Genomic DNA, 61,390 nt, shown 5'->3' with positions numbered 1-61,390 from the left:
AGCCTTTGAAAAAGATCTATGTCATTTGAGAATACAGTTTGTCTGAGGAAGTTCTCAAGTGATAGTGTTGCTCTTGTCAAGTCTTGTGAATAGGAGAAGCTCGCGCTTAGTGTGTCTAAGGTCGGAGCGGTTCTCTTCAAGTTTGCTGAGTAGTTTTCTTTCCGGTTCGTTTGTCGAAGGAAGGTTCTTCCATTCGTTTGTCGAAGGAAGGTGTTTTATGTTCTTACTCTTTATTCCATATTCTTGTAATTTGTGAAACAATATTTTAGTGAAAAGGTTAATCATTATTTATAGTGATTAACGACTGGACATAAAATCTTTTTATTCGAACCAAGATAAAAATCATTTGTGTGATTTTTCTCTTCCCTACTCTCTCTAAACTTTTAGCACATCAATTGTTTGTTAAAAGTTTTACAAGAAAATTAAAGGAACCATTTTATTGACTGAACACGTTTTTCCGCTCTTAACAATCGAATCTGTTTTAACTCCACTGCGCAAAATCGGAACCGGTGGTTCCAACATGTGTTACTTGGTGCTTGTAGGAGGAAGTGATCTTTCCTAGTGTATCTAAGTGATGGAGTATACCTACAAACAAGGTTGTCAAATTTGAGAGTTTACGTAAACATGTGAGAGTCAAGTAAACTCGATTCGTAAACACGTAAGAGTTTACTTTGCATGAAAAAATATATAAATAACATCCTAATTCAAATAAGTTAACAAAATTATATAATTCAAATACATAAGCTTATAGAAATATTATTCATAGAAATATTGTAGAACATAAATTGAAATGTCAAAGTCTCTATGTCTGATCCTCTAATCTTCTAATAATGGCCTCATCATCTCCGTCATCATCTTCATCCAACTCTTCCTCTAATGAATGTTGTGCATCACCATTGTCCCCAAATGTTATGTTATCAAGATAAAGAGATCTAGAGCAGGATCTGTTGTTACTCAATCTAAGTGAACATTTTCACCATCATTTTCACCTTCAACTTGCTCAATCTCAACAACATCATATGCCTCTTTTGTTATCCATTCATTATCTGATTCAATTTCATCAAATGGAAGAGCAACAATTTTTTCAAATTTGTCTACTTTTCAACTTGGAGTTATACATCACATAAACTAAATCATTCATCTTTTTTTGATGCAAACGATTCCTTCTCTTTGTATGAACCTAAAATGAAATATAATATTTTTAGTGAAGATATAAACATAATTTAAATTACCATTTCAAATGATCTCCAATTACGGTCACATCCAGAAGAACTACAAGTCAAGCTTAGAATTCAAATAGCAAATCTCTTCAACTCCGGAGTTCCATCACCAAACATGTCCCACCATTCCCCATGATTTAACTCTTTCCTACACTCTTTTGCATCTTCCATTCCAAAAAGTCCTCTAGCATAATGAAATTCATCAATTTTTAAATTAATTTTTCTTCTTTTTGCCAAAATCTAGTATGAATCTTCTCATGCACATATACAAACCTTCTTTAACCTCTCCACCATCAACACATCGAAAGTTAGGTTTATAGTGGAAATGAGGGTTTAAAAACTAGGCAGTTGCATGCAAAGCCTATGAAGTTGATTATATCATCGAGCATCAGTTATTCTTCAAACCTCTTTATAACTACATCAATTATGATATATCAGAAATAATTTCACACATAAGTAATTAAACTTTGAATGAGTAAAAGCTTAAAAATTTACCTCTTTTTGATATTGTTAAAGTTGGACTTAATCTTCTCTTTTGCACAATCCATCTCTTTATAAATGAAACTCATTGCGGTTTTACATCTGAGTCCATTAATCTTAAGACCACCATAAGAGGGGCAACAACTTCCAGGCATGTGGAGACATTCTTCCAAAACCGGCTATCTAATACCAAATATTCTACTTTTTTGTCCTCTTGTGAAGTTCCAAACTTGCTTGTCTTCCACTCTGCAGAGCTAAACATGGTCAACAATGAGGCCTTCAACTCATGAAGAAAAGCAAGAGTTAAATAAGTCATGGAAAATCTAGTCACACCCGGTCTTATCAAGTCATTACCTTTAGTGAACTTTTTCAATAAGGAAATCAACATTGATCTTCCATAAATGTAAGTGGTAATCTTTCTTCCCTTCTTAATTGTCAATTCATGGACCTTTAAATTTTTTTCAAAATCTTCAAATATCAAATCAATGCAATGTGCTGCGCATGGAGTCCAATACAATTTTTCCCTCTTGCATCAACAACTCTCCAACTGCCTTGAAATTTGCAGCATTATTAGTGACAACTTGAACAACATTTTATTCTCCAACAAACTCAAAAACATCATCTAAAATTTTGAAAACTTTATCAGTTGTTTTGATATTTTTGAAGAGTCAAGTGAATAAAGAAAAATTGTCCCTTTAAGACTATTCACCAAGAAGTTGCAAATAGAACGTCTTTTTCTATCTGTCCAACCATCAAACATAATTTTACATTTAGTTCTCTTCCACTCCTCCTTATAATCCTTAAGGATTTCATCTGTTTTATTCACAGCTTTTTTCAAGAACTTTTCTCTAATGTCATGATAAGATGGTGGTTTATATCCAACTTCATACTTACCAATCATTTCATATATCTTTGAAAATGTTGGATTTCTAATTACATTAAAAGGAAGGCACTGGTGGTTTGTATCCAACTCCATACTTACCAATCCTTTCATATATCTTTGCAAATGCTGGATTTCTAATTACATTAAAAGGTATGACACTAGTGTAAAAGAGTTCAACCACTTGAGCATTAACTTCTTCTTTGTATCATTTTTTCATCATTTGATTTATAGTTGCTTGGACTCCCCCCTTGCTAGTAGTAGCAACTTTCTTCAAGACTCTCACTTTAAAACTGAATACCTTTTGTCCTCCTTCAAGACTCTGACTTTCTTCCTCGTCTTCACCGACATTTATCTTTCTTTTCATTAATGAAGCATTCTTAGCTTTAGCAACTATTTTTTTTATCATCAATTTTTTTATTTCATCTGAAATAAAAGTACAAGGTTCAGAATCCTTCCATGTTCTAGCAAGATGGTGTTTAAATTAAAATATACCTCCACTCATAATCTTTGAGCAATAAATACATTTCACTTTTCTTCCATTACCATTAACATCAAACCTATGTTTCCATCCAATATTAGATCGATTTACTAGAGAATTTTACTTATACTCTTAATGGATTAAGATGTAGTTGCATTAATTTTTGTTCAATTTGATGCATTTCTAAACATGATGCTCTTAATGTTTTCACTAAAAAAAATGGCAAAGAGGACTCATTTAATATTAAATATTTTCTCTTACATACTAAAATAATAAAAAAACACAACACTGCCTACATATACGCACAATGATTTTTATTATAAAATCAGGACTTCATTTATATAATAAAAGCACAATATAATTAAAGCACAATATAATTAAAGCACACAGTGACAGGTCACGTCACATTTCATTTCTTTAATCAAATTAGGATTTCATTTATATAATAAGAACAGTGACAATAAAAGCACAATGATGGACAATGCTCACGTCTCATTTCTTTAATCAAACTAGGATTTCAGTTATATAATACGAAAAGGGGCAGGCAATGGTCATGTCACATGTCATTTCTTTAATGAAATTAGGATTTCAATTATATAATAAAAGCATAGTTGTAGGGCAGTGGTCACGGGCTTTTGAAACGAAAAAAGTTTTACTCACCACCATCATACAGTGCTCGAATGATGCAACACAAGGAGCTGCAACAGCGAGCATGTTGACGAGAACGGGGCACAACCACGAGCAAGGCAAACAATGACTATGAACTAGGTGAACGACAAGCGGACAAAGTGTGTGACTGCGACCCAACAAAGCATGACCACGAAACGTGACGACAACCTAACGGAACGTGGCGGCGATGGCGAAGGACAAGGCCATAGGCAAAGACGCACAACAACAAACACAATGGTGGACAAAAGCACAAAGAAAATGAAGAAAGCAGTGGCAGATTCAGGTCATTAAACCCTACACAGACTGGCATTCTCTTTTTTCATTTCTCCCTGATTCAAAATCACTCCAAAATCGTGATTCTACACGATCTCACTGAGTTCAGTTACAATTCTACCTAGTTTACTAAAAAATCGAATTTACTTCCGAGTTAACTCGGAAACCAAGAATGGGAACGCAAACTCGTCCAAGTTTACGAGTTAACTCACAAGTTTGATAACCATGCCTACAAAGCATAGTCAAGCGGTTTATCCTTCTATGCGTCAAAAAGTGGTGCCTTTCATCTCTTATCTATTAAGAGAAGTGGTTTCTAATCTTAATCTTTATTTCTCTATTGTAAATTGTTTCTTATTTTAGGGGAAAAGTTAATCCCTCTTTTGGAGAGATTAACAACTGGGCATTGGGTCTTTTGATCCGAATCAGTATAAAATTTACCTGTGTAATTTTTTTCTTCCCTTATTTTCATTGTTTATTTTATTTTTTTCAAACTAATTTTTCAGTTTCATTAAAGAAATTTTTAAAAGCAAAAATCTATTAAAAAGGAAACGTATTTTAAATTGAACCAATTCACTAAAGTGGCTGAAAAACACTAGAAGGAGGAGACGCTTATGATATAGCACGTTGTTGAGATCTTGAAATTATCTTTTAAAAGCTTAGACGCGCGACTTGATAAATATTTATGAATGAAAATAATTTTTGACGTCCTATTTAGAATATATATACTACAATGTTTTATAAGAACTTCCCTTTGAAAATATTGATCGTTTAGCTTGGAAGATTCTTGTATTTGAAAATAAAGAGCAATTGTAGGTTTTTGTAAGAGGATCGTGTATACAAGAAAAGAGATGATTGTACAAGTGATTTTATATTGGTTCGTTCCAATTGAGCTATGTCCAGTCTTCTCGGCAGAGAGTTCCACTATAAACTTCACATGATTACTGTAACATCCCATAATCTCACACTCGACATTTAATAGATTTTATAAATATTGTAACATTTCTACGTTCGGTCACACGGTAATATATATACTTCACACTTGATAATTCATAGTTGATATATTGTAGCATTACACCACCACTCATAATGAATATAAATAACTTCATACAAGATACCTATGTGTGTGTGTGTATATATATATATATATATATATATATATATATATATATATATATATATATATATATATATATATATATATATATATATATATATATATATATGTTTTAAACTCAGATTTCAACTAAAAACTCATAAATACAACTCAAACTCTTCTAATTTATTCTTCTATCTCTTCCTTCATTGGCACTGAATCGAACGATATTCCTTCATCTGCTCCCGTATAACGAATTATACGATCATCGCACAAACACAAACACAAACAAGTAGGGGTGAGCTAACATTACACAAGTCATTTGTAAAACATGCATAATTACATTGATACACTTAACAAACATCATATAATAATTATGTCATACACCCACATACTATCATACAACAATCGCACCATAGACACTCATCCCATCATACCATAATCCCTAATAGACACTTATCCCACAATATTCAATAGACACTCATCCCACAACACCCAATAGACACTCATCCGGATGATACGTTGATGAGTAGTCACGGGAGGTTATGCACTTGTGATGACTTCTACTTATTCTTACAAATACACTTCCAAAATATTTTATACCATCCACAAGGTTAGTCCTCAACACCATGTCCAAAACCAGCACATAGACCAGGACCTCCTGTCCCTCTCACCACATAATTCATCCTTCTCTACTTGAGATTGGATGATTATTAGAGTATCAGGATAACCTCCAACAGTAGGACCCTCAACATCAACATATACACTAATATCATATCATTACATAATCTCTCCATGAGACTCATATCATGATCATATTCCTCAACTCATATTATACCATTACAAAATCTCCCCATAATACTCATATCAAGTTCAGATGCATAATTTCATATCAACATCATAAAATACATTCATCACAGAAATCATACAAGATAAATATATTACAAACAAATTAACAATAATAAAATATTACTATAAATGGTCACCGGAGAATAATCAAATGTTTGACAATCATTAAAATAATCTTAATATATAAAAATTCTTGGGGAAACAAGAAGCTGAATCTGGCAGAGCCGGTTAGACAACTTCTCATCCTTCCAGGAAGATGCAATAAAAATTAAATAGAACAGTAAAAGTTCTGGGAAAACAAGAAGTTGAATTTGGCAGAGCCGGTTAGACAACTTCTCGTCCTTCCAAAAAGATGCAATGAAAATAGATAAAACAATAAAAGTTATGGGGAAACAAGAAGTTGAATCTGGCATAGCCGGTTAGACAACTTCTCGTCCTTCCAAAAAGATGCAATGAAAATAGATAAAACAATAAAAGTTATGGGAAAATAAGAAGTTGAATCTGGTAGAGCCGGTTAGACAACTTCTCATCCTTCCAAAAATACAATATAAATAAATAAGAAAAACAATAAAAGGTATGGGGAATACAAGAAGTTGAATCTGGTAGAGCCGGTTAGACAACTTCTCATCCTTCTAAAAGTGCAAAAGAAACAACTAAATGTTCTGAGTAATAATAATGTACAATTAGTATAGCAGAATCAGTATCACATTTTACAACTATCAAACTTGGATCTCGGCACAGAAGCATGTTCTTATTCAAAATTCAAGATCATACAGAAACAAAATACTCCATATTCAAGATTTAAGATCAAACAAAAGCAAAATATTGCATATTCAAGACTCAAGATAATACAAAACGAAATACTCAAGGTTAGCTCCTCTTACCTCTATTCCAGACTTAATCTCCTGCTTAAAAGTTGTTCCCCAAAAACTTCCAAAATTTCCCCTTTGCAACTAGAATTTCCTCCAACTCTCTTCTCTCAAAATTTTTCTCAATTTTGGGTGCAAGTTTCAGCCTTCCTCATGCTTGCTATTTATAGGCTAAGATTTGACACTATTTAGGTTTTTTTTTAAATAATATTTTATTATAAATAATATTTAAATCCCATTACAGAAAGTTGTTCCTCCTTAACTCCACTTCTGAAAGTAGTTTTGTCTTTTTATTTATTTATTATTTTTTTAATATTTTATTAAAAATACTATTTTATAAAAAATAATATGTTGACTTCACCACCAAAAGTGTCTTGCTCACCATTCCACTTCTAAAAGGTTCTTTGTCATTTTGCAATCATATTATTTTTTTTTTATATATAAATATATATATATATATATATATATATATATATTTAATTTATTATTATTATTATTTTTAATGGACTTTACAATTACAAATGAGTATTAGCACCACTCTTGGTACTCAACAACCCTAGCCGAGATTTCCTTTGAGTATTAGCACCACTCCTTGAACTCAACAACCCCGTCGATATTTCCTTTGAGTATTAGCATAACTCTCAGTACTCAACAACCCTAACTGAGATTTTTTTAATATTTGAATCACTCCTGGTACTTAGCAACCTTGATAAGATTCCTCAACTCAAACTGGGTTCAGTTGTACATATATTAATTCTCTTTAGAATTGCAATTAACGATTGCTTACAAGTAGTTCAAACTATATCTCTTGCAAAAAGGATTTGATTACAATACAAAGCGTTCTAACATATTTAAGCTACCATTGAAAACGAAATACAGAATAGAACAAAGCAAATCAAACCAATAGCAAAACACAAACAGAGAATGAAGTAGACAAAATGAAAACCTAGAAAACACAAACCTAAAATCGCAGAAATCTAAAACAACAGCAAAACGAAAATGGAACTAGCAATCAAAACGAAATGAGAAACCGGAAAATGAAATGACCATGAACTGGAAAACGAAATGAGAAAAAGGAATACAACATAGGAAAAGAAACTGGAACGAGAATGAAACTCCAAAAACATAAGTGTAGAGGCAAAATTGTAACACGAAATTGGGAGTAAAACGAAAATGGAATTAAAACTGAAAACAAAAAATGAAGAACCTAAGAGGAGAGCATTGTTCTGCTACTGTTCATATCCAAGACCTAACACGAAAAATAAATTGAGTCAATGGAATAAAATGAGTGCATATGCACTCAACCCTAGGTCTCAAGTCTGCCTCATTTTGGGATTTTCCTAAATCTGACCCATAAGGGCCTAAAGTCTAAAATCAGGTCCAAAATACATTAAAACAAAATAAAAACATAATAAATAAATCTGAGGTGGATAAATGACGTGGCATCTTTTCTTGAAGTCCAAAATAAAAATTCATAAACTGTCCTAAAAGTAATAATAAGAATAATTAAGCTAAGATAATTTAAATTAATTAAAATATGAATTACTGGTCAAATTAAGTCTAAATAGCAAAACTGAGGAAATATTGGATAGTTAAGCACAATTAACTAATTAAATTCGATGTGAAAAGTTAAGTGAATATGACAAAACAATGACTCAGAGAAGAACAAACGTTTGATTATTTAAGTCAACCAGTGAATGACAAAGCTAGAGAGACTGAGTTATAGTTTTTTCGGAAGATAATAGTTGAGTAGAATATTGAATTCAAGAAAATAAGAAAGGACATGGATCAAAGGTTGCAGAATCAGATAGCTAATGGTGAACAAGATAAATATTCAAAGATCAAATCAACAACCAACTATAGAATCACATCACGCTAATATATTTATTGATGAACATATAAATTTTATGAAATTTGATAATGATGAAGCAGCATAGTTAACTACTATTGGCCCACGACAGTAGGAAACAATAATGTTATGCACACAAGTAAACAATTCCACAAACTAATCCTATTGAGGGAGGATAAGCCACAGTCCCTGTAAAACTATAATCAATATTATAGTAATCAGAATATAGATTAAAGGTTTTCTGAAGGAGCCGTAGCTTATATTTTGACTACATTGAAGAACCATACCCTATACTATAGTTTTATATAAACCATAGCCTATTTCTTGGTAGAAATTATAAAAATGTCACTATATCTTTATATCTTTATAAGCTATGTTTTTTTATAAAATTACAGTCACAGTTAAATGTGATATTTGGAGTAAAGAAAAATGAGATTTTGATAAAAAGGTTTTAAGGTTACCGTGGAAGAGATCAGTTTAACGAAATTTATTTATTGGCAACCTAAAATATTTATCACATGAACAAATTTGACACATGAAATTATGAATGTCTTAAGAACTTTTTGACTAAATTGTGATATATCTTTTATAAGAAGAAATGAGAAAGAATTTGCGTCTGACGCCAATAAGTTTTGGCTAAACATTTTATTTTCGCAGTGGACGTCACAAATTTTGTTCAATAGATTTCATCCAAAGAGTCAATGTTAATGGGCTTGACTTGATCCAAAATATTGCAAACTCAGTGAAATTTTACATATTTACTCAATAAATTTAGAACCAAAACCTATTGGAGAAAAACCTTAAAAATGTCACTTAACAAATGTAAAATTCACTCAGCCATTTGAAAAAAACAAAAAATATTTTCCTTGCCAAAATCCAAGAAGCATCTAAAGAAAACAAATTGTATTTTCATTGTATAGGTTTGGGCGTTACATATGTGTATATTGTTATATATACATATATTATGTAATTATATAGGGGTGTATTAATTTGTTGTATATCATATGAAAAAAGTTTTTTTTTTAATTACTTCACCTTCACATTTACGTGTTTTATTGGGATTTGCAATGATCATATATAGTACAAGACAAATAATTTAAGACTGGTTACAACAAGACTACCAGATGAAAACGATTTTATATGTAGTCTTCTATAAATTAGATCTTCATAAATTGTATAAATAATAATATAATATATATTAAAATTATATTATAATATATTGTCTCTATCTAGATCAATAAATAACTAAAAAATATAGTCTAACAATTAATGTCCATTCAACCTTTCCCAAAATAAATCTATTGAAACAAAATCGACGTATCATAATTAATCTTCATAATATTATTTCGAAAAATATAATATCACAACATAGATTCAAAGTTTATATTAATTCTATAAATATATTTAATATTTTTCAAGCAATACTAATTAACAAGTCAATTAATCACTCTAATATTTATTATTTTTTAGATTTAAACTTTTTTACTGTCTAAAAATTGCAATCAGATTCTGGTAACAACATATATATTATCACATTTTGTTATCACTTATTATTAATGTAAGAATCCAGATATTATATATATATATATATATATATATATATATATATATATATATATATATATATATAATTGGCCTTAAAAAGTTATAGTAATAGTATTCTGTTGATGATTTTGAGACAAGTGAATCTTGATGGGCCAAAATATTATTCGTATAATTAGATTTATGGGTAATTTTTGTATACAGAGAAGAAATGAAGAAACCTCACTTTCTCTCTCTATTTGAAGAAGAGCAAAGAAGGGTTATTCTTTCTTAAAAACTTTGATGTGTGCATTCTCGACACACTTCATTCTCACTATCTCTTGAGGTTGACAATGGAACCCTAAAATGCAAAGGAAGAAGTAGAAAAGTAACATCTCATTAACTGTGGAACAAAACAGAACAAAAATGGAAACAGACATATAACTAATTCTTACCATCAATTAATGATCAAAATCCTTCAATTTCTTCACCTAATTATCAACCAAACATGAATCTAAGACTTAATTAGCCCAAAATTAAATAAATAAAAACAAAATCAAAAGTTTTCCTATGATTCACATTAATTAGTAATAAAAAGTTTAAAATCCGAGTATTACAACATTCATTCATTGGAGCATGGTAATATGATGATATTTAAATTTGTCTATCTTAAATAAAATCCTTGATTATAAAAATTTTGAAAAAAAAAATCACATTGAAAACAGTTTTTGCTTAAATAATATATTATATAACATAAATGCTTTTAGGTTGAAGTGTGTGATATTAAAATAATGTGGCATAAAGGTTAAAAGATATATTAGTCCTAAAATACTCTTAAAAGAAATATAAATGTAAATTGACCTTAAATTATGTCTAAGTAGCATGCTTGTCAGAATCTGTCTAAATTATTAAAATAATTATTTAAAACTGGATTTAACTACTAATTTTTTTATTAATAAATATTAATGGTTAGTATTTTGTTAATGACCGATAGAATTGAATTATTATTTTACTGATTTAACAAACTTGTAGTAAAGACGATGCTAACAACTAATATTATAAAATATATAAAAAATAAAGATAAAGAAAAAAAGAAAGACTTTAAAAATTGCAATATTAGTTTGGTTACACTTTGATAGGTAAATTTAAGAAGTAGCCTATTTGGATTGCCCTAAATGGAAGTTATTTGGGTATTTACTGAAATATTAATGAACTACTGATTACATGAATTTTGAGATATTTCTATGAAAATTAATAATAACCATTATATATATATATATATATATATATATATATATATATATATATATATATATATATATATATATATATATATATATGATAATTGTGATTACAAAAGCCAATGTTTTACTTTCAATAGTGCAAAAAGAAAATTGCATTTATAAGTTTTAACTTTATTATACTGCATAAATAGTTAATTTGGTTCCTGAAATGTCTATCTCATATTATTATTTTAAACTTAGAAAAAACCTTAAATATAAATTCTTAAATATTTTATTAGAGCTTCATTTAAGTCTTCGAAATTATTTTCTTTTTTTCATATTTTTTCTATTTAAGGATTTGAATGATAATAATGACAAATCATAAAGAACAAAATGAAAAAAAAAACACAAATAATATTTTAAAAAACATTACAGATATATTTGATTTTTTTTTCTTAGTTTAAAAAGAAATGCACCAACTGTATGGAAATCTAAGAATTGAATTTATTATTTAATAAAAAAAGTAAAGAAGTTTTGATACCCAAGATTCGTGCTTATTATGTGAGAATTTTCCTCAAACAATAAAGTGAGAATATTCTTGTAATAAAAGATTCGGATAATTTAATAGAAAGTTAGAAACATATGTCAAGAATATCGTGAGCAAAGAGTATATACTTTCTTTTTCCTTTGTTCACTGTCATCAAGATTGTTAATTCAAATATAGTAAAGTTCAAATGATAAACAGAAACTATATTAATTAAGATAAATACTTTAACAAATTATTTTCCTATAATGAAGAATAATGTCTACAAATAATAACGAAACTTTTAAATATACATTATATTTAGATTTTTTATTATTATTTGAAATAGTTGAACGTTTATGATCCTTTGATATGCTATTTTTACTTTTTAGTTAATATTTCTTATTATAATTATTTTTTAGTTAAGGAGAGCAAGAATGGCCAAAGCAAATTACAAACCACCATAGGAAGTAAGCCCCATTATTTTCCTTTATATTTTAATTTTTTTTCATGAAAAGAAAAACTATTTTGATTCTTTCATTGTAAAAAAATAGAATAAAAATAAATGACAATCTTAAAAATATATAAAAAAGTATGTCTCCAAAAGAATATATACACCTTGTCGATTTTTCTTCTTTAACAAATGTGACCCTACAATAAGTTCACCTTTTATAAAAAAAAAAAGATAAAAGAAGGAAACATCAGTTTCAAACAAAAGTAACTTTCTAATTTTAATTTTTTCTTTCAAAATCATGTATTTTGAAATTAATTTACCAAATTTAATTACTCTATCTTGTATGTAACCAAAAAGTTAATTAAACTCAAATCTCAAGATAAATACACTGTAAATAATTCACCAAGATCCAAAACTAATTTTGTTTAGTGAGAAACATAACTAGTCAAAAGTTAGTTTAACTCTAACATATTACAATTGGCATAATAATTTTTTAACTATAAACCAATTAAACATCTTTAAATAATAAAATATGATGGGATTCCTACGTATGCTATTCACTATTTTTTATTATCAAAATTACCTTTAACAATAACTTTTTCTAATAACTTCCTTTTGCTGTTTCATTCAATATTTATTTTCCAATATACCTTACATCAAGCATAGAAAACCTAAAACATTTCTAAAATTATTTATATAACTTTTTAATTATTATGAGTCAAACTACATTTAAAAGTCCAATCCTATTATGATGTAAGGTAACAATAATTTTAATATTATAATAATTCATTATGAATTAAATAATACACTAATTAGTGATAAAATGAAGCAATTTGAGGGATGAAATGTTAACTCTTTCAGCTGTCTCCACATTCCTTGGCTGAGCTGAAAACACCTCACATGCTTACTTAACATACACTTCTTTCCTTTTCTCACTTCCTCCACCATTATCCACTACACATCACCTGCACCAACTTTGGTGGGTCCCACATTCTTGCTAAATCAGATTTCAATATTATTGTTCGAACATAACATAAAATAATATCTATTTATGATGAAAGTTCAAGTTTCAGTGTAACTTGCTTATTAAACAAAAATACAAAGTTAAAGAATATTATAAATAATAAAATATATAAATTTATTTTCTTAAGATATTTTTTAAAACATTTCTTAAGTTTTATATATATATATATATATATATATATATATATATATATATATATATATATTTCACTTAAGTTTACTAGTATTTAATTTTTTTTTTATAAATATCCTCAAAAGATATTATATTGATATTTATTTTGGTATTTGACTTAGACAAATAATATTCTTTATATATTGAATCTCTAATAAATATTTCAACATTATATATTATTAAGCTTAAAATACGTCTATGTTGAAGATTTTGTATTATCTAATAAAATAAGTTTACAGTAGTAAACATTACTTTACAGGTTGATTTAAATTTAAATTTCTTTAATATCAAAGTTATAAAGTTAGAATCTATTTTAACAAAATTTTCTAATGGTTGGACATTATGTCTAGTTTCATATTTCATATTTACATACCTATATAATTGTAAAAATTTTCAATAAATAAGAATTTTAAATATATAAAATATATCATCATTATATTTTTAATAAGTTATATTTACATTTATCATAACTATTTAACGATACATAAATATGTTAAACTATTCGTATTTTGTTTAAAAGATATTAAAATTCAATTTAGAAGCTAAGATTATATTAAAATGGATAAGAAAAAAAAATCATAAAATGCTTATGCTAAAACATTTCCTGAAAATACTTCCATTGAATAGTGTTTCTTGGTGAGCTTCATCTTATATGAATTGCTCGACAAAAAATCATGAAGATTGGGCCATAAATCTTCACTGCATCTCTCAGAAATATTAATTGTCTCTTTAAAATGGTTTTTCCTAAATTATCAACCTCAACTTCATGTCTTCTCTTTATTTGGAGGTTTTTGGCAGGTACTATTTTCCCTTTTTCATAAATTATTGAACAACATTATCATATACACTATTTTCCCTCAAAATTTTAGTATATTATAGTTTCATGATCTATCTAAAAACTACCCATTTTTTTAATATTGAAATGAAATTTTAAAGCCTAAAGGTTTAAACCCAATTATAATTAATTTTCTCCCCACCCCCTTATTAAATAAGTAATCTTAATTAAGAAATATGGCTACTTTGTAATGAACATTTTAGCCTGTTTAAAATGGAAAATTTATGGGGCGACATTTGAGAGAGATGACAGTAAAGGGCACGTGGACGTGTCTATTTTCACATGAAACTGATTTGTGAAGATAGCACAACCATGTTCAATGATATTGCAAGACAAAAAAAAGTTTATTAATTGATTTTATATCGTGATAACAAAAGAAATGGAAATGTAAAAATATAAATATATTTTAGTACGTTATATATTTTTTAACATACTTTTAATTTTATTGGTAACCTTTGAAATTAGGTTTTTATTTCTCTTAAAATAAATAATGCTTTGGAAAGAGAATTTTAAACAAAACTGTCATTGAAAAGAAAATTTCTAATAAAAAATAAAAGTAGTTTTCTTAACAACAATTAATTATTCAGAAAATTGGACATTTTTTCCTATATTAATATCATTAGATAAAAATAATAGTTAAGTATTATATATATATACACGTCGAAATATTTTTCAAGTCCTTGTCGAATAACATCTTTCTTTCTCTTGAATACCATTTAGATTTAAATAAGTGAATGGAATTAAATTTATATGTTTTTATGCTATTCAAACAGAGGACATGGTCCATAATAACTCAAGATATGTCAAGTTGAATAATGGAGAATAGAGCATATGCATTATTACTCTACAAACAAAAGAATATGTATTACCTAAGAAGTTGATTGATTTATTTTTCTGCATAAAGAATTTAAACAATTGATGTTGAAATATAAAATTAATGAAAAAAAATCATATTTATGAATAATAATTTAAAAATATATAAATAGAATATAGTTTTCAAATAAATTCATACTAGACATAGTTACCATTATAAGAAAATTTTATATAAAAAAACACGAGGGACTACATTAAACTCATGATAAAATTACATCGCACTTATAAGAAAAAAATAATATGAAAAAAACACCATGTTTTCCTTCATGAAAATTATTTCATACTTTGAACTTCATGTACTAAGAAAAAGACAAAATCTTGAACACATTACAAAATTTATCATTTCTCTTACATTACAAAAAAGACCAATTTTTAGAAGTTTTTTCTTCGAAAGATTTAGTATTAACTTTCTTTAGTTTATCCTTAATAGATTTCCTTGTAATTTGAACTGATTCACCATTCTCTTTGGTATTAGAATCTTCCCTCCTATCAAGCATATTAATCAATTTAGAAACTATTTTTAATTCCTCCACAAAACGAGCCTTCGTAGATGTCAAAGGATTTGGAACTATCGATAAACTACTATGACTTGAATCTAATTCTTGTAAACCCCGCAAACTACTTAATGGGGAAATGACCAAAAAATATAACAACATACCAAAGAGAAATAACGCAGCGGGAATTCAATCCCCCTTCTTGCGAAAATCTACGAGGAGCACCAAACAAATAGAACAAAAAATAGAACCCAAAACACAAAGAGACACCAACAACTTTTAACGTGGAAAACTCCTCAATGCAAGGGTAATAAAAACCACGAGTCGTCCAAACAAAAAAAAAATCCATTATGATCAATAATAGGGTACAAAAGAATCCACAATAATAACACCAAATAGTATTTTCAATAAGCCAATTTAACTAAGCACAAATGCTTACAAATGAGAACAAAGAAGATGAAAATTCTCCAAAACAGGGTTGTTGGTGCGAGACTGATTTCTCCTAAACTACAACTTCGATTGACGATCCGAATGGTCAGAATGAAGAACCATACGTTTAAAACCCACAACGACGAAAACACCAGTGCAGGTTTAGGGTTATGCGAGAAAGGCTTTCTCTCTTCCTTTTTCTCTCACTTGGTTTTTCCCTCTCTTCAAATGACTCTAATATGCCGTACTAATCTGACTCATCTACATTTAACCTAGTGAGACATAATGGTCCGCATTATTTGGGCCTATTCTCCACATAGGAAGGGAGCCCAATAACCCATTAAATCTCCCCCTCACGACTATGTGGAGATATCCGTCAAACCGGCGATCTCACAACAAACTTCAAACTTTCCTCTTCGCAATGCCTTGGTCATCATATCAACACCATTATCATTTGTATGAATTTTAGCTAATTCCAACAACTTAGCATCCAAAATATCATGTATCCAATGATACCTCACATCAATATGTTTGGATTTAGAATGAAAAGTTGGATTTTTACCAAGATGAATAACACTTTGACTGTCACTATACAACAAGTATTTACCTTGCACAAAACCAAGGTCCTGCAAGAATTTTTTCACCCATAAAAACTCCTTACATGCTTCAGTAACTGCAATGAATTTTGTTTCAGTAGTAGACAACGCTACACACTTTTGCAACTTTGATTGTCAAGCCAAGGCTCCCCTTGCAAACTGAATCAAATATCCTGAAGTGGACTTTCTAGAATTAATGTCTCTAGCCATATCTGAATCAGAGTAACCTACCAAACTTGGCTTATCACCTCCAAAATAAAGCCTCAAACCAGTAGTACCATGAAGATACCTCAAAATCCATTTCATAGCATTTCAATGCTCTCTACCTGAATTTGACAGAAATCTACTAATTGTACAAACAACATGTGTAATATCAAGCCTTATACATACCATTGCATAAATCAAACTACCCACCGCAGAAGCATAAGGAACTTTGCTCATATTTATCTTCTTAGCTTCATTTGAAAGACTTTGTTTAACACTCAACTTAAAATGAGTAGCAAAAGGAGTACTTACACCTTTAACATTTTCGATTTTGAATTTTTGCAACACCTTTTGAAAGTAGTGCTCCTGTGATAGCTAAAGTTTCTTCTCTTTTCTATCACGAGTAATACCTATACCAAGAATCTTCTTAGCACTCCCATGTCTTTCATGGAAAATGACTCACCTAGTTGCTTCTTCAACGTGTCAATTTTGGATACATCTTTCCCAATAATAAGCATCCCACCAACATATAACAACACTATAATGAAATCATTCTCAGAAAATTTCCTGACAAAGACACAATGGTCAGAAGTAGTCTTCTTGTAGCCTTGCTCACACATAACAGACTCAAACTTCTTATACCACTACTCGGAGCCTGCTTTAAATCATATAGGCTTTTCGTAGCCTATACACACAGTCTTCCTTACCTTCAACAAGAAAATCATCTAGTTGCTTCATATAAATCTCTTCCTCCAAATCACCATGAAGGAAAGTTGTCTTCATATCCATTTGTTCAACCCCCAAATCTAGAGTAGCAGCTAAAATTAACACAGTTCTGATGGATGTCATCCTCACCATAGGTGAGAAAATCTCATTGAAGTCAACATCCCTTCTTTATCTGAAGCCTTTCACCACTAATCTAGCTTTATATCTGGTAGATGTAGCTCTTGCTTCACCCTGAAAATCCACTTATTCTCTAAGGCTCTCTTATCCATAGGCAACTTCACCAAGTCATAAGTGTGATTATCATGTAGAGATTTCATCTCATCTCGCATTGCATCCAACCACTTTTTGCTTTTCTTCACTTTCAATGGCCTCCTCATAACATTTAGATTCTCCCTCATCATTCAACATCACATGCTCATTGGTAGAGTACCTCTTAGAAGGTTGTTTTAGCCTGTCAGATCTTCTGAGTTGAGCTTCAAGTAGCTCAGGTACATCACCAAGACTCTTAACTTGTGACACATCATGTTCCTCTTCATTAACATTATCAATAGGAACATACAACCATCTCCAACCTATTAATTATCAATATTACCATGTTGTTCATCATCATGAACATCAATATCCAAATCATTAATAAACAACTAAATTGGATCAACATCAGCCACATTATCATCTTTTTTAGGTGTAGACTTCTCCATCTTATCAATATCTTCAATGGTTTGATCTTCCATTAATTGCACACCGCGACTTCTAACAACTTTCTTTTCAATGGGGTCATACAACCTGTAGACAAATCATTCAGATTCTCCCTCATCAGTAAACATCACATGCTCATTGGTAGAGTACCTCTTAGAAGGTTGTTTTAGCCTGTCAGATCTTCTGAGTTGAGCTTCAAGTAGCTCAGGTACATCACCAAGACTCTTAACTTGTGACACATCATGTTCCTCTTCATTAACATTATCAATAGGAACATACAACCATCTTCAACCTATTAATTATCAATATTACCATGTTGTTCATCATCATGAACATCAATATCCAAATCATTAATAAACAACTAAATTGGATCAACATCAGCCACATTATCATCTTTCTTAGGTGTAGACTTCTCCACCTTATCAATATCTTCAATGGTTTGATCTTCCATTAATTGCACATCGCGACTTCTAACAACTTTCTTTTCAATGGGGTCATACAACCTGTAGCCAAATCATTCAGATTCTCCCTCATCAGTAAATATCACATGCTCATTGGTAGAGTACCTCTTAGAAGGTTGTTTTAGCCTGTCAGATCTTCTGAGTTGAGCTTCAAGTAGCTCAGGTACATCACCAAGACTCTTAACTTGTGACACATCATGTTCCTCTTCATTAACATTATCAATAGGAACATACAACCATCTCCAACCTATTAATTATCAATATTACCATGTTGTTCATCATCATGAACATCAATATCCAAATCATTAATAAACAACTAAATTGGATCAACATCAGCCACATTATCATCTTTCTTAGGTGTAGACTTCTCCACCTTATCAATATCTTCAATGGTTTGATCTTCCATGAATTGCACATCACGACTTCTAACAACTTTCTTTTCAATGGGGTCATTCAACCTGTAGCCAAATCATTCAGATTCTCCCTCATCAGTAAACATCACATGCTCATTGGTAGAGTACCTCCTAGAAGGTTGTTTTAGCCTGTCAGATCTTTTGAGTTGAGCTTCAAGTAGCTCAGGTACATCACCAAGACTCTTAACTTGTAACACATCATGTTCCTCTTCATTAACATTATCAATAGGAACATACAACCATCTCCAACCTATTAATTATCAATATTACCATGTTGTTCATCATCATGAACATCAATATCCAAATCATTAATAAACAACTAAATTGGATCAACATCAGCCACATTATCATCTTTCTTAGGTGTAGACTTCTCCACCTTATCAATATCTTCAATGGTTTGATCTTCCATGAATTGCACATCACGACTTCTAACAACTTTCTTTTCAATGGGGTCATATAACCTGTAGCCAAATCATTCATATTCTCCCTCATCAGTAAACATCACATGCTCATTGGTAGAGTACTTCTTAGATGGTTGTTTTAGCTTGTTAGATCTTCTGAGTTGAGCTTCAAGTAGCTCAGGTACATCACCAAGACTTTTAACTTGTGACACATCATGTTCCTCTTCATTAACATTATCAATAGGAACATACAACCATCTCCAACCTACTAATTATCAGTATTACCATGTTGTTCATCATCATGAACATCAATATCCAAATCATTAATAAACAACTAAATTGGATCAACATCATCCACATTATCATCTTTCTTAGGTGTAGACTTCTCCACCTTATCAATATCTTCAATGGTTTGATCTTCCATGAATTGCACATCACGACTTCTAACAACTTTCTTTTCAATGGGATCATACAACCTGTAGCCAAATTCATCCTGACCAAAACCAATGAAGATGCATTGTCTTGTCTTCACATCCAACTTGGATATTTCATCCTTTGGAACATGAACAAATTCTTTACAACCAAAGACGCTCAAATGATCATAAGTAACATTCTTGCCAAACTAAATCGTGTTTGGCACCTCAAAGTTCAAAGCAACTGTAGGACCTAGATTAATAACATGAACTACTGTAAGCAATGCCTCACTCCAAAAATGCTTAGGCAATTTTGCTTTAGAAAGCATACACCTAACTCTTTCAATCAATGTCATGTTCATCATCTTCGCTAAACCATTCATGTGCAATACCATATTGTCTACAATAAACATCAAATAGTCCACAATATTCACCATCATTGTCAGTACGAATGCGCTTCAGCTTCTTGCTTTATTGCCTCTCAACCAAAGCATGAAATTCTTTAAACTTGTCCAACACTTGGTGTAATACCCCACAATAAAACATCTCACACACTAATAATTTCATAAATGATATAATTATTGTACATTTATTTTACAAACATCTCTCAAGCATTATAAAGAGTTCATGCTAAAAATACATTATGTTCTTTTAGACATCACGAAAAATACTCATAAATTTTTTCTTTCTTTCTTCTTAAACTATTCTTCATTTCTCTGCTGTCTCCTGCTTCACTTGTATAGGTCCAGACGTCGTTTCCTCATCTGCTCTTGTATAACATATATGTTATATGATCATCGCAAAAATAAGATTTTCCGGCACAAACAAACAAGTAAGGGTGAGCTACCATGTAAATTCCAAGAGAGGCATAACACTATTATTATACGTAATACATTCACCATAAATTCTTGTAAGATGCAGCAATTATTATACTAGACTCTATTATCCAAATATAATGTTGATGGAAGTCTCGGGTGGTTATGCACTTGTGGTGACCTCTACTCCTCTCACAACACAATCATGGCCAAATACAATCTATCATATCACCCACAAGGTTAGTCCGTTAACATGACCATAAATGAACATAGACTAGGACCTCCTACCACTCTCACCACATAACACATTCTTCTCTATTTGAGACTGGATAATTATTAGTGTATTAGGATAACCACCAACAACAGGACCCTCAACATCAACATATACATTAATATCGTGCCATTATAGAGTCTCTCCCCGAGATTCATATTATATTCAAATGCAAAATTTTATATCCAACATCATAAAATACATTCATCATAGAAATCATACAAAATGAATATTTCATAAAATAAATTAATAATAATAGAATATCACAATGTAAACGTTCTGGGGAACTAAGAAGTTGAATTTGGCATAGCCGGTTAGACAACTTCACATCCTTCCAGAAAGATGCAAGAAAAAAAATACACTAACAAATAGACATAATAATTCAATAAGAAAGATGCAAGACAAAAAAAAAACAATAAATGTTATGGGGAAACAAGAAGTTGAATCTAGAAAAGTCGGTTAGACAACTTCTCATCCTTCCAGAAAGATGCAAAATAAACAACTAAACGTTCTGGGAAACAATAACGTAACCACAACATAACATAATCAAAAATCACGTTTTACAACCATCAATAAACTTGGATCTCATCACAAAAGCATGTTCATATTCCAAATTCAAGATCATTCAAAAACAAAAGACTCCATATCCAAGTTTTAAGATCAGACAAAAGCAAAAGATTCCATATTCAAGATTCAGGATCATAAAAAAAATAAAAGGACTTCATATTCAAGATTTAAGATAAGACAAAAGCAAAATGTTGCATATTTAAGGTTCAAGATCATACAAAAGAAAAGACTTAAAATTTGCTCCCTTACCTATTCCATATTTAATCTATTGTTTTAGAAATTGTTCCTAAAAAACTTCCAGAATTTCCCATTTGCAACTAGAATTTCCTCCAACTCTCTCCTCTCTCAAAATTTCTCAATTTTTGGTACAATTTCAGCCTTCCCCCTTCTTGCTAGTTATAGGCTAAGATTTGGTACTATTTAATTTTTTTTTAATATTTTATTAAAATAATATTTTATTAAAAAATTATATTTTGACTTCCATCACCACCAAAAGTGTCTTCATCCTTGCTCCACTTCTGAAAGGTGTTTTGTCCCTTTGCAATTATTTTAATTTTTTTTATAGATTTTTTTTACAAAAACCTTCTAAAATAAAATTTTCAAAATTTTGAATTCCTTCTTCTAAATTACTATAATTTTTTATCCTAAATTTTTAATTTTTCTTATCATAATTGTCTTGTTAATTATATTTTCTACTTTTAAAATTATTACTACTAACAAAAAAAAATTGATACTATTTATTAAAATAAATAAATTTTTATGAACTTTATACTTGGTCCTTTATCTATAATGCATAAACTCAAAACTTCCTGAAACAATCATCAATAAAAATAACAAATTAAAGTGTACCAGTAAAAGACTTTACCTTCAATAATCATTAGAAAAAACATAAATTCACGTAGACCTGCTAAGTTACTTACAAACCTTTAAAAGTTACAAGCAACCAAACAAAATTAACTTAAGAAAAAGAGTAAAGAAATGAACTTACTAATTTTACAAATATAATTGATTGTTTGTGTTGCCCTCTTCACTATAAGTCTTAAGGGGGCTTTAATATTCAAAGAGATAAAAAAGAAATGGAATTAAAATCTTAAATGAGATGACACAGAGAGTAGAAAAAAGTTTTAGAGAAATTAAAGTTTTTATAGAAATGAAACTCGTTCTAGTTGAATTTTATATATAACTTAAAAAATATTCAAATATCTTTTATAAAATCCTAAAACTATTTTTCCTGAACTCGTACTCAAAGCCTATGAGAAATCATTTATCTGGTATATAAAATTTCCAGATATTAATTCTTACTATGAGAAATTTTAAAATTTAATAAAATTATAAATTATTTTAGTGTTAGTTACAATTATCATTTTTTTGAAATGAATTATTTTAAAGATAATTGAAACCCCAAATTTTCTACTTTTGCGAGTTGTAATGTTTTTTGTCAAATTTCAAGCTAAGATTCTCTCATGAATATTGGTAAATAACTTCTCTTATTTACATGTGATTAAAACCTCGTAACGTTTTTGCAACAGAACACTGAACAATTTAAGAGAAATTTTTGTTACCTACTTTTGTCCTCAATTATTGATTGTCAGGTATACTTCGTGACTGAGCTTAACGAAGTGAAGACTATTTTTTGGGGTACTGTATTGGTACAAATTCTGTATTATCAGAAAAAATAATCAATATTATTAAAGTCTTAAACACAAGTATTTCCATCCTTATTTTATACTAAAAATAATATGATTAGGATTTGAATTTTGTAGACACTTAAATAAAAAATTAGCCACTGTCATTTAAGTCAATTAATGTTTATTAATAAACGAAAAATATAGTAAAACTTCCAATAAAGTTATTAGGAAAAATGGGAAACATTTTGAAGAAGAAAAAAGGACAAGGAAAATTATTTTTTGAAAGTTTTAAATTCAATACAATGTTAAAATCAATTATTTTGAATTTTATTAATTTAAAGATAAGATCTATTTGAATAAATTTCTTCATAAATATTTGTACGAGAAAATAAAACTTTTAAAGGATAAAAGATAAAAAACAAATTTTACTAAAAGAATAAAAAATTAGCCTATTGAATTATTAGACTTGGCTTATTTTTATGCATAATAATAAAATTTGACCTAACATAAATTTAAATACAAACGTACGTCATATATTCCCCCCACTAACCTTTTTTATATACATGTATACATTCAAATATCCAAAAAAAAAAATTAAAAAAAGAAGTGGTAACGTGATTCTAAATACCTTTTCCTCCATTGTAAAACATATAACTTATTTCACACTTATGAAACCAAATTTCAACTTCTCATTGCAACACATGGACTTGGATAGTTCGTCAATGCCACCAACCAATGCAAAAGTCATATAAAAAATACATGCATTTGTCTTAGTAATTATGTGAATAATATTATTCTGCAACTATGACAACAACTAAAGAATAAAGTGAACTTAAAAGATGTCGTATTATCATTGTGACATCGTTGTTTTAGTCTGACATCACACGCTCGCTAGTCGTTGCAACTCAATTTTGGTGAGAAACCTTCGTCCCTATCGTTGAACTCAAAATCCTTGTATATTTTTTCTTAAACATTTTTTTTCTAGTTTTGGGAGGTCAAAGTTGTTAAGAAGCATTGAGAAATTTTCTTCATAGCTATATCCTTGTTTCATATATTTCCATTTTTTCTAATTGTTATAAATTTTTTCTCTTTTTATAATATACTATTTTCAATCACTTCTTGTTATTCAAATTATTGTGGGTTATATAGATGTGATATTTGTAGTAGGAATTAGGCACAATTCAAGATATGAGAATATATGTTCTCATTTAGTTAGACTTTCACTCTGAATGGTTGAGTCTGCTTAATAGTTCCAAGTCAAACCCTAAATTTCTTTCGACAATATTTTCTTCATTTGAAGACTTTAACTCTCTCTCAACTAATGCAAACAAATTTGACTTTAAAAGAGACCTTAAGTTATGAATTTTTCCCTTAAGTAGATACTTTTTCTACCAATTTCTTGTACTACCAATGAATTTTTTATTCTATATATTTTAGTTTTTCTTATAGGTGAGTGGTAGTTCAAGCAAGTGTTTTATTTAACAAAGGTCACACTTAAGCATTCTCTTTCAAATATGTTGCTTGAATCATAGGACAATTTATTAATGGAGAGTGAAGAAGGTGTTGGCATATACAAGTGCAAATGTATTATAATCTAAAATTTTTAGTCTTAAAATTCACTAGTACAAAAATCGCGTACAACGTTGAATATTTTGGGCTTTTAACAGCGAAATCGCGAATAACGTCATATCAGGAAACGTTAAATTGATGTCGAATTTAAAAAATTGAACGTTAAATTAACGTCGAATTTTCTCAATATACGAAGTTAACGTTAACGTCAAATTTTGTCAATATTTGACGTTAATCAATTTTTTTTTAATTAATTGTGATCTTTTTTACAACTCTACGAAATCTGAAAAGCAAAAAAACAACAAATTTCAGTTTTTGGTATTTTATAAAGCATGAACTATGAACGTGTAGTGTAGTATCAACAACAAACAATAATAACCAACAACAAACAATAATAACCAACAACAAACATGTTTAATCAAACAACAACAAACAAGTTCAACCAAACAACAAAAACAAACAAGTTCAACAAAAAAAACAACAAACAAGTTCAAAACATAAGTTCTTCGAAACAAAAACGAAAACTAACCTTCTAAAGGTGAGTTCATCGGAATAAAGTTTCGTCACCAATGAGAGAGAAAACAGAATGCGCCTATGAAGGACAAGAGCACGAAAATAATCGGTTAAAACAAACAAAAATCATACATAAAGTAGTTAATTAACATGCATTTGTATCAAATGAAAGAAAGATTACATGTGATGCTCGTCAAACTTCGTTTGAGAAAAGTTTAAGAAGAGAAGAGGGTATCGCACGCTAAGATAAAGTGAATGAATTTTCAATCTCCCGCTCAAATTTTTATTTAATTCACTGACCTTTTGACGTTGAATTTAAAGGACATTCGATGTTTTATATCCTTTTACGTCGAATTACAATTCTAAACGATGTTTAATAATTGCATTTATTTACAAAAATGCCACCGCTCATTTTTAACGTTGACTATTCAGTGGTTAGACGTTGAACGCGTGACGTTATACGTTGTTTTTGTACTAGTGATTCATATGTGGAAGCTTGGGATAAACTATAAAACTTTGACTTATTGTCTCGTGTATAAATAATGACAAGAAGGAATGTTTGACTTGTATTTTAAAACTTTTTAAGATTTTTGAAATGTATAGTCAAATATCAAACAATCCAATGGTTTTAAGTTGACAAACAATTTATCAAAAATATTTTTAAAAATTAGTTCTTAATCTCTCCTTCTTTTGTTAATGTGGTGCAATAATATTCAATAGATAAGAATAAGAGAAAGAAATATTTACTTTTTATTTTTTATATTGGTTTGTCTAATAACACAAATTATGTCCAATACTTAATCAATTAATTGAGGTTCACCCTAGAGAGTACTGTTACAAGTTACAAGTACAATATTGTTTGAAGCACAACTAATGTCAATTAAAATCAACATATTATTTGGATACTTCACTATTGTAAGGTGAACCAATTGTCTCGTGACATAGGTTAAGTGAGTCAAGTCACAATCAAATCGTAGCGTGTGGATCGTTACACTTTTAAGTAAAAAGAATTTCACCTTAACTATTAGATATAGCTTTTGGCCAAGAGGCAAATGTTTGATCCAACATAGTCACTCCGGACTAAAAATCCAAAGTATTCTTCAATAGATCTTTCATTTAGATACTCCATTGTAAGATCCTCTTGTATAAATGAAGGGATGAACATTCCCTGAACGCATGGAATATGCATTTATAAATGTTTAATGTGTATCATGGAATGCTTTAATCTATGTATACTAATCATTTGTCCAAATGAAAACTTATAAGGAAAAGTTATATAAGAAAAATGTTTTTCATAATTTGTTATTAGACATAGTCAAAATCAAATATAGTGTCAGTTGAACTTTATTCTAACACTTTCTATATAAACTATATTCTTACTTTGTAAACATGTTTTGATTTTCTTTTCTTTTATACATGCTTCAAAAACATATTGTCTTTAAATGGCAACATGGAACAACATTTATGATATCATGTTTTTACAGCTTTGTGATTAACCTTAAGAAAGCATGACAACACTTCTTATATTGGAACTAACCATTTTTTGGTAGACATAAGAAACGAGACAAGAAATCCTTTAATACAATAATTTGCTTACAAGTTACCTTGTCATTTTACTATAAAAAAATCTTTATTAAAAACAATATTGTATAAATTATATGACATAATTAACTTATGACAAACATAGTATATTCGAAACCTTATCCTAATAAGACATTGTATACAATAGATGGTGTATACCTATTCTTCCATTGCCAAGGTAATTAACCAACTTTTAAACTAATATAATAAAGTTCTTCTTACAAGTATTAAACAAATTTGTAATAAGAACAATTGAAGTTTAATATACTCAAATAATCTTATATTCTTCTTATTATTTTTTTTAAGAGCTTAAAAATTAATCACATAATAAAACTAGTATACTATGTATTAAAGATTTTGAATGACATATTGTGACATGTAAGAATAAAAGAAAGCAAGAAAAAAGAACAGTACCATTCTTATCTTCTTTTCCGTTTTCCTTCTTTCTCTTTCTCAAACTAATTTTTGTTCATCCTTTCTCTCTCAAATTCATGTCTATTTCAGATTATGTGTTTTTGTGTGGATGTCGTGAATGTAGTAACTCCTAAGGAGATAGTACTACATTGATATAATGATAGGAGGTGTATTAAAAAATATTTCAATAGAAACTATATTGACTTTTCTATTATCAGACTCATGTAAAAGAAGATATTTGGTTGTGAGAATTGAAGTAGATTCCTACAATTTGAAACTTTAATATGAAAAAGGATAAGACCTTGTAGATTTAAGGAATTTATCTTGGTCAAGAGTGACTGTGGGTCATATTCATTACAGGTGAAAGTGAGTTATGACAAGTGTAAAGTCTCTCAATCTATTCATTACACTGGTCTTCCAAATTATCATGTTATGATTGAGCCATAAGGGTTGAATCAAAAGGGTTGTGTTGTGTGATAGACTTTTGATTTTGAATGCAAATTGTATATTTTGAGTTAATGGTGAATTGTTATATGTAATATTGTTAAATTTTCACTAACTATCCTTTGTTTCTGTAGTATCATGATATCTACTGTGATGACCGCATGTTATACATGAGTAGATGACCTACATATAGTTACGGGGCATAACAATGATGTTGCAAAACCTTTAAGAATATTAGAGTAGAATGCATATCTTTTTGTTGTTCCTCTCTTATAAATGTAATGTTTATATTATCCTTTTGAAGATTTTTAAAATACTTTTAGGTAAGGGTAAATATTATATATATATATATATATATATATATATATATATATATAAAATTATGTACGTTAGTAATTATTATTAATGATGTAATGAACAAATTGATAATAATATCAACTAATTTAAATCCTCACACATTTTATTTTTAAGAATTATATCGTCTAACCTGTTTGTGTTTCTGATAATTCATGGCTTTAAAAATTGAATATTATGTTTGTTTTATTCAATAACTTCAAGACAATTTAAAATAATTTAGAATACCTTAAACTATTTAGAGAATAACTTAAAATGAAATTATATGAAGGGTTTCATCCTATGCCAAATATATATAAACTACATTATGATTGACTTTTTCAAGAATACATTTTATTTTATTCGGATTATTAGCATGAGACATTAAGCTATACATAAATTACACAGTTGAGATTGGAATAATTAAATAACTTCAATTATTTTGGTCCAACTAAGGCACAATGTATGGTAGTGTAGGTTTAGACGAAATTTAAAATTTTGTAGATTTTAAGTTGTTTAATTTAAAATTATTCAGTTAAATTGTGTTTCAATTAAAATTAATATTTGGAGTAAATAGTGCATACACTATCGTCTAATTACAATGCTATGAGAAAATAATATAATTATAACTTATCATGTATAATAAATTTAGCTTAAAATAATATGTTAATTTTAATTTTTGATTACTTCTATAAAAGTAATTTTTTGTAATTGATTTTATAAAATATCAAAGCGATGGTAAATCAACTGTATGGTTTATTAAATAGGTCAGAATTTTTTTTTTAAAATAAATCTACAGTTACATATTTTTCAAAGTTTTTCATGAGTTTCTTATCCATGTAACACTCTTCGACACCTGAAAAACTAAACGTAGGTGTTTCTTTAAACATCGTTTTAATTAGTAGTTTTTTACTTTGCTCAGTTTCCTTTTTACAAATTCAACTCTTGTAGGATATAATTAATTTCCTTTAAATGCGTATCAAGTCAGTATTGAATACTAATTATTAACGTGTTATTGAGTGAAATCACGCCTTTAACTTACATATTAGTTAGTATTAAAATTAAGCATTTATTTTAAAAAATAAATTTCGTAAAAGTAATTATGGTTGAATATTAAAAAAATTACATCAAACATTTTACAATTTTATGTCGATATCAAATATACACTTTTACTTTGATAATGAAAAATATAAAGAATATAGCATTTTAGGAAGTAGAAGTGTGGAAATGAAGAAAAAAAATTGGGAACAACCGAAGCCATTATATACTTAAAAATTGCGTCCAGAAATTCTAACTCCTAAAATTTATTTGCTAAGTGGAAAGAGATGCTCAGTATTAAAACTAATGCATGAAAAAAAAATGAAAACAAAATAAAAAAGAACAAAAAGAGATAAAAATGAAAAAAAAAACGAAAAATAAAAAAAAACACACTAGTACATTTTTAAATCTACGTTTAATAATCATTTTGTCCTAAATTTTATTGAAATTATTTAACATAATTTTTTTGTCTAAAGAGTTAATTTAGCTCTTTCATTAAATTAATATTGTTATTTAGAGAATAATAACATGATAAATGATAATGTGACATAAAAGTGAGTCGCCTTATCTAATATACTTGGATTTATACCATGCCACATATTCTCTTATAACAGAAAGAAAAATTGAAAAACCATATTAAATAATTATAAATTAAAATAAAAATAACTATTGAATCCAATTTTTCTAATAACAAAAGTAAAACCAAATTAATATTTTCTAATATGGAAAAAACCAAACATGGAAATCACCTAATTAAACAAGTTAATCACCGAATAATGAAATTAGGCAGAAGTGATGAAGATATTTAAGTTAAAGATTGGAGTGAGAGTGTTGGGTTTGGTATGACACATGATATGATACCAACAACAGATCATATGATAACAATAACAATTTGCGAGAAGATAAGAACAGGTACAACATTTACGGATACATAATAGTGGTTACTTACACGTACCTACATACGTTATTATAGTTACCGAGGTACGTACGAGTAACGTTGTTGCTGTTTTCCATCCCATCCCATGTATAAAGCAAAAACAGCAAAGCTGAGTCGACAAAATACGCCACCAACACTGAACAGTCTCTTTCTTCTCTCTCTCTCTCTCTCAAGAAGTTGAAATTCAAAAAGTAAGTCTTATAATATAATACACTCCACACCAGCACCAACACCAATAACAGCACAATTTTCAAGGCTCACGCGCCGCCCCATCGCCGTCACGCGCGGCCTTTATGAATCATCGCCGCCATGGGCGGAGTCACTTCCTCGATCGCTGCCAAGTTCGCGTTCTTCCCGCCGCAGCCGCCATCTTACACGGTGGTCGCCGCCGAGAGTGGTGCAGAATCTGGGCCGCCGAGGCTTGTCATTCCCGAGGTGCCGATCAAGGACAACGTGGACGTGCTCAAGCTTCGGACGCGCCGAGGTAACGAAATCGTGGCGGTGTACGTTAAGTACCATAGACCCACCTCCACCATGCTCTATTCTCACGGTAATGCTGCCGATTTGGGCCAAATGTTCGAACTTTTCGTCGAATTGAGCAACAGGCTTCGCCTCAATGTTATGGGGTACTCTTCCCCTTTTTAGTTTTAATAATTTCCTTTTAAAAAAAGAGTAAATTCAGCTTGATGTTAATGCTGCTGTGTTTGGTTTTAATTTGTTTGGATGTTGTTTGCATTAATTTGTTGTCTGCAATGATCTTGGAGGAACGATAATGTTCTGTGCTGTATTTAATTGGTTGGCCTTTTTAACTTTAATAATTGAAGTGGTGAGTTGTTTTTCTTTAGAGAATTAATTATTATTTTGCTATATTAAGCATCTGGAGGAATTTCTTTGATTAAGCTTCAATTGAATATTCTTGATTTGCTTTCCCGAGTTTTAGATGATATTGCTTTGTGGTTGGAGTTGGAGTTGGAATTGAAATTGGTAATGGTTAGTGTTTCTGTGGTGGATATGAAGGAAAAAGGTGATCTAAGGAAGGTTCTGTTTTCTTGAAGGTAAAGGGTAATTTTGGGGAATTGTAATGACGGCTGCGGAGTTAAAGAGGAAGGGATAAAGGAGTTGACTTTTTTCTAGAGAAGTCAGCTGCAGTAATGAAAAATTTGATTGCTGAAAGAATATTCTTTTCCTGTTGATGATTTTTGGCATAAAAGATAATACTGAAAGAAAAAGTTGAGTTCTGTCCGTGTGGTGTTGAAATTTGAAAGTGCTGCTGCATATTCTCTTGCCTTCTTAGCTTTACTATTCTGAAGAGCTGAAGCTGGATCTGCCTTGCTGTCTTCTTTTTTATGATGTGATGATTAGGCTGCCTGTAACATGTAACTTTGGGTAGATTATTTTTCTTTCCATGTATGATGAATTTTAGCTGTTGATATATGGAGCTTCCCTCTGTCCCCGTGTTTAATATTGACTAGTAATTAGGAAATTGGAACTTGCTGTCTCAGTAAGTCGTGATACTGAGTGCTGACTTATGATTTAGAATTTGGTCTGGTTTTTTTTTGTTGACCAAATTATTTTTGTTATACTGTATAGATATCCTAAGTACATGTCAGCGTATACACAATAAAGTATTATGTGTTGTTACTGTTACATGTTCTATTATTGTTAAGCTTGATAGGTGCAGCCTATTACTGTAGTTATTTTGTTACAGTTTCTTGATGTACTTATGTTTTTGTTACTGTTATTTTGTTATTTGTAAACTGTTACTGTATTTTGATACAGTGTGTTGTAGCTGAGCTACAATGCAGATACAGTTTCAGTCCTTCAGTTAGTATACAAAGTTTATTCTGTCCAAGATAACACTTTTGAATACTTTAGCTTTAATGAATAGATTTTCTGTCTTAGATGCTGTTAAATATTTTCTCTTTCTATTACTTTTTCATGTTTTCTTTTTCCAGTGCTTCGTAATATGAGCTAATATTTGGTCCTTGGTTCTTGCTACCAAAGCTTCCATTGATGTTGTTTCCATTTTATAGAAAATTATACTCCATATTTGTACTGGCTACAATTTCTCAAACTTTCTCTGTTAAACTAGATGGGAAAAGTTTTCTTGTGGGAAATTGACAAAGTGAAGGAGTAATTTGAGGCCATCAACTACAAAATTATGTACACAATTTGACAATTCCTTTCAGATTCAGAGCCAAAGATCTTGATCAAGGCCTAGAGAATATAAGCTATATTGAGTAGGAGTAGCAAGATTCTCTTTTCTTTACTTGGCTCCATCCTCAGTTTTAATTCCCTTATTCCCAAGACTGTAGGATGGATTTATTCTTGCGAAGTGTTAGGAGTTCCACATTGAGTAGGATGAGCTACTTGATGTGGTACTTAAGTCTGTAGATTCTTTCACCTAATGGACTAGTCTTTTGGGTTGGGCTCTCCTCTTGTGCTTAAGTCCTAATAATTGGTACTTTCATTAAGTGTTGGGTTCTGGTAGAGTTACCTATAGGCTGCATTAAGTTATAAATTGAATATTGATTGATGATTGAAGCCATCTTAGAGAAAAGGGCTACCACTTGTCACTTTAGAACTAAATTGAAGAACATCAAGAAAGGGTTGATCACATATTGAATATGTACTAGAATAAAAGCTATTGTTAATTCCATTCCTTGCTTTTGATTGGAGATTCTGTCTCTGCTCAAGATCAATTTGGTTCAATTATGGAGGTTTCCTTAATGAATTTGTTGTTTACATTGTTGCTGTGAGTAGTACACTTGTCCTATTCCTTATCAATGAGATTAATTATTGATTGTTTTCCTTGTTATTGTATCCCCATTACAAATAAGAATACTCATATACACAACACATATTTCAAGCAATCCTTTTCATAATATACACGCACAGTCACACTCAAACTTTTAATGTCAATAATCCTATAGTTTGAGCTTGACTCATTTATATAATCAAGCTTAAGTTAATGAACTAACGAGCTTGAATGTTACTTTTACAAGTTGAATTTGAATAATATACTAGTAAATCAACTTATATTACTAATTGTAACTATCTTGAAGATATACTTGGCCTGAAGTTTTGATTGAGTGGTAAAAGAAAATGTGTGGAGAGAGAGATAGCTGTTGTTCACTTAAGTCATATTTGATCATGGAGAATAGTGCTTTGGCTGAATTTCACTTGGAAATCAGGTTGCAAATGTATTTTCTATCAGGATATTACATCTTGAATTTCTGATATATTATTTTAGTAAATAAATATCAGGAAGTTTTCAAGCATCCTCTGTTTAAAATTTCATTAGCTGTGATAATTATTGCTGTAGTGTCCATGCTAATTGTTGCTGGCTTTATCCTTGACTAATTTTGTATTCATTGATATTAGAAGTATTACTCTTTCATTCCTACTCCTGTCAAATAGGCTCCAAAGGTACGAAGAATGAGTAGACCAACTTAAGTAAATTTTGTGGAAGTATGAGTGTTATATTCTGTGCACTCCTTTTAATCATTCATTGGGAATTTGTTATTGTATGTATGTTGTCTATGGCTTATGCTGCCAATAAAGCAAAACATAGCTTGTAATGTTCATCAATATAGTTTTATTCTTCATCAATTTGCCATTCCATATTGCAATTCGTTTATTTTCCTCAGTACATATTTGTCTGTAATTCTTGTAATTGTATATATAAGAAATAAAGTTCTCTCTTGGTTCTTGCCTACATACCGGTTACAATCACATGAATTTAAAAGTGCATAGTGGAATGCTTTTAATCACAGATTCCTCATATGAAAATATTCCCATTTGTCTTTAAATTTCCTTTAATGATAATACTTTATTTGTTCTCATTGATTTATTTTAACAACTTTTCTTTGTACAGTTACGATTACTCTGGGTATGGACAGTCAACAGGAAAGGTTAGTAGGCTTATTTTTCAGCCCATCCAAGTGTATGAGTGGAATGAAGTTGTATGTTTATTACACAACTTTTTAATGTTTTAAATCTTAATGTCTATCGTGTTTTTGACACACTCTTTGTTATTGTAAGAAATGGGACAAGATATTTAAAACTATTAGATTAAAATTAATGATTCAGGTTGTAAATTCAATTACAAATTTTACATGATATTTAAAAAAGGAAGAAGATCATGTGAGATTTATCATATAAGATTAATAATTGCATAAATCATACCACGTTAATTTTGATTATGCTTCAAAGATCAAATCTCTTGATTTTCAACAATATCATATCAACATTAATTGCAAATCAATATTAATTCCATTTTAGAATTCAATACTTCCCCTTAAGTTGGGTCATAGATGTCAATCAAGCCTCACTTGGATATCAGGTTTTCATAATTTGCTCTAGGCAAAAGGCTTGGTCAATATGTCAACAATTTGATGGCTTGAAAGAATGTGCATAATCTAAGGTAGTCAAAATTGAAATCTTATGCAAGATCAGAAAGGGAAACATTGATAGTAAATCGAGAGATTGTAATGCTGATTGTAAGATCCTACAAAATTTATGAATTCATATATTTGCACACACTATTAAATATAGGCATATTAAACATAAATCATTATATCACACATGAAACAAATAATTGCATTTCAATTCAACATGATAAGGAAAACAAATATAAATAAAGTAAGCCAATAGATCCAATTATATAGTAAATACCAGAGTTAAAAAACAATAGCTTCTCCTACTAAGGCAATGGATCCATCCTAGCATGGTTGTCAAAATCAAATTTTGGGGCATAAGATCGTACACGTCTACAATCTCCTCCCCCCCTCCCCCAAATCTTGAATTGCCTCAAAGTTGTGATTTTGGTGAATTGTGCAAAATTGCCATTGTAGATTGCAACTCGTGAGAAAGCAATATTTCTCATGATGCAACTACAACATTCTCTTGGTAGTGTCTCTTCTAGCCTCGACTTTCCTCTAATAGCACCTCTCGCTTCCTTGATGTACCTTACAACGAGTTCTCTTGTGGCCTTAACATACCTTTCAAGAGTGCCTCTCATGGCCTAGATGTTCCTTTTAGTAGCACCTCTAGTGTCATTTCTAGCTCATGATCATGGTAATCAAAATCAAGATCTTATTCAAGATCGAAAAGAGAAATATAAATCTTAAATCGGAAGATCATAACACTGATCATCCTACAAACTTTATGAAATTTATACATATACACAATCATTATATCACTCTCAAAATTCATAATTGAACTTCATAATATATAATAAAGTAATAAATCCTTAAACATGACATCCTAGTTAAGTAAGAGTAACTCCTTCCTAGTTACAAAATTACAAAATAGTAACAAAATAATACTCCAACTAAACCAAATAATTTTGAGTTAAATTCATGATCTGCCGAGAGACCTTCAAACTCCATCATTTCCATAAATATTAATTTTGAGTTGGTTTTCTTGTTTGCTTCTTCTTAGCTAATTTTGAGTTATCCATAACAAAAACATCATTCATGCTTTGCTTTAGCGTATTTCTTCTCTTTGTGTGGATTTAAATAAATGCAAAGACAAATATGGTAAGCAAGTAGTAGACTAGTAATTCTTTTCTAGAGATATATTTTAACATTAACTTACCATCTCAAAGGAACTCCAATTACACTAACATTCGGAGGAGCTACATGTCAAGCTCAATACATGAATGACGAATTTTTGGAGTTCTAGATGCTCATCACCATAAGACTCCCACCAATTTGCTAGTCTTTAAATTTATTGATCTAGTAACCAAGGGACAACCAAAATATTTAGCTCATTTTCTCAAGTCACCAATTCGAATATCATGGAGTGTGTTTTCATCTTTATCCTTCACCATCCTAGTTATAAATTCCATCATAACTCATTTAACTTCTGTTAGGATATAGGGTATTTGGATATAATGGGAAAGGAGATTAGGATAGAAGGCAGAGGAATTGTATAAATAGATTGATTGGATAGTTAGAAGGCAGTTTTTGAGTACATTGTTTGTTGACAGGCCTTAGACTTGTGAAGAGGGTTATGCCTCTGCATCTTGTAAACACACTATTCTTTCTGTTAATAATACACAATTCATCATATATCTCTCTGTTTTCTTGGTGTGAGAGACTGTGAGGGAGTTCTTGGTTGGGTTTCTTGTTCGGAAACCTATCAATTGGTCCGACCTGCCGGATCCCAATTGGAGGAGTGACGAGCGCGTGTGATGGAGGGAAGAGTAGTGGCGGTAGAAGGTCAGTTGGAGGCGATGGAAATCGCAATGGCGGAGACGAAGGCTGGCACGGTGTACCTGCGACATAAAACAGGAGCCTTAAGACAGAACTACGAAGCAATGCGTCAGGATATCCAGGCGATCCTGAAGATGTTAGGGGATCGCAATCGCGACCCAAACGGCCACCGCCAAGGTGGCAGTGAATCGTCGGTGAATGACAACGATGGCGGACCCGACGGAGATAGAGGAAGAAGAGGAGAAGGGAATCAAGAAGGGCTTTCTAATTGGAGGAAACGGGTGGAATTACCGGGGTTTGAAGGGGGCGACCCATTGATTTGGATTAGTAGAGCGGAAAAGTTCTTTGAAGTGCAGAAGGTGGCCGAAGACGAGAAATTGCAATTGGCCTTCATCAGCATGGAAGGGTATGCAGCGTATTGGTTTCGTTTTTGGAGGGAAAAACCAAGAACAATTCTTGGGAAGGGTTGAAAAAGGCGTTGGTGATTAGGTTCAGAGAAGGGGGACGAGGGTCTGTCTATGAGAGGTTGGCCGCCATTAAACAGGTGGGACCGGTGAGCGAGTATGTTCGGGATTTCGAAGTGTTGGTGGGACAGACGACAAGGATCCCTGAAGAACAGCTCCTGGGATACTTCATGGCGGGACTCCAGGAAGAGGTGAGCGACCAAGTGAGGCCCCATGATCTGCAGGACCTAATGACCGCCATGCGAGTCGCGCGTGACGTAGAGAAGCTGTGTTCCCATTCGAAGATCAAAGGCGGACAGTCGACCAAGAATCAGAGCTCTTGGGGAGGTGCGACGAAAGTAGTAACAAGAAGCGAACCTAGTCGCGAGCGCAGGGCGAGGGGGAATCGCTGAGAGCGTTGGGTCCGTAAAGAAAGAGGCGACTCAAGGAGGCGGTACCGCGAAAATCACAGGCGACGAGAGGGAAAGGAATACTTGCAACCTACCTACTTGGAGTTCGTAAAGAGGGTTATGCCTCTGCATCGTGTAAACACACACTATTCTTTCTGTTAATAATACACAATTCATCATATATCTCTCTGTTTTCTTGGTGTGAGAGACTGCGAGAGAGTTCTTGGTTGGGTTTCTTGTTCGGAAACCTATCAACTTCCAAATTTGCTTTAAATCTTGAATGATAATGCATTTGAGGATAGAAATAATCTATAGCTTGCGAAGGTCTATGAAGTTGTTTGTCCCACCTTTCATTAATGATGTTCAACAAAGACAAATAACTAATAAAAATATATTACATTTAAATAGCTTTTTGTTTTCAATTTCAAAATCACTAACTTAATAAACAAATATATAAATTGTTAGATTGAATACCTTTTTTTGATAGCATTGCAAGCCTTTTGTATCTTCTCCCTTAGCTCGGTCCATTGGTTCATAAATGAACCCGTTACCGAAGCACTTCAATTAGTGGCAATGCACCCTTGAAAGAAGTTATAATATTCTTTCAAAAATTCTTTTCTAAAACCACATCTTCAACTATTTTTCCATCATTTTTGTTTTAGCAAACTTACTAGACTTCCATTTGTTACTAGTAAACATTCTAATTGAAGCTCCCTTGTTCTCATGAAAGTACCCTAATGTCAAGTAAGATGTAGCAAAACGAGTAAGATCGGACCTCACCAAATCTCTTCCTTTTGTGACATGTTGTAATACAGAAATTAGAGAACTTCTTGAAAAGGTAGTAATTTCTTTACCTTTTGAATTTGTCTCCTCAGGAATTTAGGATCTTCTTCTCATAATTCTTTAACATTAAGTTAACACAATATGCAACACAAAGCATAAAAAATAGCCATTTTCCTCTTTGCTATCAACATTTGACCGACAATTTTGTAGTTTGCTCCATTATCTATCACAACTTGAATAGGTCTTCTCTCACCACTTCAACAATGTTATCACTTAAGAAGGATAAACAAGTAATCATTTTTTTAATTTTGACGAATGTGGATGACCTAAGTGATCATGCAAAAGCTTAGGAGATGGGAAGCTAAGCAAGACATCAATGTTCCAGAACCAAGATAGTAGATTTCTCTAGATTCATGTCCTTCACAAATCAATCGACTTGTATCATGCTCTTGTATGACAAGAATTGGGATCAAAGGTAACGAGATAATTGAAGAATTGGATTAATTAACTTAGGGAAATTAGGTTGAAAGGACAATTAGGGACAAGAAGAACACGATTTAGGTTTAAGGACGGGGAAAGGGAGATTTGACCAACTCCTTGCGAAGTAACTTTAGATCCATTGGCTAAAGTAATAACATGAGGAATTTTAGGATAAGAAACAAAAAAGAATAATGAAGCATTTCCAGAAACATGACTAGCAACACCTGAAGCAATTATCCATGAATTTTTACACTCCAAGGCTTGAGAAATGCAAGTTTTGACAAAATGGAATGGGTGAAGGATTGTGCTTGGCAAGAAAGCCTTGTAAAAAGTAACAATTTTCTTGGATGTGACTCATTCTTTTACAATATGTACATTGAGGATGCTCTCCTCTACTGTCGTGACCTCCTTTTTCACAAGTAGAAATTATGGTGAAGAAAATTCCTGAAGGCATGTTGAGTAGACATTCCAAAAATGTAACAAGGTAACTAGGGTTTCAAGATCAAGAGAGAGAAACCTGGGGTTACAAGTGAGAGAAATCCTAATTAGGACAAACAACACTTAGAAAGCTTTAACGAGTTAGGCCATGGTGGTCTGGGAAGATCCTAACCACCAAAATCCAGTGCGAGAGACACATGCCTAGGGCAATGTGGCGTTTGGAAGGCACGTCAGAGTATGGATGTAGGTTCATTTGGGTAGGGTCGCACTCCTCGCGGAACACCAAACTAAGGCATCGAAGGACAAAAACCAACAGCAAACAATGGTGGTCAGCAGTTGAAAGTGGCAAACAACAACGAACAATAATGGATAGTGATTGATAGACAATTCTTTTGATGAATAAAGACAAGATAGAGACCAACAAAGCGGGGTCCACCCACTCTGATACCAACTTTAGAAAGATACTCAGGAATATTAGAATGAATTTTAGAGAGTATTCCCCTTTCTTAAGGTTTCATATTTATAATGACTTGGGATACATCAGATACAATGAATAGAAGAGAATTGTATAAGAGATTTCTAGGAACTAGGTCTAGCACAAAACACCTAACATTATCCATCATCTCATAAACTTTCTCAACTATTTTAGATATAGTAGGTGCATCTATTGACTTTACAAACATGGTTCCCTTTGAGCTATTCACTAGGAAGTTGATTATTGTCCTTTTCTTATCAGTCAAACCATCAATCATAATTGTACATCTTGTTTTCTTCATCGCTATGTGCTTGTAAAACAAGTGATATAATTTCAACTTCCTCCTTCAAAGATTTGACTCTAATCCCATGATAGGATGGAGATTTAAATCCATTGCCATGCCTTAATAATAAATCAAACATAACATTAAATTCTTCACTCTTTGCCACATTGGTGTTGTTATAGAAGAACCTAGCAATTGCTTCACATGCTTTCTCTCTCACCTTTCTTAAACATGTTGGTGATAGCTTGTCTAACTACTCTCTTAAAGATATATTTAGGACTATTGCTTGATGCTTCACTGTGTTTTCTTTTCTCTCCAGCTTTTTCCATTTCCTACTCCATATTAAGACTTGATTTCTTGTTTAAATTTTGTTGAAAACCAACAAGAATCCCACATTTCCTTCTTCACTTCATGAGTAACACCCTTGTAACCGATAAACTTGTCCTGTTATTACCTTTTGACAGTATTTGCATTGAAGTTTTATGGTGCTCCGAACTCCAAGCTATATTACTCTTATTTCTTGGAGCATTTTTGTTAGCCAGAGGTATAGGGAAGTTTGAAGTTGGATTTGAAGTCATTTTGTAGTGCAGATTAAGTGCACTACACTAGAAAAAAATTGAGGGAGAAAGATGATTGGATTGCACTTTGGGTGGTAGCGCAGTGGAAAAAAAGTACGGAGAAAGATGAATTGGAGAAACAGAGTGGTGTCGTGCATTGGAAAAAAAAAGAGAAAGATGGATGGGAAGGGGAGAGTGATTAGTGTTTGGAATTGAAATTAAATAGCCAAAGGAGGGGCAAAAGTTTGTGTTTTGGAGACCGGAGAGGGGTAGTTGTGACATTTTTTAACCAGGGGGGAGTGACAATCATGGCGACATTTTTTCATGGAAAACAAGCACTGGTATTTGTGTGAGGGTAGTAGTTTTGTATTCAGGGAAAAGAGATGGTCACAATTTTTTTCATTGGACTTTGAAAGAAAAAATATAGAACTTATGATTTGGGTCGCAATTTTTTATTTAGGGAAGAAAGGAAATCACAACTTTTTCAAACATAGTTGGGCTTTCAAAGGAAAACAAATTGGGGTTAAGTTTTGGGTTCCAAATTGGGTCAAGCAAATTCTAAACCCAATAAAAAATCTAATGATTTTACACTTGTACGATTATTTAGACTATGGATTGTGATTTTGACTGCCATGCTGACTATCTCATGATGCCCTTTGGCTATTTAATATTACTTGTAGTCACTCATTGTTTATTACCACCACTATGCACCACCCCGTCTACTTTTCCTTTACAATAAATTGAACTATATTGCAACCTAATTATTAATATTATCGATCAATTTTTTCCCAATAGTTAAAGTGTCTTCAAATCCAACTTCAAACTCCTTTATACCCATGACTTCCAAATTGCTCTAGGAAATACAAGTTATATAGCTAGGAAGCATTGTATTTCAGTTGTTGGGGATACTAGAAACTTCAAGGCAAATACTACAAAAAGGTAATACCAAGGCGAGTTCATCGGTTCAAGCATCACTTGACTAGGATTTTGGAGCTTACAAGGGTGTTACAGAAGAAGTGAAAAGGACATATGAGATATTGTTGTTGGTTTGCAACCAAATTTAATCAAGAAATTAAGCTTCAACAAGGATAATGAAATTGTAGAAGGTGGTGAGAAAAGATAAAACAATGAAGCATTTGGCATTGGCAGCAGTCTTAGAAATATTGTTAAGAAGAGGGTAGTTTGCACATAAGCCACCATCAACATGTTTAAAGCTGTGAGAGAAAACATGTTAAGTAATTGCTAGGTTTTTCTATGACAACACCATACCTTTCAATGTGGCAAAGTGGGAAAGTCTAGTGCTATGTTTGATTTGGATTTAAACCTCTATCCTATCATGAAATTGATGTCATATATTTGAAGGAGGAAGTGAAAACATCACTTGCTTTAAAAGCACATAGGGATGAATGGAAGAAAATTGAATGAACGATTATGATTGATGGTTGGACTGATAAAGAAGGACAATGATAAATTTCCTAGTGAACAATCAAAGAGAATTGTTTATGAAGTCAGTAGATTAATATGCTATATTCAAAATAGTTGAATTTTTTTTAGAAGATGGATAACACTGTTGAAGAGGTTGGGGAAGAAAATGTTGTCTAAGTTGTGATAGATGTAAACTTTGAGGGTACAGTCAAATGTCAAGACACAGAAGAAAAGACTATGTTTCACACCATTGTGTTGACTCTGTTAAAGGATTATGACAAGATCTCAATTCACGAGGAGATAATTCAAAAAGGTAAAAAAATTACAACCTTTATCTATTCAAGAACTTCTTTAATTTCTATACTACAACATTTCACAAAAAGAAGAGATTTGGTTAGGCCAAGTATTACTTACTTTGCCACATTTTACTTGACATTTGAGTGCTTTCATGAGATAAAAGAGCTTTAATTAGAATCTTTACTAGTTATGAATGGACGTCTAATAGGTTTGCTAAAATAAAGGATAAAAAAACAGTTGAGTATGTGGTTTTGGATGAAGATTTTTGGACGAATATTATAACTTGTTTGAAGGGTGCATTGCGTCTTTCTGAAGTGCATCAATTGGTTGATAACTAGTCATGGGATTCATTTATCAAGAATGGACCAAGCTCATGATAACATTCAAAAGACTTTCAATTCTATCAAAACAAGGTATCCAGTCTAACTATTTGTGTAGTTATTTCTTAAGTTAGTGATTTTGAAACTAAAAAAAAAACTAACTTAATGTAATAGGTTTTTATTAGTTATTTGCCTGTGTAATATCATTGATAAAAGGTGGGACAAACATCTTCATAGGGCTTTACATGGTGTAGGCTATTTCCTTAACCCTCAAGCATTATCATCCTGGATTTAAAGCTAATTTGGAAATGAAATGTCTAACAAAGATGGTGAAGGATGAGAGTGAACAAACTTTTATTGATGTTCAAATTGACAATTTCAAAAAACGAACAATATTTTGGATGTCCCTTGACCACTAGGTCAATTAATTTAAAGACTGCAGCAAATTGGTGGGAGCCTTATAGTGATGGTTTAGACATTATTAATTTGAATGGTGAAAGATACGAAATTGATGGAATTGAAAGTATATGTGGAGATTATGATTTTAGCCTACAAGATTATTTGCTTTAGATGGATGATTATTTTGTAAGTTGGAGAGAATTTCTATTTGGAAGTAGGTTGAAGCTATTGGTTTATAGTTTCGTAACTAGGAAGCAGTTGCTCCTATGCCACTAGGATGTATATTTGTGTTAAATTTCTGTGCATTGTATCAATTGCCTATTACACTTAGTTGACTCTTAACTGTTGTAAATTAAATTTTGACTGCAAAATTGTAATATTAATTTGAAAGTAGATATGATATTGACATGGATTATTGATAATTGACAGTAATTAATAATGTGTGCATTTTGTAAAGTAGATTGGGTGGGGGGCGGTAGACTGTAAAATAATAAATGAAAAATTGAAAAAAATATTAAAACTGAGATAAAAACATTTGGCCTACTTTTATTCAACTATCCCAAACTACTAAGTCTAACTGATTTAATTAATTGATAAAAATTATTTTATATATACTGCTATTATATTTGCTGATGGTATACTTACTCTCCCAAATATGATCGATTGTGTGAACTAACTATTATAAATGATTGCTTAAGATAATAAATTAAAGTACACAAATGAATAATATATGTATTTTTTACCCAATTATAAATTATTGTTATATGTGGGACCCATCCTTGCTATAACAAGGCTATTGAGTGGTCGATAATGAGTGACATGATTTATTTTTAAGAGAGACGACAATTGTAATTTTAAATATATATATATATATATATATATATATATATATATATATATGTATATATGTATATATTTATTTTGGTGTTATTTATTTTTTAAAATTATATAGTTATTAATTTGCAGAATGACTCGTTGTAGGAGGTCAAATATATAATTAATATATGTAATATTATTACGTTTAAATTATTTTTATTTATTAACTAAGCCATGACTTCGTAACTTTGGAAATTGTAGAATATAAAGAGTATATAATTTTTTATCTTAAGTTTAACATTTTTGTCCTTTACATCTTTAATTATTATTGTGCATTTTACCTCGTTGAGCATTTTACAACATTAGTTTTAAAATTTTGCATACCGAACCTCTGATTGTATGCTAATGCTAATACGTCAATGTCTCATTGGTAATATATGGTAATGTCATGTGTATTTCCACATCAGCATTAGTCAAGATATTACTTTGTATATAATTATAATAATTGATATGTAAATTTTAAATATGTTTATAATTAAAATATTAAGATTAAATAGTTTTTCGTCAAATGTTATATGTTAAGAAAAGTATCTACATAAATAAAAAATAATTTTTTATTGTTTTGTTAAATTGTTAAAAGTTTTTATAATTTGTAAGAGTTTAAAAATTACATTTGGAAATTATATGCAATTTCAATAATAGGGTGATGTTATCTTTTAAACATAATTCATATCTTATCCTATCAGTATGTAGTCCATGTCAACTATTGGACAAGATAACAAAATAATGTCATTTGATTTGTTATCTAGTACGCATGAAACATTGGGTAAGATTAAGATTTATATTGCCCTTGTTCTATGATGTTCTTAGCATGTTTTTATATCCTAACTTAGCATGATCACTAAAAACAAAATCTTAAAGAAATTCCAAGAGTCCTAACAGTATAACAGTGCTAACATTCTTAATTCTAAAACAGTTATTGTTTGTTAATGAATGTAAAAGGACATTATCCAAAACGTTTAAATGGTTTTGTGGCAAAATGTGGATTTATAAGCAATTTAAGATCAAGAACTTTAAAGTTTATCTGCATTGAATAGAAACTTCCAGTTATTGGCAAAGAGAGTATGCTGTTGTTGATGGTTCTTTCGAGTGACATTATTGCTTGCAACTTAACAATCATCCTTTTTGCATGTTGAAACAGCCAACTGAATATAATACATACGCAGATATTGATGCTGCATATAAATGCCTAAAAGAACAATACGGGGTGAAAGATGACCAATTGATACTGTATGGTCAATCTGTTGGGAGTGGTCCCACACTTGATCTTGCTTCACAGATACCAGAATTGAGAGGGGTTGTCTTGCATAGTCCAATTTTATCTGGACTTAGAGTACTATACCCTGTAAAAAGGACATACTGGTTTGATATTTACAAGGTACACAGACTCCTTAATTGATTCTGCTCCAATCTATTTCATTCAATCTATGGATGTTTTACATGTTTTTTTTTTCTTCTGTCCAGAACATTGATAAGGTTGGTGCAGTCAAATGTCCTGTTTTGGTTATACATGTAAGTGGCTTTTCCTGTTTTGGTGCATCTAGTTTTTCTTTCAGGTTTCAGCTGTAAATTAAGTCAACTTCTCTAATCAATACTTTTATTTGTTTCTGGAACATGCTTGATTAAGACAAGTGATTTGCTACTGTTGCATTTAATCCATGGACAGTGTAAACCATTTTAGACTTACATATGTCTTTCAGAAAAAAAAAACAAAAAACTGTTGTAAAGACTTCCACAGCAAATATAGACCGTAGTTATTGTAACGAGTTACCTTTCTTGTTTACTTTTCTTCTGAGAGAAGTGCTGGTTAGTGGCCTGAGAAATGTTATAAACACACTATTGTTGGCTGAAATTTATTGGAAATTATGACCTTTTGTTGATCTCACTTTTTCTTTAATGAGTTTCAATGAATTTTAACCAAGAGAAGAATAATGCTTTAGAGTTGTTAATGCCTCCCATCACTGTAAAAGGTTTTACATAGCCATTGAACCCTATGTCTCTTTCTCTTTTATTTCAGCAAACTCTCACGGTGATGCTATGACAGGAAGTGGGTACTTATGAGTGCCTAAATCCCATGTCAGATGGTATTGAAATGTTTGGTGACCCAACAAATTTTTACACATACTTTACATCCGCTATTTTACCCTTTAATCTCTCACTTACAAATACAAAAGTTAACTTTTTTAAAGACCAAAATACTCATAAAAGTTGGCTCCTGTTAAGAAGTGGATTTTAAGCCTAACTCAACCCACAAAACCGGCTTGTAAGGTGGAGTTTGCACCCACTTATATACTTTAAATTAGTCTTATCTCTAGTTGATGTGGAACTTCCAAAACACCCTCTCACGCCAAGATATATACATTTCGAGCGTGGGACTAGATATTAATGGGTGGTCCGTTAATGGCGGTTGGAATAATATGCGCAATAAATAACAAATATCGCTAGGATAGGCTCTAATCATATCTTTAATACCATGTTAAAAAATGAACTTTAAGTCTAACTTAACTTCACAAAACTGGCTTGTAAGGTGAGGTTTGCATCCACTTATATACTTCAAATTAGTTTTATCTCTAGTTGATGTGGACTTTCAACAGTTCCTTTGAATGGTTATGAGGCATTCACCATACATACTTGCCACTTATATGTTTTCAGTGTTCTTTTTATCACCTTTTCTTCAGAAGTTGGTAAACTGTAGTGATGATGATTACAATTTTTGCATGGGCAGGGGACGGCAGATGAAGTTGTGGACGTGTCCCATGGGAAGCAGCTCTGGGAGCTTTGCAAGGTAAAGTACGAACCCTTGTGGGTAAGTGGTGGTGGGCATTGTAATCTTGAGCTTTACCCAGAATTCATTAAACATCTAAAGAAATTTGTACAGACAATTGGAAAATCTAAAGCAACTGCAAATGGTTCTAAAAAGGACACTGTAGAGTCTGAGAATCAAGGCAAAGCTAGAAAAGAATCTGAAGGTGGAACATCTGGTACTTCTGAATTGGGTAAGGAAATCCCTGAAGTTTCTAGAAACAGTTTAGATAGCCGTCTTGAGAAATCCAAAAAACCAGACAAACCAGAAAAATCTCGTATGAGCACAGACCATGTTGATAGGTTTAGGAGAAGAAAGGGTTTAGTTTGGTAGTCTCTTACAACTGTATCCAGAATAATTTATCTGCTAGTATTCACTTGGCAGGTAATCTAATTTCACTCTTCAGGTAATGATGCCACTTCTAAATGAATATATTGAGTGAGTTTTCTGTTTCCTTTAGGTCCATAACTCAGCTGTACCTTAAATGATTGAAAGCAATATGCATTTGTATGGCCTGTAAAATCAAACAGCTTGATCTAAATGCAATCATTAAGATAATTTGTTTTTGCTAAAATCATTTTCTAGTGTCTCAGATGTTTTTGCTTTGTGTTTATCATTGTCTCCCTTCCTTCACTGGAAGGAAACCTGCAAGACTTTAAGCTGCAAGAGCGGCAGGTATTAGCCACAAACCACCAAGGGATACTTTGATGCACATACAAAAAATGTTGAAAGTCTCGTTTTGTTAAACTTCAAGAATTTCTCAGTCAGATATACCGTCTTTTGAATGTCTTTTTCTTGTATTTACACATACAGATACAGACAAAAACAAAAATCATCTGTGTTATTTCAAGATCTACTCTTTTCCTTTCTCACCTCTTATGGCCCTTGATGAGAGAGGATGTGATAATAATAAATGTAAACCATACATGAATGGTCAAGATTAAGTAGTTGTGGTAACATGTTTTCTTTGAAAACACATGTATGCTTATACTTTGATCTTGATCATCCAATTATGATCTAATAGTATATATTTTTTTTTCTTGTCTGTACAAATTTTAATATGTCAGTCATGGATTTTTGTGTGAGGTAGGAATAAATAATGAAAATTTGATCTTATTATAAATGGTCAAAATGAAAACATGACTAATGCCGTGTCTGTGATGGCTCCCATCACTTTCTGTCATGGAATTAAATCTGCTAAATAATAACTTTACCGAGGGCATTATGGTTAAATAATTTTTTTATTACTTCTAAAATTGACTTGTATTGAAATTGACATTTAATAGATATTATAATTTACTCTTCATCGTATCTCTGATTACTTTTCAATTAAGGATGTTATTATTCAATATCACCGTCGGGACTAGTTAATATGTTTGTTAGGATATTTACTATCATTGAGTATAAAAGCAATATTGAAAGTCTTTTGGAATACAAGAAAAACTTATCCAAAATAAGTGTTTATAAAATAAGCAATTAAAAATTTATTTATTTTAGCAGATAAAATTTTCTTTCCAAAATAAGCAAGTTTCGATCGGTTAAACTACATATTTTAAGTTAACATAAAAGGAGTTAGAAATAGACTTATTTTACTAAAATTTACATTTTTTTGGAAATATGAACAAACTTATCCATATACTTTCGTTTGATTATATTTAGGCTGTTTCTTATTGTATGCTGTCAAATTTAACTTATATATTCATAGTTACATTTTCATTTTAATTTATTGCTAATTATCTTAAATATTAATAAAATAATATTTTTATCAAAATATTACATAATTATAGTAAAGGAAATAAAATACTAATAAAGATTGAAAGTTAAAAGAATTTTTTAACGATAAAAATTAAAAAAGAAATTATAATTACCGTAATGTAAAAACTTGTCAAATAAGAGTTGATATTTATTAATGTAATATATTCTTATAAAAATTACATAAAGAAAAAAAGTGTATAATGAAAATTATAGTAAAAAAGAAATATTTTGAAAATGTAAGTAAATTTAAAAAATATCAAATGAATTGAATAGTTGAGAGAGAAAAATAGGAAAATAGTGACAGGAAAGAAATTAAAAACTAGTAAGTTTTTCTTACCTATCAAGACTATTATTTGATTAATTTAAAAGGAAACAGGTTGGATATGAAAGTATTCACCAATTCACCAATATATATATATATATATATATATATATATATATATATATATATATATATAATAGACAGGGCACATGGGTGCCAAACCGTAATAACTCTAAACAAAATTCCACTATTTTAAAATACCCATTTTAACCTTTGTGATTTTATATGTTTTGCCATTTTTGTGTCTCTTTTAAATAGGAAGATTATGAAGTGCTGATATATGTACTTATTAGTTGTTAAATATTGTTAGACATTGTGGAATATTATAAAATATTATTAGATAATCATGTTATTTGTATCCATCATCAAGTTCACTCCATTTTTTTTTATATATTTTTAACTATAAATACATTATTTATGTATGTTATAGGATGATATCTAGTCATAAAAATTTGATCTATGATGTATTTTGCATTCAAAATTTAACTTTTCTGTCTTTTATTTTATCGGTAATAAATAAATTCAATAAATACTGTAAATAGTTTCACCATTATTATTCAAATATTGAATTTGCATTTGTACGTATTGAAATCATTTTAGCTTTAATATCTATTAATCAAATATTGAAATTAAAGAAAATAAACTTCAGAATGTCAATAATTGAGAAGTGAAAAAACAAGTAATTCTCGATTAATTAATTTTAAAAAATTAAAGTATATAACCTAGGATGTATTATTAGATTTTATCATGCATAAATTAAAACAAATTAATTTTAAATTCTAAACTCTGAGATTTGCAAGAAAAAAAATTACATTTTGTAATCAGAATACATTTCTATATATTTCATAATTTGAAAATAGAAAAATTTAATTTTGGGGTAAAAGATATAAAATACTTTGAAAAAAAATGAATTAGGAATCAATTGCCTTCCATTAATTAACTACTAATATTTCTTTATGCCATAAAGTGTATAACCACGTGAAAAGTCACGAGCAATTTGACAACTTGTCTTCCTTATGTTGCATTTATTTCACTAACCTATTCACCATAAATATCATGCCACATGATTCTCCAAAATACTCTAAACTTTTACCATTTTCTCTTTTGTTCTCTCCCTTTCATCTTTCTAAATATGGATCACCTTATTCTACGCCCTTTCAAATTTTCAAATGATTATGGATTTAACTCCAAACATACTTTAAAAAGTAAAGTTTTAATCATTGGTAGCAAAATTAGCAACTTTGTTTGTGACTAAATAGATCAAAATATAAGCATGCAAAAAATAAAAATTATTTTTCTAGTATGTGTTTTATTATATACATATACGCAACACTAAAAAGTTGAAGAAAAGACAAACTTTAATTATTTTTTTTCTTTTTTGTATGGTGGTTATTGCTTTTGGGTTTTATTATCTATTAGAGCTAGATGCATCCCCTTGTCCCTATTAGGTCATGAAAACATATAATTCAACAATTTCCTTCTATTAAAAGAAATATTTGTTTCTTTAAACTTTAAAAGAAGAAAAGTAGATCTTCATGACACAAGAACATTTCATTTTTGAAAACTAGAACAATAATTGGAGGCATAGATCCACCAACTTGATTTAATAATATTAGGGGTGTCGGTTTGGATTTTCCTTGACCTCTATGGATAGTGATGTCGGATCCTTTGATTTTGAATTTTCTCTTATAATAAGTAAATAATAAATTTAAATATGTTTTAAATTTAAATATACATGATATTTATTTTATTTTAGAATTGAACTTTTTTATTTTTAGACTTTGTATATTTATTAGTAACTCTAATTAGTTTTCTTATCTATAAAACTGTAGATAAAATACTATTTTAAAAAAGAATGATAAAAAATTGGTGGATCAAACCAAATCCATTCACAAAAAATGCATAACAAAGTTATTTAAAAAATACTAAACAACTCTAAACATGAAATATTTATATCTACTATGAAAAAAATCAAGAGTAATTTCAGATGCTATAATATCATACCATTTATAATGAATTTTACTTTTTAACCCTACAAAATTCAACTTATACGTTGTAACATCCCATAAATATAACATTTAACCATATAATAGAATAATTACGATTAATAATAATACAGATCAGTCTTAACATTTAAAAGAGAGAGTGCGGTTATGACTGAACGGCCTTACATAACATCCCAACTTAAACTGTACCACATAAGAGAAATTTTGACCGAACGGTTTACAAAACCAATACCGAATGGTCATTTAAAACTTAAAGAAAAAGGTGAACGAACGGCCACCTAACCGCGCTAACCAACTACTAGCCGAACGTCCTATTGTTCGGTTTTCACCTCGACTTCGACCAAGTTTTCTTCCTCCAAATATTGCTCTTCCAACGCCTCTTCCAGCAGTGCGTTTCCTTCTGCTCACATCCACACGGATGATCATTGCAAAGACAAAGACGGACGTACAAACGAGACAACACAAGGACAAACACAGGGTAAGCTTATGTAATTTAATTCAATTAATAACATACATTTTCATATACAAGCACATTCAAATACATTTCAATAAACAAATTCAATCAACCCTGATACTAGACCGACTGTCCGGACTGTATGAATTCTGTGTAGCTACGACGTTCGTGCACTCGGGTGATGTAGTAACTGGAATTCTCATTAGTTGCCACCCGAGGTTAGTCCCTTCCATCCAAAGTACCCCTAAGGACTAGGACCTCCTGCCGTTCCCACACATGACCTACTCCCCTCTACTTGAGGACGAGTACTCACGGAACATCAGGATGAATCGCCAGCTAAGCTTTGTCCACATTCATACTTTACCAATTCCAATATTCATACAAGAGTCGTTCCTCCCTGGAACGCTCGTTCAAATCCATAATTTCATACTCATCTCATAAACTCTTCATCATTTATAACTTTTCACTTAAGGGTCATTCTTATCATCATTTCAAAGAACATCAGATACCGAACGTTCAGCCCTCTTTAATACAAGGATGAACGACAGGAACGAAACACGAAATCTCTTGTTCGAGAATAGAATAAAGTCGACTACAATGACACACCACATATGGCGAACGTCATTTACCACTTGAATCAGTTGAATGAACTGACTCTCGTGAGTTCAGATCAATACTCAAAGAATAATTTAAGTACAGAGGTTCTAGGCTGGATCTAATGGATAGACACCTCAAGACGATTAAAGAACCATACTTAGAATAATTCAATTACAGAAACCGAATGCCAGTCAATGACCGAACACGGTAAAGGATGTACTGAATTTGGACGAACGTTGTTTCAACAAGTTTGATAATTAAAGACGAGTACGAGCGTTCTGTATAAGACCGAGCGCCACTCATCACGAACGCTTCTGGTCGAGACCCATCACTGATTTAAACTCATAATAGAAATATTCATAGTAATACATATGATACTAGATGGTGAAGATAGGGTTTAAAATGACTAAGTATCCAGATATATGTTTACAAGATTCTCAAATCCTCACATAACACTCAGGGCATCCACGCTTGGCCGAATGCTCAAACGTAGCACTATTACAAGAGGGCGTTCGTCCTCATCTAGAATTCTTCCCAAATGAAAGAATTCAATTTCAAAGAAGTTTATTAACAATGACAAACGTACATAGTCATAGGGAAATTTATATTCAAAGTTTCATTTACATTTAACTCATTTCTCAGTATATAGTTTCATATTTTCATATACTCATATCATAGTACATTTCATATTTCTCATACATCCGCTCATAATCATTATCATATACCAAAATCAAATATCACAAAGTCATGCTTCATACAACTCACAGAACGTCCATACAGCACAATACAAACATACGAATTAAATTGAATAAGCTCCCCTTACCTCTTAAAGTGAACGAACGTACTAAAACACTCTTCGTTTGACTGAGTTCCCTTCTACCCTTACATTCCACTCCTCTTTAAACTAATTTTAAACATCCAATAAACCAATAGAGACTCAGACAAGATAACAACATGCAACCGAAGCTGGGTTTGCATGTATCAGAAAAACGACGGATAGGCATAAGGAAACTTACCAGTTTCAGAACTCAGATTTGTTCGGTTCAAAGTGAAGCTTGAGACGCCGGGAGTGCTTCTGCGGTCTCTGAATGATGATCGGAGTAGAAAAGGGTAAGTTACAGTAGAGAGAAGGAAGGGTTTTCTAGAGAGAAGAAGGAGAAATGGAAAGTCAGAGTTTGGAAAGGAAAAGGTGCATGCAGAGGAGAGTGGGTACGAGTTTTCAGAAATCACTTTTGTTTTTCCCTCGTCCAAACGGACGTCCGCTCTCCTGCTGACACCTGCCTTCCACTATCTGATTTTCGAAACTTCGCTGGTTGACACCTGCGTCTTCGCAGAGGGTTTGGGTGCATTTTAATAAGATAAGACAGGTGGGGTTTTTCCTAGGTCTGACATACGTAGAATAATTTCCCTCCTTAAAAATATTAAAACACTTAACCTCAACTAGTTCTAATTAGTTTACAACTAGCGTGATTATAAAAATAATGAATATTTGTTAAGATTATTAATATAACAAAGAAAATTTTAATTATTAATATAACAAAGAAAATTTTAATTATTAATATAACAAAGAAAATTTTAATTTAAAATAATTAAAATATTTTTACGTTTATAATTGAATAAAGTCATATATTCATTATTTTATATAATTAAGGTAATCACATATAGTTTAATTTTATAATTTTTTTTGAAAAATATATTTTTATGATTTTTTTTTCTGTTTTTTAAGTCTTAAAAAAGAGATGCAGAATACTTATTTTATATTGCACAATAAATCATATGCATTTATCTTTTATATATAAAAATTAGTACCAAAATATATTAATATGTTAAAAAGACTTTTATACATAAAACATCAAATTAATGCTTGTGATAGAATAATATTAAATTTAATGAAATCAGACTCCATAATATGTTGAAACTAAAAATGATTTTGTTCCTCGAGGATTAGATTTATTGTATTTTATACGTTACTAAATGAAACCTATCTACTGTTATTATATATTTCAATCTAAGTAACCAAATGAATAGTTAATTATGTTCTTAACTTTGATGATAAATGAATAATTTTTTTTTATGATATTGATTAATGTTTTTAATTGATAAATAAGTTATGAAACCTGATGAGACTTGTTTCATTAATGCTTTAATTTTCACATACTTACATACCTTTTGAGTAGTTTTTATAAGCTGAACCAGTATAAATCCTAGTGTTCTTTTACATTTTATTTACTTAGTTTGGGTATTGATTTCAAGTTTCAATAACTCTTTAAAGATTTGAAAAAGATTTTCGAAAAATTAACCAATTCACCCCTCCTCCCTCTTGGATTAAGGTTAGGAACTATTTATTGATGTGTATATAGTAGGACATACACTGATTATTTTGGTCTTTATATATATATATATATATATATATATATATATATATATATATATATATATATATATCCATTGGACTATATTATGGGATTGTTATTTGTTCTAGAACTAAATTTTGTGTAGGTTTGTATGTGGATGGTAGCACATACAGACTTATTATCGAAAAAAAACACATCACTTTTTATATCGATTGTAACCTTAACCGTTGTAGAAAGTCCATTTTCATACCGTTGTAACAACAACCAGTATAAAAAGGTTGTTTCATATTGAGATTTTTTCTTATTCAGCCAACTTTTTATACCAATTTCAGAATCGGTATAGAAAGTGAACTTTTTATTCCGGTTGTACAATTGATATTAATAGTCGAATACTTTGAATATCTCCTACTTCTATACCGGTTCTAAAAATTGGTATAAAAAGCCTTTTCTAACCACAATAAAAAGGTTTTTTTGACATAGTGGTATCAACATGAAACGGAGCAAAAAGAAAGGAACAAAACCTCAAAAGTATACTTTTGCTCTATCCAAGGTTCGAACTCATCACAATTATCTTCTTATAAACATGCACCACAAATAATACATATATAGACACACCACACGGTCAATTAATATAAATAATAAAAATGATTAAAACACATGTAATTCACACAACAATAGAATACATGACTTCTACCTCATGAGAAGGATATCTAACCAATTATACTACACTTTACTTCTATATAACTTGACATTTCTTATTTTAATTAATATTTTCCATATCACAAACCACCCTTCTAGATATTTTATTTTTCTGGGTCTTAAAAAAGTTACTCCTAGCTTATATAAAAATAAGGTTAACAAGATCAACAAATCATGGTTTCACCTCACTAGCGAGAGTAACGTCTTTTAATGTATAATGATTAAGTTATCTCAATTAGGTATAAACACATATAGTGTTCTTAAAAATCTTTTAGGCACAAAAAAATTTCAATATAGTTTTGACACTTGTAAAATGATCACTCTAGTTCTTGTCTTCTTTATGAGAGTCTTTATATAAGATTGAGATGACTATTGTAAGCCCTTTTTTTAACGTTAATTAGCCTTTAGCTCACTTGATTATCTTCTTTTTCTTGCAAGCGTCTATCGAGCTTTGACATATAAAAACATTAAATACACTCCATGCAACTTAAATTTTCTTTATTTCGTTACACAACTTTTATTATAGTTGTCAATATTTATCTTCCTAAGTTGCATATCTTTTTGCTTTGCAAAAGTGCATGACATATTAAACAAATAATTTAACTTGACTAGATTTTATTTGCATGTATCAAAAGTTGGTGAAATTTAAGCTTTTGCTTGAATCTCTAGAGATAATTACATAATGTTATGAACGTGGATGTGAATCACTTGATAAATGATGATGAATACATTCTTTACATATTCATACTTAAGTTTTAGAACATTCTCCGTACGTATTAACTTAAAGTTTAAGTATTATTTAATTGATATCTTCCCTTACACATGAAATAAAATTTTGTATACTCTTTTATTGTTAGGTAAACTAATCACAATAACTTCTTGTTTTTAACTTATCAACGTCTTTCAAACACAAAAACTTCATGTTTTTAACTCTAACCTTATAGAATTTAAGCACCTAAATGAAAATTTTTATTTTAAGTGTTATATTTTACTCTAACACTTAAATCTTAATGCCATGTTTACACATAGTGCTTTACCTTGCACTAGTATTTTCGATGCTAAGGGAAAAGAAGATTAACAACATCATTGGATTTTTAAGTGTTTAATTTTTAAAATTAAGACTAAATTGAGACAAAATAAAAATACAGGGATCAAATTGGAACATAATAAAAATACAGGGACCAAATTGAGACTAATGCAATGACACGTGGCCTGACAATGACATGTGGCACTGTCAGTGCCATGTCACACTGCCATTGCCACGTGGCACACTATTAGTTTGACACGTGGCATTTTTAAATTTTACTTTTAAAAAAATAAAAAATAAAAATAAAAATAATAAAAATATAATTAAAAAATTCAAAAAAACCACGTACTGACATGTGTCACCCCCTTTAACGGTGCTAGTATGGAACTAACGGTAAGACCTAAATTGATTCAATTTTCATAATAAGGGACTTATTCGAGAACATTTACAATACGAGGACCTACTTAAGACGATCCTACATAAACAGAGATGTTCGAAAAGATTAAACCTAATATAAAAATATTGCTGCATTTTCTTAATAGACTCATTTCAAATTATTCCATATTTTGAAATAAAATATTATATTATTTGTGTTGAGTAGAAAAGGAGGCGTACGTGTTTGTCGAATTTTCACCATAATTCAATATGCATTCTTTCTTACAAAAATGCACGGAAACAAATAAGTCACCAATCCGCTAGTTGACAATTCTGACAAGTCATAATTCTGACAAGTCCGCATATCGATAAAATCAAAACAAAATGCCACCAAATTCCAAATTCAAGTTCTCGAAACTCTTAATTTTTCGACAATAATTTTTTATTTATTGATAATCCTTCCAATCATGGATGTCTTTGTGATTATCGGAAAATCGGTGATGTTGACCAGCACAAAAAGATAGAGAGAACTTGCACTCCGATAAACGATGTTATGAGAGAAAAAAATTAATATTCTTATATTTATAGTAATTATTTTTATTCAATGTAAAGGTTTAAATGCTTACTTCGTCCCATGTTAAGGGGTGAATTTCTGTTTAGTACTCAGTTTTAAAAATGCTTCTATTTTATCCCAAAGTAGTATAAATTGTATCAATTAGATCCCTTCCGTTAAATTCACATAAACGGAGTTAACTCTAGCTGACGAATCTACACTTTTTCTTCTCTCTCCTTTGCATTTCCTGCAATGTTCCAGCTTTTTCTGTTCTTCTTCCTCACTTTTTCTGTTCTCCTCTGCACTCACAAACCCATCTCCTACCCTCTGATTCATGCCAACAGTCACCTTCATCTCTCCCACCATCACCTCCCTGTTCATGTGCTGCTCTACGTACAGTGGCCATGCAACCATCGGCACCCTCGCCACCACTCATTCCAACACAGAGTTCCACCTGCAGTGACTCACAACCCCCCCCCCCCCACCGATTCACGACTCAACACCTCCACTTGCGGTATGGTATGCACTGTTCCTTAGTTTCTGTGGCTTTGGCGCTCAAACCCTCCTTTTGTCTCCTAACCCCACACTCACACACACATACTCTCTCTCTCTCTCTCTCTCTTTCTTCTAATCTTGATCGGGGTTTATGAACATCCTCACTTTTGCTTTTGATGACCTTGTTTTAAAGAGTTTTATTTGGATTTGAGTATGCCTCATTTTCTGTTTGAGATCATCCAATTGATGAATCTGAATCACTTGTATATTTTGGCTTTTTTTTTATTGGGATTATTTTATCAATCCATACTTTATACTTCAGATTAGCATTTCACTTTTGCATCAGTGTGAAGCTATTTGATCTTTGCAATAAGGATTGATCATTGATCATTGATCATTGATCATTGATTGTTATTTACTATTTTCTAACTAATGATTGAATCTATCTGCTCACAAGTCTGAGAGCACTTTGGTTTTGGACCTCTCTATGTGTATTTATCCATAAATTACTTGGACTATTTCCTTTTTGTTTATGAGTTACCAGTATGTCAATTATTTTATACAAAGAAAAGAAAATGTTTTTTTATTTGATTTAGTCTTGAATGGCTTTTGATAGGATCTTTTTATTGGCAGAAGCAACGAGTTTGGACAATGAAATTGTTGGCTGTAGGTTTCATATCTTTGGCAGGAAAAATGGAAGAGACTGATGTTCCTACATCTCTTGATTTGCAGGTAAATGATTTCAATCTCATGATTTGGTTTATGAACTTATTAATTGCATGTTTGATTCAGTTTATTTTGTAGATCCACTTGCTGATTTTCTAGGAGAGTTGAGTCCAAGAAATAATTGTTTTTCTAATCATGCACTGAGATAAATGTTTTTAATTCTACATGCATTGATCTTGTAATTTCTAATTAGGTGGGTGAATCTAAGTATATATTTGAAGCCAAAACAATTTAGAGAATGAAGCTTCTTGTTCTGAACACATTGAAGTGGAGAATGCAGGCAATTACCCCATTTTCATTCATTGACTATTTCCTTCAGAAGATCAATGATGATGAAGCTTCAATGGGAGCTTCAATTTTGCAATCCTCCGAGCTTATACTGAGTACTATGAGAGGTACCTGTCTGTACTCCATCCTAACTCTCTACAGCAATAATAAATAAATGCTAGTGAGGAAGTAGAGATGATAATTTGAGGAATTGGAATCCAATGCAGGAATTGACTTCATAGAGTTCAGACCCTCAGAGATTGCAGCAGCAGTGGCAATATCTGTGGTGAGGGACGACCTGCGGCCTAGAGAATGAGAGAGAAAAAGGAGAAGAGAAGGAGGAAGGCGAAGATGAATGTCGGGAAATAGCAGCGACGAGGGAAGCCGTGTTGGGCATTATCGTGGGCGTCAAGGAGACCCTCTTCCTCGATGGCATGGACGTGGTCCTTCCAGGGCCTCCATGGGCCCTTGCGGTTGGTGGAGCTGCTCTTGCGGGAGTCGGAAAAGCGAGTGGAGGTAGACTCACGGGAAGGGCTTTGGACGTAGTATACGGGCCGGCGGGGAGAGCAGGGCGGTGAGGACTGGGAGAGGCTGCTAACCTCAGAGTCTGTCTTGGTCAGTATTGGCACGTTTTCATTGGGTTTCATGTTTCTCTCTTGTTTGTGTTGAATTTGATGTGAGGAAGAAGAGAGAGAGAGAGAGAGAGAGAGAGAGAGAGAGAAAGCTGGAACATTGCAGGAAATGTAGAGGAGAGAGAAGAAAAAGTGTAGATTCGTCAGCTAGAGTTAACTCCGTTTATGTGAATTTAACGGAAGGGATCTAATTGATACAATTTATACTACTTTGGGATAAAATAGAAGCATTTTTAAAACCGGGTACTAAACAGAAATTCACCCCTTAACATGGGGACGAAGTAAGCATTTAAGCCTAAGTTTTATATTGTTTTAAAAACATTTAATGTAGTTCCTTTCGATTGGAAACAAAGGTAGACAGTGACGTAGAAGTTCAACTCCACTTTATAAAACAACACTGATTCCTATGTTGTGTCTGCTGAAACACATGAAAGCCGCAGGCCTCATACAGAGTGAAGGTGGGCAACAGAAGCAAGGAGGATCATATTAAATTAATATAAATTGAAAGAAAATATTGACTAACTACTATAAATTAATGGATGCAAAGAAATGACAATAATGTTAAGTGGCAAAAGAAGAAATAAGGAAAAAGAAAAATATAATTGTTTGCTTTAATTAAAATAGCTGTAAAATCTGTAAGCAATATATAATTGTGTAAGGCGTGGGGTAGTTATGTAAAATCTTCAAGTAGTTATCTTTTTCCATCTAAAAATTCGTTCATGTTAGAGTTTTCTAATTCAGTTTCTCACTAGTAAAAAATAGGATTTTTAAATCGTCTATTTTGTCTCGATTCTCGAAAACCCGAGACGTATAAAAATGTGGTGGCAGAAATGTAATTATAAAAATACTATATGACTCGGTTCTTCTAAACCCGGTGTCTAAGAGGGTATACTGCCTCGGTTAATTAAAAGACCGAGGCAGAAAATTGTGCTGACCAGTTAAAGAAATAATATCTACTTTTTCGAGGAGAGTTACTGCACCGGTTGCAGATTAATCGAAGTCGTATAACATTTATGCCTCAGTTTTATTGTAACCGATGCCTATACAACTTTCACTACTCAGACGTTTCCTTTCCCAACGTTCCAAAACTTTTCGTCTTTCTCTCTCAAAACTTTTCGTCTTTCTCTCTCTCAGTCCAATATTTCACCTTTTTCTGCTTCTCCCTGCTGTAGTACTCACCCTTCATCGGCGACATCTTTGAGGTCAATGACAGGGATCTCGAATTGGGTATGGCTCCGATCGCCAGAGACGGCGATGTCTTCCAGCGGCATGACAAAAATAAGAGGGATTTTGGTGATGCCGGCGTCGACGAGACCCTTAACACCGCCTTTGGTTTCTTCGAAGGCTTTCAGCTCTAGTAGCGGAGGTGGGTGCGGGTGCCTGAGCTGCTACTGTGGGTGCATCTTCAATCGCATCATCAACCTCATCTGCAAATCACCGTCGTGCTCGCTTTCCTCAGCAGAATCGCGCTGGCGCTATCTTCCATGGCGATCTTCACGAAGCTCCGGCATTGGCCTTGCAACCTCCATCTATGCGCCACCATTCATCTTCATCACCAAGGCGCTCCAGATCTGCTCCAGATCCACTCCAGATCCGCTCCACAACGTCATCGCTGCTGCCTCCCCGCTGCTGCCTTGCTGTCGCGTGGTGACGACAGTGTTGCCACCGCATTGCCGCCATCGTCGCGTGGTCTTCCTGGGTTCTTACGTCATCGTCGCGCTGTCTCTGATGGACAAAGATGATGATGGACGAAGGTGGTCTACGGTGGTGTTTTGGGTGGTCCGATGTGAGAAAGACGGTGGTGTTTGGTGGCGTGTGGTGTTTGGCAACGTGTGGTGTTTGACAGCTTGAGAAAGACGGGGGCGTCCTGATGGGGAAACCAGGAAGAGCATACTGCCTCGATTCCCTTTGAACCGAGTTCTAATCCTATGTTGTTTTGCCTCGGTTCACAGCCGAGGCATAAAAATGCAGACCTTTTACCTCGTCTGGATATGCTTCAGGTCAAGAACCGGTGCCTATAGGCTAAAATAAGCGGTGCCATAACCTCTGACTGCACTAGTGTCTATAACTCTCCGACTTCATTGTGCGGTTTATCATTTGTAAAGAGCATAATCAAAAGACATCATTGCCCTCATTGGCCAAAAATACTACACTTCTAGGATGGATACAAGTGTTACAAATCCTCTCCAATATGAAAAGACATGTGGTCACTAATAAAAAAAAATATCTCAAATCTTAGAGTGTTATGTGACTATTACAAAAGACAAATCATCTTCAATGGAAGCATGACACATAACACACACTTTTCACTTAGTTTGGATGTTTAACTTAAACAAAATCATATCCTAATTAGGCCTTAATACAAGTCTTAAAAAAATATACACTATATGACCGAATACAATGGCCTAAACAACCTACACTATTCTTCAAGGCATGCTCCATGATGGCTCCAAAGGTGGTCCACAAGGTAGAGTTGATATCATTTTCAAGGATGACTTTTACTCTTTTAGAAAGTGTTTGACCATAGCTTGAGGATTTGCCATTACAAAAGCATGTGATTTTTCAATGGACACAAAACAACACTATAGAACTCATATTTTTTCATTTTTAAAGATTAAACTTACAGATAATGACATGAAAAGGACTAGACATGACTCTAGACAACATGCATGAAGTTTAAAATTAAAA

The 61,390-nt window shown here is 31.3% G+C and overlaps 1 protein-coding gene across 3 annotated transcripts; it reads left to right on the top strand.

The window, feature by feature from the left end:
• Positions 1-30,340: 30,340 nt before the first annotated feature.
• On the top strand, positions 30,341-47,014 carry LOC124827096 (alpha/beta-Hydrolases superfamily protein). 3 transcript variants are annotated; one of them, XM_047300080.2, is made up of 6 exons: positions 30,341-30,856; positions 34,108-34,144; positions 44,779-45,015; positions 45,102-45,149; positions 46,363-46,422; positions 46,516-47,014. In XM_047300080.2, the coding sequence occupies exons 1-6, from the start codon at positions 30,540-30,542 to the stop codon at positions 46,771-46,773; spliced, it is 957 nt and encodes a 318-aa protein (XP_047156036.1). In that variant the 5' UTR covers positions 30,341-30,539; the 3' UTR covers positions 46,774-47,014. The 3 variants fall into 3 exon arrangements, with proteins under 3 accessions (XP_047156036.1, XP_087970579.1, XP_047156035.1); XM_088114453.1 differs by having other exon boundaries at positions 30,341-30,714; positions 46,363-47,014; XM_047300079.2 differs by having other exon boundaries at positions 30,343-30,856; positions 46,363-47,014.
• The last annotated feature ends 14,376 nt before the right edge of the window (positions 47,015-61,390 follow it).

This window comes from Vigna umbellata, chromosome 4 (assembly GCF_029865625.1).
Source record: "Vigna umbellata cultivar VRB3 chromosome 4, Vumbellata_1.0, whole genome shotgun sequence".
Lineage (NCBI taxonomy): Eukaryota > Viridiplantae > Streptophyta > Magnoliopsida > Fabales > Fabaceae > Vigna > Vigna umbellata.
Note: the sequence above shows the minus strand (reverse complement) of the source record. Positions and strands in the feature narration are given on the sequence as shown.

Bases quoted from the DNA above. Each gene is read 5' to 3' on its own strand.
- LOC124827096 (XM_047300079.2), top strand. From the start codon at position 30,540: ATGGGCGGAGTCACTTCCTCGATCGCTGCCAAGTTCGCGTTCTTCCCG. The intron at 30,857-34,107 runs GTACTCTTCCCC...TTCTTTGTACAG, and splicing joins CTTCGCCTCAATGTTATGGG to TTACGATTACTCTGGGTATG. The intron at 45,150-46,362 runs GTAAGTGGCTTT...TTGCATGGGCAG, and splicing joins GTCCTGTTTTGGTTATACAT to GGGACGGCAGATGAAGTTGT.